The 72,089-nt window shown below is 34.9% G+C and overlaps 3 protein-coding genes across 12 annotated transcripts in view; all 3 read right to left on the bottom strand.

Moving 5' to 3' along the window:
* LOC128223496 (uncharacterized) overlaps positions 1–144 on the bottom strand; it is a 16,090-nt gene extending 15,946 nt beyond the window's left edge. Inside the window, exon 1 of the mRNA XM_052932775.1 lies at positions 1–144. This exon is cut by the window's left edge and continues 64 nt beyond it. Coding sequence (XP_052788735.1) covers positions 1–144 — 144 coding nt within the window.
* Positions 145–5,440: 5,296 nt separating this feature from the next.
* LOC128223694 (uncharacterized) lies at positions 5,441–17,802 on the bottom strand. 6 transcript variants are annotated; one of them, XR_008259325.1, is made up of 10 exons: positions 17,684–17,802; positions 16,844–16,965; positions 16,488–16,618; positions 16,119–16,227; positions 15,742–15,872; positions 10,001–10,135; positions 9,564–9,630; positions 8,170–8,517; positions 7,270–7,395; positions 5,441–6,544 (listed from the first exon to the last, which is right to left on the bottom strand). XR_008259325.1 is itself a non-coding variant. In XM_052933005.1 (6 exons), exons 2-5 carry the CDS (start codon positions 10,061–10,063, stop codon positions 7,298–7,300), a joined length of 576 nt encoding a protein of 191 aa, XP_052788965.1. In that variant the 5' UTR covers positions 10,064–10,135; positions 11,180–11,426; the 3' UTR covers positions 5,441–6,544; positions 7,270–7,297. The 6 variants fall into 6 exon arrangements, 1 of the variants encoding a protein (XP_052788965.1); XR_008259328.1 differs by having other exon boundaries at positions 16,856–16,965; XR_008259326.1 differs by lacking the exon at positions 17,684–17,802 and adding an exon at positions 17,281–17,345.
* A 10,288-nt stretch (positions 17,803–28,090) lies between these two features.
* Positions 28,091–62,579, bottom strand: LOC128223683 (fibropellin-1-like). 5 transcript variants are annotated; one of them, XM_052932984.1, is made up of 43 exons: positions 62,442–62,579; positions 62,048–62,309; positions 55,860–56,044; positions 55,341–55,592; positions 54,609–54,717; positions 53,522–53,629; positions 53,271–53,384; positions 50,683–50,796; positions 48,993–49,106; positions 48,789–48,902; positions 48,186–48,299; positions 47,965–48,078; positions 47,534–47,647; positions 47,162–47,275; positions 46,936–47,049; positions 46,710–46,823; positions 46,485–46,598; positions 46,260–46,373; positions 46,034–46,147; positions 45,809–45,922; positions 45,584–45,697; positions 45,358–45,471; positions 45,133–45,246; positions 44,908–45,021; positions 44,682–44,795; positions 44,457–44,570; positions 44,232–44,345; positions 44,006–44,119; positions 43,781–43,894; positions 43,555–43,668; positions 43,329–43,442; positions 43,104–43,217; positions 42,878–42,991; positions 42,652–42,765; positions 42,268–42,381; positions 41,866–41,993; positions 40,074–40,141; positions 39,482–39,636; positions 39,023–39,137; positions 38,196–38,339; positions 37,529–37,674; positions 37,232–37,269; positions 28,091–28,720 (listed from the first exon to the last, which is right to left on the bottom strand). In XM_052932984.1, exons 2-43 carry the CDS (start codon positions 62,244–62,246, stop codon positions 28,703–28,705), a joined length of 4,971 nt encoding a protein of 1,656 aa, XP_052788944.1. In that variant the 5' UTR covers positions 62,247–62,309; positions 62,442–62,579; the 3' UTR covers positions 28,091–28,702. The 5 variants fall into 5 exon arrangements, with proteins under 5 accessions (XP_052788944.1, XP_052788948.1, XP_052788945.1 ...); XM_052932988.1 differs by lacking the exon at positions 42,268–42,381; XM_052932985.1 differs by lacking the exon at positions 43,781–43,894.
* Positions 62,580–72,089: the final 9,510 nt, after the last annotated feature.

Genomic DNA, 72,089 nt, shown 5'->3' with positions numbered 1-72,089 from the left:
AGGCACTGCTGGGCTTGGTGGCAGGACCTCTGGTTGTGGGTTGGGCATTGTATGTGTTGACCCTATTGACCAGTCGGTCGGTTGCTGCACTGTCCGTGCCTTCTTTTTCTTAGCCGGCGGCTTGGCTCGGGCTGAACGTTTCATCTCCATAAAGCGAAGTAGTGGAAATAAAACCAACAGAAATAAAAAATAAAGTCCCAGGTCTATCAGGTGCCTCAACGTGGCAGGGCTGTTTAACCCAAACGATAGAACAATCGCTTAAATAGAAAGTCAAGCAGTGCATGCCTTCACACTGGTACACTTATAAAATGCACTAATGTAATGAGCAACAAAAGCAATTGGTACAATAAGTATTAATGCAACTGTAAAGACTGGGACGCCCTGCCTTATATGGACTAACTGTGAATACACAGGAAAAATGTTATTACCGTAAATGTACGGGAATGCATATACTGGAAAGACAGTTATAAAATATCACAGGGAAACAATGTCAGCACATGATCACCATGGTTACATGGGAAAGAAAAACAAGACACATCTTCATGACTTACTTGTTAACATGGAAAAATAAAACAGCGTACGTAATCGTGCATGACCAATATGTCACCATGAAAAGCGAGGTAAATATATGCTACAGTTAGTAACAAAATGAAGCTATGCCGGATTTACTGCCGAAACATAGAACACTTAGGGCACAATAAGCCACGTACAAGGAAGCCGGCCCTATATTATTACTCAATGAAAATGCAATCTCGAACAAGAAGAACATACAGCCTTCTGTGCGTACTAAACAAAATGACAAGTGCGGAGTTCCTCCCATTATGACACACAAAACTGATTACAGCACATCACTGCGGAGGGCCCGAACAGGCATTTAAAAGAATCAGGCCAACTTGTAGCTTATTATATCAAATGTAAACACATAGCCTTCTATGTGTACGAGACATAATATTGACCATTTAGATTGCGGGGTCACCCCCTATATTACACACTTAACTGAGAAAGTGGTTCACAGTGCATTTTGGACTGCGACAATGGCTGAACGCAGATTGTGGTAAAGCTTTCTGTGCTCGTCAACAGATGGATGAACGCGCTCGCCTCGGCCTCCTCGCTCACAATCCCTTTTAAACGTAAATTTTCAGTCCGCACACAATGAGCAGATACCACTTGGTTTCAATTATTGACCCGAGAGTTGAACCAGTCTTTATCCACAGGGTACCTGGTGTAGACTGTCGGTTGTATGTGATGTACAGTTTGTGAGTAAATGATATGTTTAACATGACAACCAAAATGTAGATCCTGCATCAATGCGATGATTTCCATAACGATAGCATCAGGAGAGGAATATGGATGGTACAGGTCATTCGTACCCACAAATAAAACGACGATGTCCAGTTGGTAATCGGTTATCATTTCTATCTTCTGTCTTAAATCGGATAAAGTAGCTCCATGGTAGCCTTAATAGTGATCCGAACAAGCTTCCCGGAACAAATTTGGATCAAAGTCGATAGACCGCTGTAAATACTTTCTCAAACGATGAACGTAAAAATGACCGAAAAACATGATTCGACGGTCAGCCATCTTGCTGATGGATGTGTGGTCAAACACTGAAGGTCAAAGACGCAACGTTCTCCGAAGATTTTGCGCACTCTGCAAGTAATTTACGAGTGCACTAACATGTACTCACACAAAATCTTAATAGAAGTCGAAAGCACAGTATATCAATAATGTAATCGTAATAATTTTCTCGATATTCCACTTTAGTAGAGCACTCTTTGAACGAAACAAAGAAATAGGTTCACGCGATGTTCATTCGCGGAAGACAATGAAACAATGGTGAATGATATTCATTGGCTGGTTAAAGCACTTGAAGACGGTCAAGCAATTTGATTGGCTAGCGCTGTTTGGTAAATATAGACGGATACCTTCAGCCCGACAACACGACAAATAACCAAACCAATGAAATCGTTCATCTATAAAACTGCATAAATACTTTAATGTACCATACAATTTTATATATGCACTGTGGTGTATGTGTACTTGTGTGCTGTTGTTCCGTGTTACTTGTTTGTGAATTTTGTTTTTGTGTTTACCCTGTGCCATTAAACGGGATTTATGTTTAAACTTTTGGCGATTGAGCTTGTTTCTGTAGCTTCTAATATAAATATTAATAAGACTTTTATAAGATTTACCTTTACGTTTTTACTTTTTTGGGGATTGTTGCATTAAGAGTGAGGTTGTGCACACAAACTGTTTTAAACCCCTAGAAAATTTACATTTTACCGATCGTTCAAAGGCGGTACCTAACAATTCTTGATAAACACTTCTAGTTTTTTTATATAGTATATATGTAATGTGTTGATTGTGGAGATTTGTGCTGTTGTTCCATGCCTCTGGTTTGTGATTGTTTTTTATGTTCACCCTGTGCCATTTAACGGGGTTTATGTTTAAACGTTCGACTACGGTGCTATTTTCTGTAGTTTTTCATTTAAATATTAACCCAATTATTTTGTTTGTGGAGTTTTGTGCTGTTGTTCCATGTTTCTTGTTTGTGATTGTTTGTTTTTGTGTTCATTGGCGTTTACCCTGTTCCATTAAACGGGGTTTATGTTTAAACTTTTGGCTACGAACTAAACAATTGTTTCAATTTTGTTGCAGTCAGAGTATGGCTTTATCGACCTTAATATATCGACCGAGGGCTTGGCTACAATGCAATAACTATATAATATCTGACATATTTCACATATCGGCTTTCCGTGTGTTGAAAAGCAAACTTTCAACACAGATCCCATCACTGACACCCATTTTCTAAGAAATTATCTTCTTTTTTAATTTTGTCTAAAAACAATGCTTTTCAGGTGTTTGGTATTTGTGACCTCCAAAGCATAAGTTGACGGGTGATTAACTGTCTATAAAATGAACGATTTCCGACATAATAATTGATATGATCGTGAATCTCTACTTTGACAGATGTTGTCACATTAACCAAAGATGTTACATACGAAATTTCAACTTACTAAAACAAGCTCTAAAAAATATTTGCAAAAGAAATCCAAAAGTGTTCGTATATGTGACCCTAGCCAGTACAATTTTGCTCACAATCTAGTATGGCTGACGTTAGAGATAATGTTCTGTACACGTATCCGAGTTCATGTGAAGATGTTATAGGGCTCAAACTAACCGCTACATACCAAGTGGTGTAAGCCAAGTGTTTCATGCCTGTTTTATACGATATTCCCATACCGTTGTTCCAAACGGTTGTAATAGACGGTAATTTTATTTTATTTGGTTGTCTCAATAAAAACATAAATTCGCTACCAATCATCAGCAATACGCCTAGAGGACAATTATAAAGTTGCACAGGAAATGCTCTAGGCGCATACCCAACAAGTTACAAGTTTTTCCCAGATTACTTACATTATAAATATGGTGTATATACGTTTTTGTATCAATGATCCATTTTCCATCAAATTCGATTTAATAGTACCCGTTTTAGAATTTGACGCAATAAAACATTTAGGAAAGTTGCATTGTGAATATCGAAGCCATCTTGTACCATTTGGCGAAACATGGACCTTTTGTTGCATTTCGTTACCATAGTTCAAGAACCCAAAAACAGCATATAAAATAAGATGCACATATTGAGTAATTGCATTTGGTGACGGTATGATTTTGCCCACAATCTAGTATGGCTGACGTACGAGATAATGTTCCTATGATAATGTCATATAAGACCGAAAAAAAACAGCGTTTACTTTATTCAAAACTTCCATGATTGATTTGTTGTTAGCATCGATAATAACAATTTATTTTAAACGAGTTAAAACTGCCCGGTGCCCCCTATTAGAGCCTATCGTCACCCCCTTAAGCGGTTACAAATTCCCTCACCCTACCTTGATACGTAATACCTCATTACGTAACATCCGGTGACATTTTTACGGCACCATTTCACTCCGCAACTCTTCGATACACTGCTCTCGGCAATCAAACATAATAAGGATTGCACAATAGTTGAAAGTTTTTAACTTCAATCTAGATAAACATAAAATATTAAAAATATCCTGAATACAAACTACAATGTGAGACATCATTGAAATAATTGTACTTGCAACCTTTATCTTTATTTTATATCTCTTTGGAATAGTTCCTCTTGCACTGACTTGCGGAGGTTAGACGCTACACAATGGGTTTCGCTTACTTATTATGTAACCAGAAACATGTCTAATGTATCAACAACATATGAGGTAGCGAGTGTTGATCTCTGCACCTTATACTTAATTAATGATCGGACTTCCTTTCCAATGCACTGGTTTGTGATTGTCAACTTTTGGAAATCCACCCCGCCGGTGGATCACAGAATCTTTTCTATCATAACATGACAGCTTTATAATATGGTACCAGTAATCAGATGACTCCTTTGTATGGCGCTCGGCATAGGAGTGAAGTATCAGAGTACATGTTGGAACAAGTGTCTGAATTTAAAAGTTGAACGGCTTAATGTTGATATTAGGAGACGCAGTGTATGTTTAACCTGTCGTCCATATGAACATGTAGAATCTACAACATTAACCATTCTAAAGAGACAAACCCGTTTGTATACAAAATAATATCATCAAACCCTTTAAAGATTTTGATGACCAGATAACCATCATTTTCATATTTGAAACCTAACTACACACAGCGGTTATTTCCCATCGCTGTACAGTAATCTATGCCGTCACGTATTCTTTGTGATGATAACCAGAATCACGTGTCCTCGGTAGAAATCTCGATTTTGTTTTTCTTTAGTTCAAATAATAACAAAATCAATGCGGTAGTTAGATAATTTAAAATTTATTTCTTACAAAATGTTCCGTACTTCGTCACAATTTTAGTTACTATGAGATTCTGACTATTGATAATACAATGATTAAGACCCTGCTAGGATCCATTGATCAATTTTGATGTTTAAGGGATTGTCGAGCTACGATCTACGATCAAGGTCGACCAAATCATTTATATTAGTGATAATGTTCGATCTACGAGCTTCAATCTACTATATACGATATAGGTCGACCATGCATTGTCTATCTACGATTTACGATCCAGGTCGACCAATTCAGTTATATTAACATTGATATTCGATCTACGAGCTACGATTTTCGATCTACGATCTAGGTCGACCAATTCATGTATTTAATTGTTGATGTACGATCTACGAGCTACGCACCAACTTCACACCATTGGCAACGTATATTTTGCAACTAACATAGAGTTGTTTCAACATTGATTTATTTTAGCACGCTCAACTAAGATTTCATAAAGGGTGCCTTCTTTAATATTTTGTTAAAACCTTTTAGATGATTATTTATGTACGACAAATGAAAGCACATGGTCTTCGATTTGAATGACCTTTATGTTAAAATCGAAAGTCAAAGAACAAAGAATACCAATTTACAGTTTTTGTTCACTCACATTTATTCACAATACAACAACAAATTCAAATACAAAATCTGTTTCTTAAATCCTTAATAATTGATATCTGGCATAAATACAACATTTCCATGTCTTCTGCAATATTTGTGTCTTACTCCCTTTATTGCATGCATAAATTAAGATAACAGAATAGCACCATTCGACAGTAGTTTTTACATTATATGTTTTATATTTACTTTTGTTACAGTGTAATTGTTGTACATATGCATCGCACATAACACACACACACACACACACACACGCACGCACGCACGCACGCGCGCGCGCGCGCGCACACACACACACACACACTAAAACAATAATGGTTATAGTTTTTATGTCTGGAAGCAAATCGTTAAAAACGTGATAATTCAATGCAACAAAGTCAAAACGTGCACACAATGACATGAATATGATTTCATCAAAGAAGCAGTTGCTAATCTGAAATATTTACATTAACATTTCATTTCTTAACGATGGTTGTTGTTTATCAATTTCACATTATTTCTATAAAAGTGCAATGGCATTTTCCATCAAAATCGCGTGATTGTGTTCGATACTTCTGTCCTGTCATTGGGCGCAATAATACTAATGGACGGGGCATACTATGGAACTGTTTTTTCAATGAAATCGTAGTAAAATTATTGGCAACCTGCATAACTGAAATCTACAGAAAAGCAGTTAAAACAAAATGAGCAACGATAATTTGATTGATTTTAATGTAGATTTTGATTTCATGATGTATGGAACAGTTGAAGAAATATTAATATAAATGAAAATGATGACGACTTATTTCGGAATTTGGATTGACATTTGGTAAAAATAAAGCATCTGACAAAACATGAAATCGAGGAAATCAAACAATAACATTTTGTAGTGCACCCAGCAACGTCCAGAAGAAAGAGCTCAGTTCATCACTAAGCCTTCTCGCGTCCTCTGGCATTTCTTCCGCGAAAGTTCCCATTGCTTAACACGTTACCCCACCCATCGCCACTCTCGTTTCATCCGATGTTAACTTCCAAAGAAATGACAATGCACTTGCTGATTTGTCCAACACCGTATTCCAGCATGGTTCATACACCAACTGATCCTTTAACATAACGCTCAACAATTAAATTGACTGGAAATTCTCTCCAATTTGAAGACTCGTGACTAACAAACGCTAGTATCGCATATTATCGCGAGATATAATGAGACTTTTGTAGGTGGCGATATTTTTGTTCTTTTCTTGTTATTGTTAATTGTTCATAACTCCAGTTGTATTTGGACTACACCCATCTTGAACAGCCCCATTGCATACCATACCGCATAAAATTGCAAATAGTCGAATTTTAAGACTTAAATAAGGTAAACTTTAACGATTTTATTTCAGAAAATACAGAATTAAGTAAACATGGAGTTGATGCGCAATTAAATACAATTTGCACCACACTGTTGGCTAAAGGTGTAATAATTAGCAACAGCTTATTCGGGATTATAAAAAATGGAACACAAATAATATTGAAACAAAAATATCAATATCAACACACTTTTTATAAGAATGAAATACACTTCAAAATCTTTTACCGATTATATGTATAGCAAATAAAATCAAAAGGTAGCAACTCTATAAAATAATTACAATGCATATGCAACAAGGTCAAAACATTCACACAAATACAAGATATGATGTTATCTAAGAAGCAACTGCTAATCTTGACGAAAAAAAAAATTCTTATGATAACATTAAAACAAAATCTTAATTTAGTCAAAGTGGCCTTAGTAGATTCAGTGTATGACTAATCAAGACGAACAACAATATTTAAAGATCATTACCTTAATACACTTGACATAATGTCATAAATTAATAGTATCCCATTATCATATGTGCAGCTACCACGATGAGTCCTTTCCTAGTCTGTGCGAAAACTGCCCCGGCATTTGTGAACGGATTTCCACCGACTACAATTTGCAATAGAGAACTGAGTGTATTAATAGCAATTATATTTAAAGATTTAGCGTGAGATTATTTTAGAAATATATAAATACGTTTATGGCTGATCCATAATTACGTTAACTTTAAAAAAAAAATGAAGAAAAAGGATATGAGGAATTCTTTCTCACCAACTATACGAGAAAGGAAATAAAAAGCGAAACTCATCTTTTTATGCAATTATTTGGGCCACAAATTGCTTAGGCGGAGCAATCTTAAAGACATTGTAATTGCATTGACTATTTATAGTTATCGGTGATATAAAAATATCATTTAACTGTTTCAAACAGTGCATAAACATTTAACAGTTTTTGACTGTTTTTAAAACTTAGCTCGCTTTCACTTCTAATAAACTAGAACAGACTTTCATGGTATGTCCTTTTAAGGCTTATTATAAAAATTAAACTGGTTTATTTTTCGTGTAAGATCGTAATTAAGTTCACCGAGTGAGCACTTAAAGCTATATTTTAAGAGTGATTTTGCCACGTGTGAAATATGACCTTTTGTGTTTACGAGGATAAATAAATTGCAAACTTCACCAATATTCTAGTTTAATCTTTTCATCTATATTCATGTTTGATTAGAAATTTAAAAATAGACAAGGAAAACCAAAAATCGAAATATTAAAAATACATGTTTATTCGAAATGGCTTTTAACACTTGTTTTTAAAAAAACGAATTCCTTTTATTATTTATATTCAAACCTCTTAACAGAAATTAGTATGAAGTTCAATGACACCTACCTTCCAGGATGATATAGGTGTTTTTTGAATTTATACATCCAGTTAGTGCGTTGTCACTGACGGCGATACTTTTTAACCCGCTCGATTGTGAAGTGATGTTAATACGTAATGGTTCATTGACCATCTTCTTTATCTTTAGAAGACATTGTCCGTCTGATGAAGATGTACAATTATACAGGGTCTGATATTTCTTTTCATACAGAAACGAGCCGCCTATGTCACTAAATTTCTGCGTGCAAGAAGCTACAGCAAAGCCATTGACGTATACATCAGTGCTCTCTTTATCTTTGGTGTCCCATTTGAGAGAGCACAAACTTGGTTGTATCTTAATTGTACATTTATTCTGTTCTGCAATGGAAAAAAGCACTGTTAGGGAATTTCAAATATTGTAATTATGTCCTCCATCTTAACAATAAAGATATCATGATACTGTATATACGGCTTTTTAAATGGTAAAAACAATTGCATGATACCTCTAAATATAATATAAATGGTATTAACGTAACTAAATTATGGTTCTAATTTACTACATTATAACTATATATTATATAGATGTTTTTGTTGATTTCAGTTTAATATCATATTTAATTACACAAGTGTCATAGAAAAATATAGTTCAGCGAGTAGGGAAGCGTGGTGGAATCCCTTTGTAATAAAGGAAGAACATCACCCGCTGGTACCTAGTACGCGCTAAATAAAATAGCGAATGCGTGGGTCCATCGAGTAAGGTAGTGTATGCAAGTCGAAAAGAGATGTGGAAATCATCTCAGTGTAAACCTTTATTCGCAAAATAATGGATTATATGAATGGATCTTAATAATTGTTGTGACATCGTTAAGATAAATTTTGTTTTGATATGTAGATACCGGTATGATGTTTGCATAAGAGATTTTTTCGCCAAATTCTAATTTTAATTTTCAAAAAGAAAGTCACTGTTGTTCATAATTGACGTGTTTTGTTTTTATAAAAAAAATAATATTAAAATAATTAGAATTGATTTTCAAAGAAGTTCTTAAAACTGAGATTTGTACTAATTACTTTGCAGTACAAATATCAAATTGATGTGTTCATTGGTGTTATTTAACTGATATAACTCCACCTATCATCGATAAGCATGAAAGAAAGTTGTGTATTTCATTAGTAAACCATGCGTTTAGGAAAGAGGTTATGCCAAGAAAATACATTTGAACATTTGTGTAATACAATCAATACTGCAGAGTCAAGGCCAGTGGTAAAACATTCACATATACACATTGCATAGGTAAACTACAGAGTACCGGAAAGACTTATGCATCACACAGTTTTCTGCTTAGTACAGTGCCTTTAGTTCATAAAGTTCAAACAGCAATTCTCTTGAAAGTGGCGGTTTCAACCTCATTTATCTTCTGACTTACCTTCACTTGTAGATATATTTAGACATAAGCCGAGAAACACAAGTATAATTAAACATGTGTTTAATGTCTGCAAATAGAATTTGTTTAAACATAACGTAATTTCATGTATCAATGTAGTTGCAATGATAAAGCAACAGATATATGAAGCATTAAGATCAATAAATTATACATCTTCAAAACACAAACTAAAATATTCCAACGGAAATATCCCCCAAAGAAAAAATTGCAACGGTGCCAATAATTTGATATGGCCATAAATTGACTGACGGGGCTATAGAGATCTATATTTTACTATCATAATTATTATCAATCTACATTACATATTAAGAACATTATGAAAACTGTTCTATTTACATTCGAAAAAAATGCATTTCGGTGGTTATCATTGTTATCAATAGCATTGAATGTGCGATATACCAACATATAAATTTACTTACTGTACTACATAATTTATTAATCCTACATTTCTCCACTGATTGGTATAATCTTGAAACCGACATTTTGATTTCTCCTCCAATCCAAGTATTCCGTCACTTATAATTGTAATGATATCTTGAACAACTTCTTTGGTCCTAAAATATGATAACAAAACATTTTGAGAACATGATTGACATAAAATTGTGAACTTATACAGTGAAAGAAATAATTTATTCTTATGATTATAATATATATATATGCAAGAACTCAATATCTGCTTCTAAACCTAATGCAGTTATTGAGTTATTGCACTAACGTGACGATATATCATACATATTTTCCCTGTTTATCTTATCTCATTGAAATAACGTTTTTCCCATTTTCTCGATATTGAATTTTTTACAAACTAAAGAGAAATACATGTACTTATAAAGTAAATTATTGTATTTTATCTTTGTATGAATAACACATTCACTAACAATACGCTCTCTGCGGTGTCGCTTTAAGCACACTCTCGCTATACCAAATACGAATTCGTCATTTATATTTATTCTAAATAAATATAAAAGCGGTTCAAGAAATTGACGTTAAAAGGGGGCGCAACTTTGTAATCTTCAATACAATTTTTAAGCCATGTACAGATACTATTTGATTAAGTCTGAAATATAAACCATTTCCGATGATATTTAGAAAATATGCCATTATTTGAGAAATACATATTTCTTGTATTGCTTATACAATGAACCATTGTAGACCATTGTAGAATGTTTTTATAATCATTAATTTGCTCACAGTAGGATCGATAAAACGCAGTCTTTTTAAAGTACTAGATCATGTGTGCGCGGAGATAAACATTTAAGCAAATGTGTGTGCATGGCAAAATGACTATTATTTAAGTGGACCAGTGTATTGATTTGAACTTACAGTACAGTATGAGGATCCTGCTGTATTATATTAATAAGATAGACAGATACTATATCCGAAATTGATTACTAAGTCTACACACTTACTTTACTAAATATTGCTTAAGCGAAAACGTAAACCAACAAAACGTGTTTACATTATATTTTGATGTTGTTTATCAAAAGAATCGAAAGTTAAAATTAAAACAAAAACACGAAATACAAAGTGTATAACAAGGATATGATTTTAATCTTAATATCTCAACATACAAATTAGTTTAGAAAATATCGACTTACAGCGGCTGCGTGTTTGTTATCGTGCGAATATATGTGTAAACTCCTCAGCAGTGTTATGCTAAATATCTTAATGTAATTAAAAAGGTTTGTAATATATATACTACTTTTTGCGGGGGATTCCACTACAGTCAATCCTTTAGTCAAGATTGGGTTTCCAGCGATTACAATACTAAGGTGCGGAGTTAGAAGGTGACCTACTAATATATTAATAATATTATACTGTTGACTGTTATTTGGTTTTTATGTTTTAGTATTGTTAAATCGTATATTGAATCAATTAATAATGGAGTATCAAGTTTGAATCGTCTACTCCTTGTTTAAGGTATCAACAGCCCTACTCATCGGACCTCGTGATTAACTGATAAATTAAATAACATATTAAAGATAGCTGTCTTGAAATTGTTAAGTCTTTGACGGTGACAGTACATCTCGACACACACTGTCCAACTTTGCTTAAGCCGTTGCATGTAATTATATTCATTCGGAACATGGAGAATATTTGCACATTATTTAGGGTCATTTGATCGTTTGAGGAGTTCTCGAGCTGACTTAAAAAGGTCCTTTATCTGTGGTTAGGAATTGTCTTTTTATTCCTGTGTGCAGTTGTAATAAATATTATGAGTGGATCATACTAGGATACGAATTGGAGACAAGTTAGTAATCCTTCGGGGTTTATAGGCACTTATAATTACAACATTTGCAAATGGGCATGAATGGAAACATATTTACCAACCGAAGCAGTTTAAGTTCTGATCTTTCCGAAATTCACGCTGGACATGTGTACATTATCACAAATGATTCATATCAGGGGACCATGGCGAAACAGATGAGATCAATTTTATTGTACATTGATTCCAAATGAAAGAAAAAGGTGCATTGAAAATATTGGTTCAAACTTACTATGTTTTGTGAGATAATACTGTTATAAATAATACGGTTTGTGGCGCACATTTAAGTTAACCCCCTGTTTTAAACATTGTATTTAAATGTGTGCATGTCGATTTAAGATACTTTAGTACATATTAACATCCCGGGTTAAAGTGCCAATTCAACATTGACAAGTAATACACTCAATTTCAGAGAGTGTTTGAATTGCATTTAAACGACCTGCACTTTGTGTTTGCAAATCCCGGATGTATCAAACGCAAGTATCATTTAATTCAAATGCAGCCGAATACTGGCCTAAATTTCCATTATAAGTCTTCAATAAGAAAAAATAGTTAGATGACATGAGGTAATACTTTTTAATGAGTAATCATTAATGCAATTTCATTGCCAGAAACTATATATTGAACGCTAAATGATTTTGGTGCATTTTGTGCGAAATGTGTTTGGTTGACCTGCGAAGTTTGGTCCGAAAATAAATGAACTTTACTATCAAACGGTTTGGTGAAAGTACTTGTATAAGTTATCAATGAAATGCTTCGTTTATAGGTACGATATAATTACCAATGGTAATGGATCTATAAAAGTGTACTTTAAGGGCTTTGAGAATCAGAATAATTGCATTATGGTTCGCTCTCACCCGATATGGGTTCCTTTGCCCCGTATATCCCATATCTGGTCACCTACTAACGCCGTAACGTATATATCACGTCGACAACTTATTAAAATGTTTGAAGGTTTCATTTATGCATCGGAATATTAATCGGATTCGGAAAAAGACGTCATTTTGGTACGATATAAATTTGGTACACACAACGATGATTTATTAACTTAACTTAAGAAGTTGACGTCAAGAAAAAGTTTCTGGTCATATGATTATCTTACAGTTAATTTCTACACCAACACTTATTATCGCGCTACTAATTACAAGAAAATGTAATCATATATTTGGAGTGTTATCGGAGCAGTCGTTCACATGTATAATATGTCCGATATATTTAAATAATGGATATTGGAGGACCAATAATTTCAGTTATTTACATATAATGTAACATCTATTCCTCTGTTTCAAACAATGTTGTGTCTTTGAACTGGGCTGAAATGTTCAGCAAAACAGACTAAGTAAAGGCAGGAAGACGTCCTTGTTGGGTACTTAACAATTTATAACAATTAATAATTGATTAACAATTGATAATGTTTTCACTTTTTACATTTGGTTTACAAACTTTACCATCATTGGAAAATGCATGTTTACCAATATATCATACAAACATTCACATATACATATCAATTTATACAGCTTTAATTCTACACCATTATGTTGCCCTATCATTTTACTACTTATATAATTATATCCTTTTTATTAAAATCCAGGTTCTTGACAGTTCTACCGTCTTCACTCTTGCCAACAACATTCAATGGGATTAATACAATTTCGTTTTGTCTCTTTACAACTTGTTGCATATTTTTACAATTTAAGATGTCATTACAGAGTTTTAAATAAGTTATTCTTCCAATTCCTTTATTACCTTTTAGTGTTTTCAGTTAACATCATTTTTTAAGGAGGTAATAACAAAATTTGACACAAGTACACAGCAATGTTATCCGGCAGAGTTTCCTTAAGTCAAAATTACGTTAAGTAGGTATTTAAAAGTTTAGTCCGATTCCTCTGCGCCGATACTTAAAAAGAGGCAGTTTATATACTTAACCGACCACTGCGTTTGACTAAATCGTTTCCTCATGCTGTCAACTTTCGAACCTCTGCGACCAAAAGCGTCACATGTTACGGATATTTCTACTGCGTATATCTGCCTACGGATTCTTTCTATATATACTTATATTTGATTGTTACAAGACAAGAAACAAAAAAACTCCACAAACAGCAAAGTGCATATATGTAACATGTAGTTGGTAACGTATTGCACCAACACTCATAAATTCTTATAGGATGGTTCAAGCACTCCTTGTAAAAATATATGACCAGTCAACAATCATATTCTTTAGGATAAAAAAAAACTGAAGAGAAAATAAAAAAAAATCCTATTTTTAACGAAATTATGACAAAAACTAGAAGGGCACTTGTTTAAGACACAGCTGGAAATTTGGTAAAGGTCAAGAATGTATTGAAACATTTGTATTCAAAGATGCAATAACTATGCATCACTACAATACACACAATTCTCGCATTATAACGACAACAACATATTTTCAAAACCATTCTTAATTATTATTGAGAAAATGAATGAAAATTATTTGGTTACAATGGCAACTATTATTGAAAAAAGGCGTTTTGGGGTTAAATTTGCATTTAAATATGCAATAAATGTCATCTGAAGCATTCAATAATAATGTATTTGTTAATTGATATCCTCAAACCTTACTGTATTTGACATTCAAGAATTTGTCAGAATAAATGAAAACTGGTAAGTACTGCCAAGTACTGTAGTTAATTGGCAATATTTCACAATAAATTGACATTAGGTTGGAACTTGCACCTTATACAAACCAATGTATATCTATAAGTTACCGCTTTAATTAACTATAATTTAACTTATTTGAATGGTTTTTGAGGGTTTGTTTTATATCTTGGTTACTATGGCAACAGGTCACAAACATGAATATAATCACATCAACTTTACCAATTTACCTCAAATGTGACTTGTTTTATATATAGTTGTTCATTGCTCATAAAACATGAAATGGTGGTAAATATACTCTTAATTTAAAACAAAACATAACAATACTGCATAAAATCCACTATTGTATAATTAGATCAGTTAATAAATGGGCACATTTTACAAAAATAAAAACAACTTATTTAACATAATAACCACTTAGAATGTACACGTCATTATGTAGTTTCAAGAAGTATGTAATTGGCCACATAGTACATGACAAATTATATTATCGATGCTTATTCATAGATAAAAGTTAAAGCTTAACATGTTTATGGGGTTCAGGAAGGTTTTAAAAAGTGAAGATAGTGAAGAAAAATGAAAAGGTTGCTAAGTTACATTTTATCAGGCTGTGAAGTAACTTATTTTGACAAACAATATTATAAATGTCTTCAAATACAAGCATTTATAGGCTTCAACTGCCAGATTTTTTAAGTTTGTATTAATAATAATTAATATAGTGGTCTCCGTTATGACAGAGGAGTTCTACTGACAAATTAAATGACAGAGTGTAGCACCCTTCTATCACTCATTTGCTAAAACCACAGTTTATCACGCAAAATCACTGGTAGCTTCATTTTACATGAACATGTTTCTATTGAATAAATAATTGTCAATAAATCATTGATACATGTTTTCATCAGCTCAGTAACGGGATCATTCTCAAATAGATTAAGTTTATAAAGATCACATATCAGTAAATAGACAGATTTTTTTCACTTATTTAAGGGTCTTGATGCTGTTGGTTCTGAACAAACACATGTGTTAAACCATGGAGGTTGGGGGGGGGGGCATTTGGTTGAACCAGTATCAAAGCCTTTTTGCATCAAGTCCTTTATGTCTCTCGTGAACTAAGTGTTTAGAATAAATTATGCAAAATAACTTGAACATCAACAATTAAATCTGAATTAAAATGGAAACAATGTCTAAAACTGTTTTTGACTTCTGTTCATAGAATTACAAACACAGACAGTGATACTGTCTACAATAATTTTGTTATACCTCAAGTGATGATATTTCCTCTAGTTTGGAATGGACTCCAGGGGTCTCTTGGTGTACTCCAACCAGTCAAAGAATATAACCAGTTTGCCAAGATCAGCAGTCCACAAACATGTGTGCTGCCTCCATTTGGTCTAAATGAAAAAAAACATGTTGTTTATATTATGATATAATACCTATTGTTTTAATACAATATTTCTTTTACATAATTAGGTAATTTAAACAACTTCAGAGTTTAAATAAAGTACCAAAATTCAATATGTTTATATACACAATCCTTTAATATGGCTTTAAATCAACAGAGAAACAATTTCAGTTTTACAACAGAAACATTTAAAGCACCAAAATTAAAAGACAACAACAACATTCTTACAACTTACCTTCCATAGACCAAATCTCAGACAGGACTGAACTTTATGTCACCCACTTCCATTTAAGTGAATGCTATTTCTCTATGTGGCCCCTTCAAAATACATCAGGCACCAATCCCTTAAACAAAGAAATACATAAACTTTACTGAACTGATTACCTTCAACCCATGACATCTAGCTATAGAGAAGTAAGAAAGATCGGAATTAAGTCAAAACTATTTTTATAAGACTAATGAATATTTGTGATTTCTGATTACTGGTTTTGACCTGACAAATCAAAAATAATAAATGTGACAATGTTTTGTTATTCTAATGTTTTCAAGTGTCAATATGCAGTGCATAAGTGCTTTACTTCAACACTGTTTTTGTCAATCATACCCAAACACTGCATCGTTCTTATTCAGCCCAGCACAGTTGTCCATGTGCAGGTTTGCTGATTCTTCTCCATATGGATGATGTTGAAATGAGGTACCACACCATTGGTCACATCACAACTAAATCCTTCATCACTGAGATAAATATATATATATATATCATTATACTATAATTTTATGTTCAAGTAAGAACTTTGATTAAAGGTGATATAATTTTTTTAAACAAGAGCAACGCAGAGCAAATGTGAGCACTTCCCTGTTCTTTTTAGTGAATTTACATAATATAACGGTTTTCCATTTCCCCTTTAATAATTTAGTGAGATGGCAAAACTGTATTAACCACTTAATTTATAAATTTACCATTTGATTTACAGAACGACTCAAAGAAGGGCCCACTTGTTGTGCCTAGTACGGGTAGAAGACTTGCTTGGCATAGTCAAAGCTGTAATGGATTGTTGTTCCATGTACAGCAGGTGCTTGACCTGAAATTTCACATTTGATCATATAGTTCTAAAAATATGTATTTACAGAAATACAAACTTTTAACGGTTTAAGGTTGGGGTGATGCCCCGGCAGATCAACATGTATACAATTTTGCATGCCAAATTTTTTTCCTGGTAGTCTGAAAGTAATTCATACTCAAAAAGCAGCTTGCAGCTACAGCCAATAATATTGGTCATGGTTTTTACAGTATAGTGCTCGAATTCTATATAAACATGTCCTCTAATTGCATCAGTATATTATTTTCATAATCATCATGATCATCTTTATCAATACAGAAATTTATTCCAATTTACCTGAACCTTATGAAATGGTATGTTATGCACATAAATCAACATTTCTAAAAAAATGTCATCTACAACTTTAAATTCATCTACAACATTGCTAAAAAGACAGATAAACTGCAACTTAAAATTAATTCCTAAATTCCATCATTAATTGTATTGATAGTTGGCTGCGGTGAAATGATGAAAAATTGCTAATGTTCTTTTTCAGTGATCATAAGTATGCAAAAAGAGAATATCTGTTGGACTTTGTTTCTGTTTACATTTTCAATGTCAAGAGTGTCAAATTTCACTTCCGCTTTCTCTTCCTTCAATGAATTTCCATTCATTTGACCGTATTTAGAATCTATTGCATTGCATTTATATACACATTTGTAAACTTATATGCTTAAACAATGAAAAGAGTTCTACTTACCTATAAATTCCTAATTTTATGTAAATGCCTTTGGTTTAACTCGACCTACATCCTCAAATTTAGGTTAAAGATAGCACATGATAGCTACGGGAGATAACACCGAAACGTCAATATTCTTTGCATGACTGATTATGAACTAAAAGTCTGAGCGGCGGACAGATAATAAACTTTGTTAGTGATGTCGCAGTTTATGTGCACATACTGTATAAAAACATATGTTATTTCGTTGAACTTCAAATATATTCATACAAAAGAGGTACAGTAATATCATTTAAATTGTTTTATATTATTTCATGTTTAAATTAAATTTTGTTGTAATATCTTTTAAACTTCTTACTTTTAAGAGTATAATGGTCGATATTTTAGAGTATGATTTATAACATCGTTTATTTATCTCTGTCTTATTTATGTATGGAGGGTCAAAAGCATTTATATTTTTCATGTTCTAAAAAAGAGAAAAATATAAAACAAGTTAAAGATACACCAACATACAAATGGCATACATTTTGGCAAATCATTGGAACGCTTGTTGTCTCGGCGTTAAATCACTGCTATACAAAAGGTGAATTATCCTTTACGCAAAAACAAAGCGTTGTTTCTTTAATATATAAAAAAGGAGATCCTGAGAATCTGGAAAATTGGCGACCTATATCTTTGTTAAATATTGATTATAAGATTGCAGCAAAAATCTTAGCAAAACGTCTTCAATCTGTTTTACCTAGTATAATTAGTCAAGATCAACAAGGATACTTAAAAAATAGAAATATATGTTTCAACATCAGGCAAATAGACGATATAATTGATTACACGTATTTATACGATATAGACGGCGCAATTCTATTTTAAGATTTTAAAAAAGCATTTGACACAGTTGAGTGGCATTTCCTGTTCGATATTTTGAATAAATTTGGATTTAAACCGTCATTTCTTAAATGGGTGAAAACACTTTATAGTAAAATTACGTCAAAAATTTTAAATAATGGATGGATCTCAGATTCTTTTCAATTACAACGTGGTATACGGCAAGGTTGTCCTCTCTCTGCATTACTCTTTATTATAGTAGTTGAAGTATTGTCAACTAAATTGAGAAAAAATAAAAACTACGAAGGTTTAAAAATACAAGGAAAACATCTAAAGGTTACTCAACTTGCGGACGACACAACTGTTTTTTTAAAGAACCATAATGAAATACCAATAGTTGTTGATATCATTGATGAATTTGGAAAATATTCAGGACTAAAATTAAATAAGGCTAAAACACAAGGTCTTTGGATTGGCAAATGCAAACGAAACGAAGAAAATAGTAGTTATAATATAAAGTTCACATCGTGTAATGTTAAATCACTTGGTGTATATTTTGGAAATGATAAAAATGAATGTACGAACTTAAGCTGGAATGAAAAAAATAGAAAAATGTAAACAATTGATAAATAATTGGAATAAACGAAAACTTACCTTCTTTGGCAAAATAACGGTCATAAAATCTTTACTTTTGCCAAAACTTGTGTATCTAGCTCAAAACATTGTAACACCTGATTCAATTATAAAGATTGTTAATTTCTTGATCTTTGAATTTCTTTGGAGTGGTAAAAGGGACAAAATTAAACGCACACCAATTATTGGAAACAAACTTGAAGGAGGTTTAAACATGCCCGATTTTGGATACTATTCTAAAACAATGAGATTAAAATGGATAAACTATCTAACTAACACAGTAAATGCAAACTGGAAAGTCATACCATCATTAATATTCGATCAATTTGGGGAAAAATTTCTTATATTCAATATGAATGTAGACACTATTAAATCTCTGCCGAATATAAACAAAATAACTTTGTTTTATAAACAATTGCTTATATTATGGATACAGTTTAAACAACTGCCAATTAATCAAACTAAAAAGCCCGACACTTACTACAATATTAGAAAAGAAATAATATGGGGTAATAAATTCATAACATTTAAAAATAAGTCTTTTCTTTAAAAACTGGATCGATTCAAACATACTTTACATCAACGACATTATATCAAATTCGGGCAACATCGACACAAATACTATTCTTGATAAGCTAAAGTATAAACACAATTGGATAGCAGAAGTGAATATGCTAAAACAAGCAATACCTAACACTTGGAAAGAAACCTTAAGAACAAATGTATCTACAAGGACTGTGGTAAGAACAAAACTTTTAATTAGTTGTCAAGACAAACCTCTAGAAAACATGACGAATAATCAGATATATCAGATATATATCAAACAATTCTATGAAAAGCCATACATTCATGTTTATTGGGAAAGACGATTACAAGAACATATTTGCTGGAACTCTTGGTATTACATAGTTCATAAATCCATTGTAGACAATAAAGTCAAACAGTTTAAAATAAAGGTATTACATAATATTATAGCAACAAATTTAAATTTATATACCTGGAAAGTGAAAGATTGTCCTTTATGCATGATCTGCAATGAAGTAGAAGATTATGAACACTTTTTTGTTACATGTAAGGCATTGTCAACCTTTTGGAGCGATATTCAGACAGTCTTTAATAAATGTGGAATACAGAAACATATTAAGAATATTAAGCACATTGTGCTGGGGTATAAAATTACCCAAAAAGAATATAATATTGTTAACATTGTACTAAGTCAAGTTTCTTATTGTATTTACAAGACTTACTATATGTGTGAAAGAAGAACGAAACCGATTAATATTATGCACCATTTATATAATGATTTAATAACGCTTCAAACTCACTTTACCAATAAAGGCATTTCCCTGCGCTTTCTAAATGCATTTATCAAATATATTGCTATATATTGAATATTCACCTCAAATACTATACCATTTACCACATTGTTATTTGTACCCTTTGTATGTTTTATGATAAAATAAACGGATTGTTATAGATTGACAATTCCAAAAAGAAACAAAAAACATACAAATGGTGACCCCTGTGGTTGCACCCTGAACTGCAGACAGTCTACAGATCACACAGTGTATAACATTGACCATTATAACTGGGTTGCTCCCTGTAGCACTGCAGATAGTCACCAGACAACATTGTGTATTACATTGACCAATATATTGGGTTGCGCCCTGAAGCACTGCGTATAGTCACCTTACCACATTGTTTATTGCATTGACCATGACACTAGGTTGCTCCCTGAAGCACTGCGGATAGTCACCAAACCACATTGTTTATTACATCGACCATGACTACTGGGTTGCGCCATGAAGCACTACGGAAAATCACCAGACTATATTGTGTATTTCATTGACCAAGATACTGGGTTACTCCCTGTAGCACTGCAGATAGCCACCAGACCACATTGTTTATAACATTGACCAAGATACTGGGTTGTGCCCTGAAGCACTGCGGAAAATCATCACACCACATTGTTTACTACATTGACCATGACTACGGGGTTGCGCCCTGAAGCATTGCGGATAGTCACCAGACCACATTGTTTATTACATTGAACATGACTACTGGGTTGTGCCCTGAAGCACTGCGGATAGTCACCAGACCAAATTGTTTATAACATTGACCATGATACTAGGTTGCGCCCTGAAGCATTGCGGATAGTCAGCACACAACATTGTTTATTAAATTGACCATGACACAGGGTTGCACCCTCAGGCACTACGGATAGTCACCAGACCACATTGTATATTACATTGACCATGAGTACTGGGTTGCGCCCTGAAGCACTGCGGATAGTCACCAGACTGATACAATAAACTTCGAACTATTGCTATCTTTTTTTCAGAAATTGATTTGCATGACCTTGCTGAGGCCCTTGACAATATCAGGGAAATTGAACTAAAAACAACTACCTTGTTTGCCGTTTATCACTCAACAAAGAGGCTTGGCTGCCATGGTATGGAATCCTAATTTTATTGAATAATTGTCTATGTTTTGGACATAGATGCTGTCTTTTGTCTACACTGAAAATTATCTTATAAAAGATAAATAGCATACAGGGCCTAAAATTAAAAAAAAAACATTTTGTTCGGGTTACCCATCCTAGGTGCCGGCCCTTTCGTTTTTATAGTCCCGTTGTTTTATAGTTTGTTTAAATATTTAGTTTAAAACCTTTAACACTTTATACAGAAGAATACCTTAACAACATTCTCCAATGATGAAAATAACATTCTTATATAAAGCTTAAAAAAACGGAGTGGGGAGGGTATTTTAGGAATGAACTTCGTCTGTCTGTCAGTCTATCTGTCCATCCGTCTGTCTGTCTGTCTGTCCGTTACATTTCGTGTCCGGGCTATAACTTTACCATATTACTTGGTACAAATGTTGTCCTCATTGAGACGATGTGCAGTGACCATGACCCGGGTCAAGGTCACACAACACTTTTAACGGTCAGAGTACACATACTCGTGTCCGCGCTATAACTTTCTTATGCACTGATGGATTAGCATATTACTTGGTACAAATAATGTCCTCATTGAGACGATAAGCAGTGACCTTGACCCGGGTCCATACCTTTATTAATCCCCCGCCACGGAGTGGGGAGGGGGTTATAGCAATGCACTTAATCCGTCTGTCAGTATATCTGTCCGTCCGTCCGTCTGTCAGTCTGTCTGTATGTCTGTCCGTAACACTTCGTGTCCGGGCTATAACTTACTAATGCATTGATGGATTACCATATTACATAGTACAAATAATGTACTCATTGAGACGATGTGCAGTGACCTTGACCCGGGTCCATACCTCAAAGGTCAAGGTCACACGAGACATTTCAAAGTCAGAGTACACATTCTGGTGTCCGCGCTATAACTTACTTATTCATAAATGGATTACCATATTACTTGGTACAAACGTTGTCCTCATCGAGACTATGTCAAGTGACCTTGACCCAGGTTCATACCTCAAAGGTCAAGGTCTCTCGAGACATTTACAGGTCAGAGTACATATGCTCGTGTCCGCGCAATAACTTACTGATGCATTGATGGATTACAATATTACTTTATCGAAAATACTTAAGGCTTGCTAATTCATCGATGTTAAAAATCAAGGACTCATTTTCCTTCTTTTTTAGCCAAATTAACCTTGACATTGATCTTACCTGCACTACACACAATATGAATAAATTTAAAAAATATCCTTTTATGATATGTTCATATATCCAAGGTTATCGATCAAACAACTTGTATTTCCTATATTCCCACTCATGACAAAATTTTAGAGCAAGTACGGATATTTACTTATACGTCAAATACCCTTCATTCGATTTGCTAATTACTTCACACAGTTGTTCAGGGCCAAGACATAATGAGGTAAAATAACTCGTTACTATCCTTTAAACAAATAATGGCCCCTGATTGACTATGGAACTTAGGTTAAAGTTTAGGGCAGGTTGGGATATTTATTAGTAACTTCTATACCCTAAATTCAATTGACTTCACACATTTTTCATAACCATCACACAATGAGGTTGCATAACTCCATATTATCCTTAATGCAACTTATGGCCCCTAATCGACTTAGGAACTTAGGTTCAAGTTTTGGGGCAGGTTAAAGTTGAAGGGCAAGTTTGGATTTTAATAAGAAAACTTCTATACCCTTCATTCAATTATACTTAGCACAATTAATGGCGACCATCTTACAATAACGTAACATAACTCTATTTAAACCCTAAATGCAAATTATGGCCCTTGATTTTTTTCAATTTTCTTTTAATTTCTTTTGACGGGTTAATTTTTATATTCATAACAAGGTTTTCACAAAGGGAACACAAGGTAGAGAATAACTTGCGTCATTGTTTGGGCAGGCTGGTGGAAGGGCAGTGTCAATGTCACCTCTTGTATCAAATAGTTTGAGCTAGGTTTGACATTTAGCGACCAAACTTTGTATATAGAAAGAGTTTATGGAGACCTTTCATGGGATTGCGTTTGAGGTCACGGTCAAAGTTAATATTAATAGAAAAATGGTTGGTATTAAATAACTAAAGTAAGGGTCGACCTATTGCAAGCAAACTTGGTATATATAAAGTGTTTATAGAGACCTTTCATGAGATTGTGTTTTGGGCCCCCGAGAGTTATGGTCACTGTTTCCTTTTTATTTTGATATTACAGTTTATTACTGTGACAGGTACATACATTATTATTGTATAAACTTCTAAGCGGCGTAGTCGAGCCCGCTGTCTTACGACAGCTCTTGTTGTAAATTGCTATATATATATAGATATCATTTTTCATTTTTGTCATGTTTTTTTTCTTAATCGTCAAATATTCCTTTATTAAAATAGGCTGTGGGAGAACATGGCTACTCAGGCAAGAAGGGTCAATTCCTGTTGCAGCCATCCAAAAAGTTAGAATGCCCTGCCAAGATCATCATAAAGGAAATTATTCTTTTTCCTGAGCACAAGGCAAATATTGTAACATTCAAATCCAATTAAAATGTACTCAAAAGTCTGAGTAATGTTTCTGTTCTAAACCTTTTTTTAAACTTATTTTCAGTGAAATATATCTGATATTTTTTCCTTATGTAATAGAAGATAAGAAGCAAATGAATCAGCATCATGTTATGTTTTTTAGTGTATGTTATGTTTGTTTTGAAAGCTGAATGCTGTGTCCATGCCAACTAGTTATTTGGTCTAGAACCTATTAAATAATGAATGCTTCAACCCATGTGTGACAATTTGTATTTAAATTTGATAGAAATTGTCAGATAGTCATTGCTATTGAGTTCTTCATCAATATTGATATTTTAATATATTAACAGTTATCTTACAATACAAAACGAAAAAGAGATTCCATCGGGAAAGACATCCGCTGTGGAATATGCGATGGCTCAGTGCAGACAAAAATGTATTCAGAGTGTACTCTGAATTAGTGCATGCCAACCACCCCACAGGATCTGTGAGAATTGCCTCAATTTTATTCATTCAATAGTACATTATCTAAATGATCGCTTTTGATTTTGATTAACAGTATTTTATATCCCCACAAAAGGTGACTGGGCCTATAAATTTGCCTTTGTCGGCCAAGGTGTGCATTTGTATATTTATTTATGTATCTGTAGTTTCAGTAAGCTTTTATTTCTCTAAAGTTCTGCAGATGCATTCCGGCTAGGACTTGTAATGATATTAAAAGTGACAATAACATGCTCATAATGGTATGAGGCGAAATATATTGGTAAGTTATGCCTTCAAATAAATTAATGTTAACATGCAGCTGAATGAAGCTTAAGTTTGGACAAAAGACTGCGGCATAATAAAAAAAGCATTCAAGATCAAGGGGTTTCGTCAGTGGAGGAGCTTCCACCAATTTAGTGAAGGACTGTGCCCTCCTGGGACTTCAAGGCTAAATAAGAGTTTTTTCCAACAAAAAAAAAACAATCCGCAACTATATGAGGGAAAAATCAGCAGATTTAGATGGGCATCAGATAATTGAAAAGAAATGTAAAATATGCTTAGTTGAAGCTACTATTAAATATTTCATAAGGTAAAAATCACCAGGACTTTCAAAAGTTTGTTTTATAACTAAAGGAGAAAATTGTTTAACCAAAGTTGTGTGTTAGGAGAAAACGAGTTCAATCCCATTGTATGTAGTCTTCTATACTATATGGAAGTGTAATCAATGTATTCCATAAAAGTATAGTTACGTACATGCTTGGAAAAATCCACAAACAGTTTGATGTGTTTAACCTAATAGTTCTTAAATATTCAGCTACACGAATGGAAAAATGAACACCCGGAAGACCTGGCAGATATTATTCGCAGTGTTTCAGGGCGCAACCCAGTGTCATGGTCAATGTAATACACAATATGGTCTGGTGACTATCCGCAGTGCTTCAGGGCTCAATGTAATATTCAATGTGGTCAGGTGACTATCCGTAGTGCTTCAGGGCGCAACCCAGTAGTCATGGTCAATGTATTATACAATGTGGTCTTGTGACTATCTACAGTACTTCAGGGCGCAACGCAGTAGTAATGGACACTGTTATAAACAATGTGGTCTTGTGACTATCCGCAGTACTTCAGGGGCATCCCAGTTGTTTTTGTCAATGAAATACACAATATGGTCTGGTGACTTTCTGGAGTGCTTCAGGGCGCAAACCCACATGTCATGGTCAATGTAAAAATGCAGAGCTCTATGCAATTTTATTAATAAACTTTAATGTTAATATTTATTTATACTACATTGAAACCACACTGCAGATCGTTCTAAATTGTATTAGTTTTTTTATCTTATATGTAACCATACTCACTACATTTCATTTAGGTTTGTTTTCAATTTATATTGTGGTAACTATCCAAATGCTAATGAGAAATATCGTCCATAAAAGTTACTCATCTGTTCAGAAGTAAAAACGCTGAATTTGATGACGTTAACACAAGTGGCAATTCATCCGCCGGATACTCAAGCAATAGTTTAAATCCATTCTATAGATATCATCGACCACACCAAAAGTAATAAACAATACGAAAGAAAGTGGTTAAAAATCACTATTTCTATGAACACTACATTTTCAAGAGTATATTTGACTGAACAATCTATGGTGACACAATGTTTAATGGTTGTTTTTACGATAGATACTTCATTACTTTTTTATTTTTTACGCTTCAACCAAAAGTCTCATGATGCGTCACATATGTTAGTTCTTCAATAGGCGGACCGGGGTCAGGTAATGGAACACAATGTGCGAAGATTGTCGAGAAATACGACTTCTGTCATCTTTTATACGGGCATTTGCTCAGAGCAGAAGTCGAATCCGGGTCAGAGAATGGCGATAAATTAAAAGACCTTGATGGCAAATGGAGGACATTTTCCTTGGTAAGGCTCAGGCCCAGCAATATTAGTCGCTTGTTTACTTTCTGTTGGGGTTTGACCTTGCGCCTTTAAACACTTTAAACAGAGTCATCGTAAATTGGTTGGCTACAGTCCTTTATGTATTGATTTGAAATACTATTGCTTGCTGATAAATTCTAGGTGAGATAAAAATGCCCTACCGTTATTGACCCTCATGACATATTTATCATAATTTGTGTAACGGCCCGTTATCGAATGCCGTTAAGAAGAGCGACTGAAGACCACAATGTAGTTTGATCGTTTATTATGTACTACAATAGTCTACGTCGAACTGAAAGAAATGATTATATAAATACTTAAAAAAACTTTAAATAAAATAACTTTTATTATGATTATAAGAAATTACAAAAGTACTCTTAAAAAGCGCTCTAAGAATTCTTTAAAGATGGATTTGTCATATCAAAATATCTTTATAAATAAGTTCTCGTACAACGTTTATGACAGCAGATAACAAGCCGAGCTTTCATTATCCTCGATAATAATTGATTTCCACCTTGAAAGTAGAATCCAGCTTACAAAATATGTATTTTCTTCATTAGTGACAGTATTACCACTCAAATCTTGACGTCCTGAATATCACCGGCATGGAAATGAAGAACCGCCCTATCCAAAGCCCTAATCGATGTTAGGGTTGCCATCTCCTGCTTTCTTCCCACTAAAAAACGATACAACCCAAACTTCAGCAAAGGAAGGGTATCGTAGTCAACCCTGTACACAACCCCATCATATGGTGGTATATTCTCCTTGCACTAACTTATTCTAAGATTGAATGTAAACTCATTCAAAACATTGCAGGCCGCCATATTGTTATGTTTACGATATTAACGTTGCCACCCCTTGGCACGTTGTGCACATGCGTGCATATTTGACTGAAAAATACTATTGCCGCAGTCTTTTTATAATAATTTATATAGTGATGACGTCATAAAAAATGCCGTCATTTAAACAACGTAGCTCGTTCAAAGTTGACGGGCCTGATATGACTTTTTGAGGGATGATATAAAGGGAGTTTTATTACGTGCGAAAACTTATTTATTTCTTTACGGGCAAAAAACGCTCATACATTTAGTATGTATGTGATTATAAGAAATAAGGTTGTTTGATATGTCTCGTTTTTGCTTTTTGGTTAAGCCATTATAATATTTATGTTATAATGATGTTGACATTGCCCTCAAGAGGTTTAATTTGATAAGTATTGTGACACATATTGCGAGCATCGAGCACATAAATTGCTATTACATTCGATTTGTGAAACACGCTTGAATCTGTCGTACTATTCAAAAATTTAAGAATAAAACGCGCTGCTGTTTCCGATCTTAACTTAAGCTCGGATGCTCAAATGGGTAACTATTTCTGTGATCCGCTTTACTCTATCGTGTGTTGATTGAATTGTCGGTTGTTGACTTCTTGAACAATGGTGACATATATGTAGCCAAAGGTCATTGGTTCGCCAAAATGGTACAAGCGTGAAATCTTAGGTAAACATACAACTTTCTGAATTGTGTATTGCGTTCTATGTTCTAAAATAGATATTTCTTAACTTAATTTGATGGTTATAGATCATATAATTAAATATTTGATAAAGCAGTTTATTAATAATACATGATATGTTATTTGAGGATTAATTACATTTGGAACATGTGTATCCATCCTATTATTGGTAAGTATATATACTATTAAATTAACAAACATTCAGCAAATGGGTTAGACTATTAGAAACGTACTATTCTTTGACAACTAGATAGAAAAACAAACAAACAAACGAACATACGAGTGATTACTATAAAACTCATTGTCACAATATTTCACGAATACAAACTATCAGTGTAATTGACAAGTTACATTTGTCATTATTAGAACAGATTAATATTCTCGATTATGAAATCAAAGCATAATAACGTAAATCAATATATCAATACGCGCACACCTTTAACATACTTTCAACCGTAGGGCATGTGATCTTAGATATTTACTAATAACATATACATTTATAATCAAATAGCACACTATACATCAGTTCTCAAACATCTTGGAACTTATAAAAATATCCAATCAGCACACATTTTATTAAAGATGTATTATAATGAATAAATCTATGTTTCACAAATATTCACACTATTAGTCTGTAGGTTTCTTTGGATGTAATAGTTCCGCTGTACCGGGTCATTGTTGATTGGTATCATCATTAGCATGTGTATTCTTCCTGAAATCGACATTGTAATGCAACAATACTGAGTACATTTAGGTGAGTCAATAAGATGAGATACAGATACACTTATATGGAAACTAGCTATTACATATTAAAGTAATACACGCTGAAAGGGGTATATGACATGTAATTAATAATGGCATGAAGAAATAACAAGAAATGAAAAATGACAGTTCCGGTGCTCAACACCACAGCCCAGATCGAATATGATCTTGCCAATATATATCGCAGATTCATAGTTCAGGCATAATTGCCATCACTTACATTATGGAATAAGCTAGACAAAGAAGGGAAACTAAACAGAAAGTGCATAATTACGAACATGCATCGAAACTCAATATCAATGTGAATGCTCATGCACTGTTCTCTAAAATAGTTACATACACAACTGCATACTGAATGTTGTCCGGGCAAAGCTTCTCCAAAGAGAACACGTGTACGCGATAACATGTTTACATACATACCAACGAGAAACATGGATTCGACATGAACATATGTGGTCATATTAAATGTGTTGTCATTTCTAAGTCAAAATATTTCCCGAGACTAATCTTTGGTAACTGCTTTTCAAATATGTAATACCAATATTTAAAAAAAGGTCATAGATAATGAGTTTTAATCTTCGTTGCATGCATTTTATGCTGATAGAACCGACACGTTTTAGAACTATTCGATTTTCCGCCAAATATTTTGCCTAAACACTGAATCATAACAAAGTTAATAATGAATAATGCAGCCATACCATTGATTTATTTCATATTTTGGACATACATGTAAAACAAAAAAACGCCGCAATGCGACGAAACCAGGTTTTTAATGACTTACAGAAGAACTTCAGCCTGTGTCTGTTTTTCTTTTTTTAGCAAAAGTGACATTGACTATAACGCAAACCCATGAAAGGTATTCATTAACTCTTTAAACCAAGTTTGGTCAAGATATGTGAACCCTGACTAAAGTTATTCAGTTTCAACCGTTTTTATATTTTTGGTAACAGTGACCTTGACCTTGACACTAGGGACTCCCAATGCAATCCCATGAAATGTATTCATAAATTCTTCCTATAGACAAAGTTAAGTCAAGATATGTCAACCCTTACCCTGAAATTATTCAGTTTCATAGGTTAGTTTAAACATATTTATTATGCATAAAAATAACAATACAGCATTTGTTACAAACATATAAAATAAAGGATTGGAACGGTAGAATTAACTAATAAAGTTCCTTTCCTTGAATGGTTATTTGCAATAGTATTAAATACAAGTTTTACTAAATAAAGGATTAATATGATAGCTCTCAGAGTAGTTAGATGATTTTAGATAGAACGGTGGTAAAATTTCAAATTTAAAGGAAATTAATATCAGATAATGAAAAAAAATGCAAAAGAAGATAATGATAAGCTATGTTGAGATAGGAGAAGGAAAGAAGGAAGGCAGAGTAAAAGTCATAGGATGGATTTAAACTGGAGACGATTAATCAAATATTTTTGTTAAATGAATATATTGGTGGACTGCATCAAACAGTTTGAAATTCTGTTCTTCAGTCAGAGTGTCAGCACCATACAATAGTGAACGAAGAGTTACTTCAGTCAGTGCTTCCACTGAGTCGATCAGAGAAAGTCTATGATCGGAGTAGAGTGGACATAAAAGAAGAAAATGATATGTTGTTTCTTGGCGTCCGCAAATATAGAGTGGAGAAGATACGATGTTTTTCGAATAAAGGTGATGGTTTAATGAGCTGCATTCCGTTCGTAAACGAGTATGTAGGACTTGAAGCTTACGCTTCCCATAATAGAATAACTTGCTAGATTTAGAAGTAACTGACTTGAGATACTCTTTGAAACCAGACACGGTATCTAAATAAGTTGCCTCAGCTGGAAGACTATTCCAGGAAGAGATAGCCGAAGGAAGGAAATAGTTCATATACAATGATATGCGAGTTCTAGGAATGGAGATTTTAGATGAATTTCTGAGAGATCTTGTTGATACTTGCCCTACTGTTGGGGGGACCAAGTTTGAAAGATAAACCCATTTTTCATTTTAAAGAAAAGGAGAAGTTTGTGCTTTTCGCGCCTAGTTTGTAAACTTTCCCAGCCAGTTTCAACTTCGAGAAGACGTAAGGAAACCAAACGTGTACAACCAGTTACAATTCTGGCACACTCGGTCTGGATTTTATTAAATTCATTCTTTTCATGTTGGGTGAAATTACTCCAAATAACGTCTGCATATTCAAAGATTGGTCTGACAAAAGATAAATAAATAACTTCTAAAGATCGCCTGTCTAATTGAAATCTTAGCCGTTTCATCACGTTGATCCGAGCCCAAGCTTTATCTTTAATATAATCAATATGAACATGCCAACTACAATCTTCAGATATTTGTATTCCGAGATGTTTATGGGATTCAATAGAGGGTATCACTGTATCAAACATTTGCAAAGGAGGATAAAGGGGCTTTAATCTTTTTTGGGTTAGCACCATAGATTCGGATTTAGATGGATTAAATTTCACAAGCCACTTGTCAGCCCAATGAGACAATTTGTTGATATCGGACTGTAGTTGCTCAGCTGCAACTTGGGGTGTTTCGACTATGACAAATAGACTAGTATCATCAGCAAATAAATTGATGTTAGAATTGACATCATTTACTATATCATTAATGTATATAAGAAACAAAAGGGGGCCTAAAATAGAGCCTTGGTGTACACCAGCCTTAATCTCAGAAAATGATGATGAGGCTCCTGGAATAACCACTCTTTGTCGACGATATTCCAAGTAATTTGAAAACCAAGAAAGAAGTGAACCACATATGCCTGCATGTTCGAGTTTGTACAAAAGGCCACGGTGCCAAACCTTGTCAAAGGCTTTACTTATATCAAAGAAAACAACTCTTATTTCAATACCTTCGTCAAGGGCATGGCAGAACTTATTATAGATATATGTTAGTTGATTAACGGTAGAGTCACCGGGCATGAAACCGGATTGAAAACATGTAAAGAAGTGAGTATCACGGCGAAATTTAAAGACATGTTTAAATATAATCCGTTTAAAGACCTTTTCCATAGTATTTAGGAGTGATATTGGACGATAGTTTGATGGGTCTGAAGGATCACCCTTTTTGAAAATTGCACAAACATTTGAACACTTCCAACTTGACGGCATAATAGAAGTATTTAATGAATCATTAAACAGATCACACAAAGGCTGACTGAGTTGAGCAGAGGCTTCGAGAAGAATGCGATTGCTTACTCCGTCAGGACCAGATGCTTTACCCACAACCAGGCAACTTATCGCATCTTTTACTTCAGATGGCGTAATGTGGATGTTATTAAGAATATCATGAGTAGGATTTGAATCAAGCAGAGGCAAAGTTTGACTGGAGACGTCAATGTATGTTTGACGAACAAAAAAATCGTTCAGAATATCGGCCTTATCTTGTTCGTCTGTCTTTAGTTCTCCATCAGCTGGGTTAAGGAGTGGAGGAATGCTTTGGATGTTTCCGGACTAATGAAGGATTTAAAGGTTTTCCACCAATCTTTCGAACTAATTTCGCTGGATTTGAGTTTGCAAGCAAGATTATCAAAATACAAGGATTTGGGCCGACGAATCAGAGCAACAACTTCATTTCTAAGACCACGGAACTTTAACCAGTGTACTGGATTATTACTGGACCTAGCCTTTCTGAACGCCCTTTCGATTTTTTAATTTAATATCAGCATTCATCCATGGGGGATCTTTATGATTAACATTAACAACCTTGCTTGGAATACAACAGCTAGCAATATCAGTGATGGTTTTTGTAAGATTTGAAGTAAAGTCATTAACATTATTACACTTCACAGCTAACCAATCAACATCCGATAGTTTCTGTCGTAATGATTCATAATCACCATTGTCGTATTTCCATATAAGACGTCGAATTATTTTTTTAACTGGTTTATGATATCTGAATATTCCAAATATAGGACAATGAAAACGAATGTTATGGTCAATTAATGGATCACTGACACCACTATGAACTAGAGAGTTTTGATTGGATACAAATAAAAGGTCGATAATCGACGATGAATGTTCGGTAAAATGCGTTGGCTCCAAAATGACTTGCTGAAGTCCAAATTGTTGAGACAATGATTGTATTTTACGACCAGAAACATCATGAAGTGTGTTGAGATTGAAGTCTCCAGTTATAATAATATCATCGATCCCGCTTTCTCTCGCAAGCCCAATTGAATCCTCAATGAGTTTATCATAGTTGTTATTAGAATTTGGAGGGCGACAGAAAACGCCAACAAGTGAACGTTTTGTTCTACTGATCTTGACTTCTAACCAGAGACATTCAACATCAAATAACTCAAGATCATTTCTTCGGACAAATCTAATACCATCTTTAATATAAGCGACAACACCACCGTACGGACCTCAATGCCGATCTCTACGAACTGGTCTAGAAAAACCATTTATGATGATGTCATCATCAGAGATGACGTCAGAAAGCCAAGTTTCAGAACATGTAAGTATATCGAAAGAGCAAAGTTCACTGGACAGTAAGTCCAATTTCGGTACTAGACTTTGAACATTGTAATGCAAGACAGAAAAATAGCTAGGACTTCTTAAAAACTTCGATAGGTTACAAGAGTTGTCCCCGACCGAACTGTCAAAAGAAGTGGTGTTTATTGAGCTTTGGCCAGGATTCGGGTGAATGTCACCGGATAATAGTAAAAGATATCCTAACCAACTAAGTGCAACAAACAGAAGTATGCTACAGGTACACTGATATGTAAATCTTGCGTTTTTACAATATGTTTCGCCTACAATATACGTCGAAGTTCCAAAAGAGATGAGGAGATGGGCATTATAGGAACTATGCAAGTTTGATTTCAATGAAAGTATACTACAGTTGTTATTGAGTATTGGTAATGCGAAGAACAGCATTAATAACAAAGGGAATCAAGCAGAAATACAGAAATGAGGCATGACAACCTCTATTTGGTCAACACTTAATCTCGTGAAATCGTGAGTTAAAAAATACGAAACAGTATTCAGTTGACCTGCTTAACTAAGAAACTTTGCGAATCGATAAATTGACAAAAAAGAAATGGATTGACTCAGTCCACCCTATGAAACTAAAATGCGAGAATGAAATAGAAGTGAGGAAAAAAGAGCATAATAATCGAAGTGAGACAAAGGAACACATGACAATGAAATGGAGAATTAACGCTCTAAAATAGAAAGCTATCAAGGTATGAAGTATAGCATGATGCGAAAAGGTTGATATTGGTGGACACATTCTACAAAAGGGTAGGTGAGATATTTAATTTAAGGGGTGTTTTTAATTATCGAAAGCTCTGGTATATCATATAATAGAAATTGTATACATTACCATAAAAAGAGCTTAATATAGGAGCATAGACCTACGATCATTACTAGTTGATAAATACTCGCTTTAAGTAAGACTGAATGTGAGTATAAGTCTAATATGTAAAAACATCAGGAACGTTAAAATCTTGATGGTGTATGGTAAATCTAAACCAACGTAGAACAATATACAAAGATACAAACATTATGTTAGTGATTTTACAAAGCTCAAACATATGTTAATAGAGTAAAACTACATGTATAAAATGGCTTTACAAAATACAATGCCATATCAACTACATGATAATAGTTAGGTAACATTCGTGTCATTATCCTATTTCTTAGGTCAGAGTAATGAAACTGAATATAATGCATATTCGCCCATACGAAAGAGCGCACCGCGCTTGAAAGGCATGTGAATTGGCCACATTGCCGATCTGAAACCTTATGACATTATTAGATAGTTTCATAATAATGCAGGCTTTACCTTAATCTAATGTAAATTTAGAATTAAACGACAAATTGAAGTATCGTTGTTATCAATATATGACAATATTTAAGTAAGCATTGTACGTCATACATACTTAACAACTTTGGAAATACATTTGTGAAAATTGCGAATAAATTAAAACGAAAATAGGGTTTATACAACGTAGCTAGAATAATCAATACGGCGTAACAATGTCATAAAAACAGGTAAAGGTGACCGATTCGATAGACCAGTATAAACATGACTGGATTACCAGTGCACACTACACTGCCGAACAAAAGTTAGCCACGGATTCCCTCTTCTTGTTTGAGAGATGTGAAGTCCTTTTCAGACTCAATTCGATAGTAGCGGTTGGCGTGGCTTTTGATGATTATGGTGCCGTCTGAGGTCCAAGTGTTGTTGATCAGCTTTCTTTGCGCTAGCACTCTAGACTGGTAGTAAAGTTGACTTCTAGATTTGGTGAGGTCCTCATTCAGAAAGACACCCTTATAACCAGTGTTTTTGAGTTTCGATTTGCATGAGTACATCTTGTTGCGGGCCCTGTAGCTGACGAATTTAATGATGATATCGCGCGGTTTAGTGCGCACATATTTAGCCCCACTATTTTCAGCGACCGTGATGCCAGAGACAATATCGCTAAAAGATGCTTCCTTAGGGGGAGGCTTTCCAAGCCTGTGACAGCGGTCAACTTCGTCTAAGGACAGGCCAGAGCCAATAGCACTAGCGAGTTCCATTACTAGTTTGTCGGTACTTTCACCGTCCGCCTCAGTGACCCCAGATAATCGCAGACAGTTTCGTCGGCTGTATTGCTCTAGGCGGTCCTGCCTTGAATCAGCATTTCGAAGCTTGGTTTCTAGTTCACAGACCCTAGATTTAAGCGATGCATTTTCATTTCCTAGTGCACTCACTTTAGCATTGATGCCTTGTAGTACACCATCTACAATGGTTTTTACCATAACGGGCAATTGCTCCTGAAAGGAATTTTGGATAAGAGCACTAATTTGAGAAAAGTCCTCACTTCTGAAGTTACTGGTGGCACCGGAGTCCGACATATCTGTATGTTCGCGCGGCGAATCTAGGTCGACGGAGCGTTCACGGACCCGTTTTGAATCGTTAGGGTCAAAAGGTGATGTAAGGTCTCGCTTGCCAGTACTAGGTTTCGAAGGAGTTTGCAATGGGTTTGTTTTACTGTCGGTACTCATTGCTGTACTATTTTTTTTCTGTGAGTATACTAGTTCTAAATTTGAGCGTGGGTGGCTTACTGTCCACAATGACCGTATAATGAAACTAGTGAACCATGACACAGGTAAACGCAGGTAAACAGCACAGGTGAATGCGAGTTATTGAAACGAAATCAATAATAAAGTTTAGTATAAAGAGTATAACATTGTTTCTACAATTCACCTTTTTTTATTGTAATTCCATTCGTAAATACATATTTGAACAATTTAACACTTTTCTCACTTTAATTTACATGTTTAATCAACTTTTGTCCACACAAAAATATATCCCTACTTCGCCATGAAACCGGAAATCGAAAGTTTCATAGGTTAGTTTGACGCCGCCCGGCCGCCCGCCCGAAAAACGACGTCATTCTAATAACCAGGTTAACAAAACATTGATAAGATGAAGACGACATTTTGAAGAAAACGGAGGTTCTCTGACAGTGTTTAACTGCAACGACCCTAGCACGAACATAAGTATTGTTTTTTTTAATAATCCGTAAGACATATGCAACGATCCCAAAGCTCTTAACTTTAGCTATAGTAGAACGTTAGTAAGTTCTCAAAGTGGAATATCTCGTAAGTACAGTGTGCATTCACATTGCAGCAGTTTCGGTTGGAGAGACACTGTGAAATTACTTTCATTTTGTAAGACCGTTACACGAGTCGTGTACGTATCAAGCTCCCTTGATGAGAAGAGAACGTTCGGAAAATTGCTGGATTTAAGGTACATGCTAATTCAAGAATTGAATTATATAATATGTTATTGCCTTATAGTTTCGTTTAAATCTTGTTACTTCAAAATCATTGATATCTAAATATTAAATTCATAATGGAGTTATGTGATTTTGATTATCAGTATAGGATATATGTATATGTTATTGTATAACGAAGGGAAGCAACCGCTGTTTAGAGCTTGGTGTCAACAATGAAAACGAGTGGTTCAGTTTCTTAACACAAACCAGAAATTACTGTACAGCGAAGGGAAGTCACTGCTGTTTGGAGCTGGGTTTCAACAAAGAAAACAAGTGATGCCACAGTGTGGTTATCTTTTTTTTGAAATATGAATATGAAATTGGACACTTAATGGTGACATCGTCAGAATTTAATTATCCATGTCTGCAGCTAAATCTAAATTAGCAGCTCAGGCTATTTTTTCAATCAAAAACTACCAGTTGTTATTTGGTATGTTTAATCATAATGAATTTTTTTAAACTTAATCTGATTGCATCGAAAAATGTTACCCATAGTAGAACCTCTGTTCTTTGTGTTCATAAACTCATGTATGCTATCGATAAAACTTAACTTTGATATCCAAGTGACAAAACTCTTATTAAGTTACATATATGTATTTTGTTGGATTTGATTTGCATTGTAGCATGTATTATGGACTGGAGGCCTTTAATTGAATAATATTTCGTTCGTTCGGTCTTGATACAAACCTCAAGTTCGTCATAACAAGATCTAGGACGAGCGTCATCTGAAAGTCAAACATATTCAGAAAGTGATGGGTACCGTTAATCAAATAAGAGTTCATCCATAAATTCCTACGAATTTTACCAATATGCAATATATTTTAGTGTTTAATTGTCAGATATGAAATCTATGGATGTGTTCCTGTCGTTTATTTTACACGGCTTTCGTTTTAATTGAGCAACAGCGACGCCAGATAACTAAACAAGGAAAGATAAAACATACGAGATACAATCCTATACGCTACATGACTTAGTTATTTCTACCTGGCCAATGTTGGTTCCTTCCTGATGTACTGTGGGTGTGTCTGTCTGAAGACCTTCCCGGCAACTTAAAAAGTTCTCTATGGTGTCTTGTTTTTACCGAAGGAAAAGTGTACCGCGACTTCTTTTTTGCTTTATATCTATCGACACTGAAAAATAAATTAAATGTCAGCACACGGATGATTTGTTTAACAAAAAACTACTCCTCGATAGTCATAGCTCTGTTTCAGACATTGACTACTCATTTAATCCTATTAACATATACCTATTTCTTTGTTTTCCCTATATTTAACTTTTTCTAACATATGACAATGCTTAGATATATCTTACTTTCTTTTTATTTCTGTCGAACTTAAATATAGTTACACACGAACAGTTACGATTGTCTTCGGTCAAACAGATTAACAGCAGCGATTGTCATCCTCCGAATTGTTTTCACCGTTTATATATTTCCGATGTGCAAGGACTTTTAAATGTACCTTAAATAATCAATTATTGTACACTTAATATGTGCATTCCGACAGATCGAATGTCTTGCAGAATATCATGAACTCGACGTACAATAATCCGAAAGTAGTCAACAAAAAGTAAAACATTAATCTAGGTATACCGCAAATTATTTTTAATACCTTTATTCATAACCGCATGTTATTGCTGTTAAAGGCATTACCTGAAAATCCTTCCCGTTTTTTGTTTTCTCATTTTCGTAAAGTAAATGATCGTCATTGATCCGAACAATATCACTGATGACAGTCCGACAACAAGCCCTATGATTAAATGCAGGTCTGCTGAAGTGGATTCCCGAGGAACGTTTCTGAAAGGAAACTATATATTATGTATACATAGTGTCTTTTAATGTTGTTTAAATTAAACCTTGTTCAATGAGCGTAGTAGTTAGCACACTTGCTTCTCAACAATGCGACTGGCAATTGGGCTTTCTCCAGGGTCTTTGGTTTCTCCACACCACAAGACCAAACTCTCGCGCAACTACATGTCAAAAAGAGTGATTAAGAGTAACATAATATTTCGTTTTTTCATAATCGTTATAAAGGTTACTTTTTAAAGTGAAACAATAGTTAGATGGTTTAGACACCTTAACAACAAAATACAAGAATCTTTATTTAAAGTCGGGTATATGATATTAAGAATTATTAGCCCAATGAACTATTTTCCGACATGAATAACGAATGTACATAACATAACAATATTTATATGAAAAACTACAGAAACAAGTAACCTCAAAACACATAACAAAGTAACATCACAAACAATAACATGTGTTGTGCAAGGAGTAAATGTGTGAAAATTGAATATATAATGACTGTATGTTAATGTACGTATTAGCATCCGGATATCAAGCTTGAAATAAACGAAGTAGGTTCTTAAAACAAAATACGCGTGTTTTATTGTATGAGAAAACAGACCAGACATTACACAACAAATATATTAAATGTCTGAATAAACCACCGAAAGAACAACAAGTAAATTTCAACGTACATGCAAACAGGTGTTGAGTCAATAACAGTACATTCCGTTTGTGGAGGGCAATGGCCATTAGCTGCTGAAAATAATTGGCATAAGTAATCACTTCCGTCCTGGGTTTCTTCATCAACTAAAAATAGAAAAAGGTTTAAACCATATATTAACTATATCATTTCTGACATGAAAGCATTGCATAACGAATATTTATATAATTATCACAGTTTTTGTGATTAATTTGTGATATTAATAGAACACAAATATAATTTCATTAACAATTCATATGCAACAGGTTACTGTTGACTCACAAAGCCATCCATAACACTAAATACTGAATGCAAGGCAATACAAATCTCAAATAAAAGTTTTTTAACATCACCTAAATGTACTTAATAGACACACTATATGATTTTTCCAGCATAATCAAAACTAATTAACAACATTCTTTTAAAATCAGTATTTCCTTATTTTATTTACCGATCAGGTTTCCGATGGAGAGAACTGATGCACCATACTTTTCGTTGTTCATAACTACGGTGACATCTGTTACACTCAACGCTGCGTCAACAAAGTCAGCTGCACCTTTCTCGGTTGTCTTTTTGTTCACTATTATGTCTACCTTTAAACTACCTCTGAAACAGAAGTTTTGACTGATGATGAACTCAAAGAATGTAATAGCATGAAAAACAAAATCATAGATAACGCACTTTACCGTCAACATCAAGTATGATAATTTAAGTTTTAATTGATTCATCTTTTAAATTCATATTTAATTATTCATATTTTTTTGCGATTATTTACCACAAAGTCGATAAAATCGCATTGCATTACAAAACAAATGACGAATGACAATACTAATGAAAACGGACAGCAACTATCGTTTTATTGTGCAACAGACTCAGTAAAAAAAACTTCCAGCGAACAAGAGACACTCAAGATAACCATTACTCAAAGTCTACACAATTATTGTTCTCAAGAAAACCCTTGAATATTTTACAACATTGATTTATCAATTAGATCAATTTAAAGCGCAAGATTCATTTGAGGCAACGTTGCATATGTCACAAACCTCGAGAATCCTGTTATTGTCAAGCCTACGAAAGAGCCCCCCATCTTTGTTTGGAAGTGTTGAACCAGCTGGAGATGAAAGCAAGAACATGTTTATTTTAACGACTGAATTATAGTGACGACAACTGTTAGCCGATATGAAAAATTATTCTGCCCTCTCCTTGGTAAATCAAAAAAATGGTGCCAAGTTTGACCGGCCAACTGTGCATTAATGTGAATTAGTTTAGGCCTTGAAACAGTAAATGGTGTTTTATGGTGCTAACTGAATACATTAACATGTGAATTAAATTCTTAAATTCAAAAACATTCATAATGGTTTGGCGTTTACCTAGTATTATTAAACCGGGTGTATGCTCAAACTTTTTGCTACTGAACTTGTTTCGTTGCTTTTCGCATAAATTAAAAAAAAATTGTGTCCACCCATGTCGAAAATAACCTTGCACATTGCTCATTATTACAGTCTTAGGCACTGATTCCACATCTCTAAGTGACCGTCGTAATGTCGTAATGTCCATCTGTTGACAATGGATCTGCTTCTTCACCCTCACCAAAACGTGTTTCAACAGCCATAACACAATGATACAACATGTTCCTTGCCAATATAGATCTTAGTGAATGCATTCGTTAACTAAATTTGTTACCATTTCTATTTTCAATTGATGATAAATGATATATCCTGGACGAGTTACAGTTAATGACGCCGTATTTTCGTCATGATATTTACATTGCCAGGCCAATGACCTACTTTATGTTTTGGCAATATTTGCGATATTCGTTTTTCTAATTCTTGAACCCAAACTCCAAGATGGTAACTCTGATAGACAGAATCCCAAAAGAGCAATTCAAGCACCTGTGAATTTCACCAGTGACAACATATTATGAAGTAATGATAGAGTCCTGTGGATGCGCAGCCCTTCCTGAAGATGAATTTTCCCAGTAGATTAAAACTATTCATTAACAATTCAACATTCATCGTTTCAATTCTTTTCTTTTTGGTAATATTTGCTTATTAACATTCCAAACATCAGTGATGTGTAACCACAACACAGTGAATGTATAGATGCCGCGATAAGCGAGGACGTAAGCGATCAAAGCTGGAGGAAACCGTTCACAAACAAAGGCATTATCTTTAACAGGTAGAATTCGGCAGGTTGTTAAAAATTATATTTCCAATAGTCACTAGATAAAATGTACAGCAATTAACCTGAATCAAAGTAGTATCATCATCATGTATGAATGTAAGAATCATTGGTGTCTGGACAGTCATTTGAAATGGTTAAAAATCATCTTTTTTCAATTGTTTTCATTGATGCCCATTATAACATAATTAAAATAAAATCTTTACTTTTGACCATAATTCCATAAAGGATTCGAAACGCTTTTGATTATCTAAACTGACTTCTTTTTCTTCTGTTGTGTACTCAAATTTATTCTATACCTCCTTTGTCTATTGTTTATCTCCCTCTATATTTTCCCATACCTTGCTCAACCAAACTCTCGGTTTGCCTTGCATTAATATATTTTCATCATTAAGAATTATTAGCATATTAAATACATTTATACATATCGTATATTCCAATGTGTTTATTATACCGCTTATCTGTGCAAGTAAAACTATCCGAACGGAATCATAACAAGCTAAGTTTTCGTACCCACTTCAATATATCATGAATATTATAGTTTGTCTTACAGTGTTGTAACAGTTGAGATAAGTGTAGAATAAGAAATGTTGAAAACTTTTTTTAAAATGTGCACATATATGCAACCAAGGCGAAAAGATAATAGTTTCATACCGGTGGTTCAACCGCATTGATCAGCTCTTTGACAGTGTTGGGGTCAGTTAGATTTGAGGATGCTAGTTCCTCCAACGGAATGTTAAATACTATTTTGAGTGGTATGTCATCTGTTTTGGTTGCCAAGGCTTAAAATAGAAAAAATGCATATACGATACTTCCCGGAAACCTTTCGTGCATGGCTTTTATAAAAGATTGAGGCAAAATAATATTTCCTACAAAACTCATCTAAACTCAATATCCATGGCTCTCATGATCATAGTTGGTACGCCAGTAAAATCGTCAGCATCTGTGGGTTTAGTCAATTCAGATTATATTATCAAAGTGTGTTTAATTACAATAACATAATGTATGCATTTAGCGCAAAAAAAAATAATTAAGAACAAGTCTTAGGAAGCTCACTACGTTCACAGGATGGTCCTTCCCAGCCATCAGCACAAGAACAAGTATAGCTGTTTATGCCGTCAGTACAGGTGGCTCCGTTCTTACAGGGTTCGCTAGCACAATCGTCAGCATCTGCGTAAATACTAAACGTATTATACACTTGTACTTAACTTATGACATTAACAAATTGTTTAAACTATAGTATCAAACTTCTCTTTAACCAATATCAAGTTTTAAATAATTGAGGATCAAACAGAATTTTCAAATAATCACAGGATACTTACTTATTTCAAAAGTTTGTCCCTCCTAGGCATTAAACACATTATTAGATTATCTTATAATCGACTCTTGCACACTTATCCGTTTCTGAGCAAATTCCAATGAGGATTTGAGGAAACTTACTTATTTCACAGGTTGGTCCCTTCCAGCCACTGCCACATGAACAGGTGAAGCTATTAATACCGTCAGTACATGTGGCTCCGAGTGCACATGGGACATCAGCACAATCGTCCGTATCTGCGAAATTAACCAAATTTAATTTATAACATCGAACGTAGGTACAAGACAATGTAATATGTAAATCCATTTACGAGAAAACAGTATGTGAAATAAAACCCAAGACACTAACTTATTTCACAGGTTGGTCCATCCCAGCCGTCAATACATGAACAGGTGTAGCTGTTTATGCCGTCACTGCAAGTGGCTCCGTTCTTACAAGGGTCGCCAGCACAATCGTCAGCATCTGCGTAAATAATCAACTTTGATTTATAATATCGAACGTAGGTACATGCCGATAACATATGCTAGTTCATTAAGGGGAAAACAGAATGATAATTAAATCACATGACACTTACTTATTTCACAGGTTGGTCCAACCCAGCCGTCAATACATGAACAGTTGTAGCTGTTTATGCCGTCACTGCAAGTGGCTCCATTCTTACAAGGGTCGCCAGCACAATCGTCAGCATCTGCGTAAATAACCAACTTTGATTTATAATATCGAACGTAGGTACATGCCGATAACATATGTTAATTCATTTAGGGTCTATAGAATGTTAAATATATCACATGACACTTACTTATTTCACAGGTTGGTCCATCCCAGCCGTCAATACATGAACAGGTGTAGCTGTTTATGCCGTCACTGCAGGTGGCTTCGTTCTTACAAGGGTCGCCAGCACAATCGTCAGCATCTGCGTAAATAACCAACTTTGATGTATAATATCGAACGTAGGTACATGCCGATATCATATGTTTATTCATTTAGGGGAAAACAGAACGTTAAATAAATCACAGGACACTCACTAATTTCACAGGTTGGTCCATCCCAGCCGTCAATACATGAACAGTTGTAGCTGTTTATGCCGTCACTGCAGGTGGCTCCGTTCTTACAAGGGTCGCCAGCACAATCGTCAGCATCTGCGTAAATAACCAACTTTGATTTATAATATCGAACGTAGGTACATGCCGATTACATATGCTAGTTCTTTAAGGGGAAAACAGAATGATAATTAAATCACATGACACTTACTTATTTCACAGGTTGGTCCATCCCAGCCGTCAATACATGAACAGTTGTAGCTGTTTATGCCGTCACTGCAGGTGGCTCCGTTCTTACAAGGGTCGCCAGCACAATCGTCTGCATCTGCGTAAATAGCCAACTTTGATTTATAATATCGAACGTAGGTACATGCCGATATCATATGTTAATTCATTTAGGGTCTATAGAATGTTAAATAAATCACAGAACACTTACTTATTCCACAGGTTGGTCCATCCCAGCCCTCAACACATGAACAGGTGTAGCTGTTTATGCCGTCACTGCAGGTGGCTCCGTTCTTACAAGGATCGCCAGCACAATCGTCAGCATCTGCGTAAATAACCAACTTTGATTTATGATATCGAACGTAAGTACATGCCGATTACATATGCTAGTTTATTAAGGGGAAAACAGAATGATAATTAAATCACATGACACTTACTTATTTCACAGGTTGGTCCATCCAAGCCGTCAATACATGAACAGGTGTAGCTGTTTATGCCGTCACTGCAGGTGGCTCCATTCTTACAAGGGTCGCCAGCACAATCGTCAGCATCTGCGTAAATAACCAACTTTGATTTATAATATCGAACGTAGGTACATGCCGATAGCATATGTTAAATCATTGAGGGTCAATAGAATGTTAAATAAATCACAGAACACTTACTTATTTCACAGGTTGGTCCATCCCAGCCCTCACCACATAAACAGGTGTAGCTGTTTATGCCGTCACTGCAGGTGGCTCCGTTCTTACAAGGGTCGCCAGCACAATCGTCTGCATCTGCGTAAATAGCCAACTTAAATTTATAATATCGAACGTAGGTACATGCCGATATCATATGTTAATTCATTTAGGGTCTATAGAATGTTAAATAAATCACAGAACACTTACTTATTCCACAGGTTGGTCCATCCCAGCCCTCAACACATGAACAGGTGTAGCTGTTTATGCCGTCACTGCAGGTGGCTCCGTTCTTACAAGGGTCGCCAGCACAATCGTCAGCATCTGCGTAAATAACCAACTTTGATTTATGATATCGAACGTAAGTACATGCCGATTACATATGCTAGTTTATTAAGGGGAAAACAGAATGATAATTAAATCACATGACACTTACTTATTTCACAGGTTGGTCCATCCCAGCCGTCAATACATGAACAGGTGTAGCTGTTTATGCCGTCACTGCAGGTGGCTCCATTCTTACAAGGGTCGCCAGCACAATCGTCAGCATCTGCGTAAATAACCAACTTTGATTTATAATATCGAACGTAGGTACATGCCGATAGCATATGTTAAATCATTGAGGGTCAATAGAATGTTAAATAAATCACAGAACACTTACTTATTTCACAGGTTGGTCCATCCCAGCCCTCACCACATAAACAGGTGTAGCTGTTTATGCCGTCACTGCAGGTGGCTCCGTTCTTACAAGGGTCGCCAGCACAATCGTCTGCATCTGCGTAAATAGCCAACTTAAATTTATAATATCGAACGTAGGTACATGCCGATATCATATGTTAATTCATTTAGGGTCTATAGAATGTTAAATAAATCACAGAACACTTACTTATTCCACAGGTTGGTCCATCCCAGCCCTCAACACATGAACAGGTGTAGCTGTTTATGCCGTCACTGCAGGTGGCTCCGTTCTTACAAGGGTCGCCAGCACAATCGTCAGCATCTGCGTAAATAACCAACTTTGATTTATAATATCGAACGTAGGTACATGCCGATTACATATGCTAGTTCATTAAGGGGAAAACAGAATGATAATTTAATCACATGACACTTACTTATTTCACAGGTTGGTCCATCCCAGCCGTCAATACATGAACAGGTGTAGCTGTTTATGCCGTCACTGCAGGTGGCTCCATTCTTACAAGGGTCGCCAGCACAATCGTCAGCATCTGCGTAAATAACCAACTTTGATTTATAATATCGAACGTAGGTACATGCCGATAGCATATGTTAAATCATTTAGGGTCAATAGAATGTTAAATCAATCACATGACACTTACTTATTTCACAGGTTGGTCCATCCCAGCCCTCACCACATAAACAGGTGTAGCTGTTTATGCCGTCACTGCAAGTGGCTCCGTTCTTACAAGTGTCGCCAGCACAATCGTCTGCATCTGCGTAAAAGGCCAACTTAAATGTATAATATCGAACGTAGGTACATGCCGATATCATATGTTAATTCATTTAGGGTCTATACAATGTTAAATAATTCACAGGACACTTACTAATTTCACAGGTTGGTCCATCCCAGCCCTCAACACATGAACAGGTGTAGCTGTTTATGCCGTCACTGCAGGTGGCTCCATTCTTACAAGGGTCGCCAGCACAATCGTCTGTATCTGCGTAAATAACCAACTTTGATTTATAATATCGAACGTAGGTACATGCCGATATCATATGTTAATTCATTTAGGGGAAAACAGAACGTTAAATAAATCACAGGACACATACTATTTTCACAGGTTGGTCCATCCCAGCCGTCAAAACATGAACAGGTGTAGCTGTTTATGCCGTCACTGCAGGTGGCTCCATTCTTACAAGGGTCGCCAGCACAATCGTCAGCATCTGCGTAAATAACCAACTTTGATTTATAATATCGAACGTAGGTACATGCCGATAGCATATGTTAAATCATTTAGGGTCAATAGAATGTTAAATAAATCACAGGACACTTACTTATTTCACAAGTTGGTCCATCCCAGCCCTCAACACATGAACAGGTGTAGCTGTTTTTGCCGTCACTGCAGGTGGCTCCGTTCTTACAAGGGTCGCCAGCACAATCGTCTGTATCTGCGTTAATAGCCAACTTAAATTTATAATATCGAACGTAGGTACATGCCGATATCATATGTTAATTCATTTAAGGTCAATAGAATGTTAAATAAACCGCAGGACACTTACTTATTTCACAGGTTGGTCCAACCCAGCCCTCAACACATGAACAGGTGTAGCTGTTTATGCCGTCACTGCAGGTGGCTCCGTTCTTACAAGGGTCGCCAGCACAATCGTCAGCATCTTCGTAAATAACCAACTTTGATTTATAATATCGAACGTAGGTACATGCCGATATCATATGTTAATTTATTTAGGGGAAAACAGAACGTTAAATAAATCACAGGACACTTACTAATTTCACAGGTTGGTCCATCCCAGCCGTCAACACATGAACAGTTGTAGCTGTTTATGCCGTCACTGCAAGTGGCTCCGTTCTTACAAGGGTCGCCAGCACAATCGTCCGTATCTGCGTAAATAACCAACTTTGATTTATAATATCGAACGTAGGTACATGAAGATATCATATGTTAATTCATTAAGGGGAAAACAGAATGTTAAATAAATCACAGGACACTTACTAATTTCACAGGTTGGTCCATCCCAGCCGTCAACACATGAACAGGTGTAGCTGTTTATGCCGTCACTGCAAATGGCCCCGTTCTTACAAGGGTCGCCAGCACAATCGTCCGTATCTGCATAAATAACCAACTTTGATTTATAATATCGAACGTAGGTACATGCTGATATCATATGTTTATTCATTTAGGGTAAATATAATGTTAAATAAATCACAGGACACATACTCCGTTCTTACAAGGGTCGCCAGCACACTCGTCAGCATCTGCGTGATTGGTCATTTCAGATTATATTAACTGTTTTCTATTACATTGACATAATGTATTCATTTAGCGCAAACAAAAATGATAAGAGCGAATCTTGGGAAAACTTACTACGTTCACAGGCTTGTCCGTGCCAGCCATCAACACATGCACAAGTATAGCTGTTAATGCCGTCAATGCAGGTCGCTCCATTGCTACATGGTTCGCTAGCACAATTGTCCGTATCTGCGCAAATAAACAAGTTTTATATAATCAAACATTTTTATGAAAATAACAGATTGTAGAGATAAAACAGAATGTTTAAAAGGACACGTACTTATTGATCTTGTCGTCCCTCCCACCCCTTGGTTCTTGCACAGGTAAACATGCTAATGCAGTCAGCACATTCGGTCTCTATCGCGAATATTCCTTTAGCATCAACGTTCGTTTATAGACAAATATAATATCATATTTCCAATATGGAAGTAATTATTATAGAGACGATAAGGTACTTTTATACAGACGGAAAGAAACCTGGTGAAAAAACATCACTACAAACTTACCAATTGCACACGTTGCTCCCTCCCAGCCATCAACACATGAACAGTTGAAGTTGTTAATTGCGTCAGTACAGGTGGCTCCGTTCACACATGGGTCGCTAGCACAATCGTCCACATCTTTACAAATATCATATGTTCGTTAAAACAGGAAACGTTTTATCACACATGCAATAACATAGTAAAACATTAAAGTTTTTTTTTATAGATAATCATTGGAAACTTACTGATTGCACATTTTTCTCCCTCCCAGCCATCTACACACGTACAGATATAGTTGTTAATGCTGTCAGTGCATGTGGCACCGTTAATGCAAGGGCCGCTAGCACAATCGTCCGTATCTGCACAAATATCAAACGTTCGTTTAAAATATTTATTATATTTCCATGTAAGTATTCTTACATCAACGGAATTACACTGTTGAAAGACCATATCTAGATTACTATTGATATCACAAGTTGGTTCCTCATAGCCGTTAACACATTCATATGTTATGCTAATTAAGCCGTCGATTCAGGTTGCTCAATTCATTGGTCGTGAGAGCAATCAGCTGCATTGGTAAATGAGCACCAAATGTTATTTTTTTATTTATTTAAAACTGAAAAAGACATTCTAGTATGAAATACTTAATAGGTCGTTTTTATATCTTTATTTATAATTGATATTAAATCTGTGTGATGTTTCTGGATCTGACTGCAATAGGTTCCTCTACGCCTTGAGTATTTATACAAAATAATTCGAAACATTCGAGAACTAAATGCCTTAACAATTTGTTCAGAATTTTCTGAAATAATGGCCAGTAGAATTCGAAAAAACAAAAAGAACTGTACTTATTTGACAATGTGTGCCCTCCCATCCTACATCGCACCGACAAGTGAAGCTGTTAGCGCCGTCAATGCAAGTTGCTCCATTTTTACATGAAACATTTTCACACTCGTCTCTGTCTGTGGAATTGAATTTTTTTGTATAAGCCAAAATTCAAAGAAACCAGTTCTTGGTACATTGTGTGTTATAAATGTAAAAAGCATGTTTACCTATTTCACAAAAGGTTCCGGAAAATCCAACAGCGCATGTACAAGAATACCCGTCAGCCATATCATGACATGTCGCACCATTCTGACAAGGTTCTCCATCACAGGTTGGAATCTCTGTAAAATCATACATAAACGCGTGATAAACTGCTTTGTCAACCCTAAAACATACATCAATGAGATATAGTAATTGGGATATCAATTAAAAAACATAAATCAATGGAGGATAATAATAGATTATCCATTCAAAAACATACATCAATGTGTGATATTAATGATATGTCCACTTAAACATATATCATGCGCGAAACAATGGCTTATCGACCCAGAAACACACAGCAATTTGCGATGCAACGGCATATCCTCTCAAAAACACACAACACACAAACAATTCGCGATAGAATAGTTTTTGCACACAAAAACATACATCAGTGCGCTTTATGATAGCTTATCCATTCAAAAACATACACAAATGCGAGATATTAATTTCTCCCACCTCAGATAAGTAGATCCAATAATTTAACCATGCTAGAAATTCTTATCTTGCCCACGGGCGAAGATAAAATGCCCGTATGGAACTCCTTTTTAATTGTCGCCACATTGTAATTACCTCCCTTGTTGAAGACAGTCGTCTGTAGCATCATAAAAATCTTGTCTTGTGGCAATATTTAGAATGCTAATTAACTATTCCTCGCTTCAAATGTCACCATAAAAGAGTTTTCACGCATATTTCAAGAAATAATACTCCACTCTCCTCCGAACTATTTAAAGACCGATTTGACTAGTTACATAACCTGAATCACTGCGAGCATATCCATGACAACCGAGAATTATCAAATATCCATACGCATTTATTTTCACTACGCACAAAAGAGTTCCAGCAAAAAATACATTTTTACACAATTTTGTTTAACTGAGGTGGGAGAAAAAGCATCTACCAAAGCCGCTCGGTAAACCTCGTTTCCGCAAAACACCCTGCGCTCGGGTCGGGATAAACCTATCTTACACTCTCAGCCATGGAAGATACTTAGAGGATAATCAACTCAGGACGATAATAAAGTACTACTCTGGTCAAGAGGTATAACAGTTTTTAACTTTGTCATTCCGGTGGTAGGACTCAGTTAAACACGTCTTAACTTTACACACAAACAAAGAAACTTTTGTTTTCATGGGGTGTATCATGATCATGGATGCATCGAGAATAATGCAGTGTTCATGCTTATTCGAGGTAACTAGTTGGTAGCTTTCTCAAAGTATTTGTCATTGAGCATGTCTCTTTTGCAGGTTTATGCAGCTTTCGATAAGGTTAAACTGACATTGTTTATACTCGAGCGAGCACTGTTCGTATGTGGGTGTTAGTTTTTAAGTTAACGGGTTCTGAGATTTTCGAATATTACCCGCCCAACATGTCCTTAGTCATTCGATTTTGATGGGTATCGTTACAGTTGGCTAGCGTTTGGTCTTACTGTTATTTTGTTTTGTAAAATTTGTTTGACAATGTTAAAAAAAATATTGTCTGTGCTTAATTAATATAATTTCATAAATTATCTCACATACCAATTTAGATCTATTCGTTTTCATAAAATGTGCCCTTAATAACTTATTCTGGTGAGTACACATATAATTTTAAAGTATTTACTCTATCGGTATTTTACACAAAATTAGCACTATTTTCGTTAAATTTATGACTTACCGTTTTCACAATGAGTTCCATCAAAGCCACCAGCACATTTGCATGTGTACTGTTTGAAACCGTCTTCACAACTACCGTTGTTTTGGCAATGGTTGGTAAGACAATCGTCGATGTCTGCAATGCATTACAAAAAAAACAAGAGAAGTTTGAATATAACGTCCGTTATATTGAATCGCTAAAATTTGTCGTTTTTAACTTTTTACATAAACATATTAGATGCGATCAAGGCTAGAAACTGCATTTAGTTGTATTAAATTTAAATTTGATTTATATTTCTGAGTTTAACCCTCTTTAGTGTTCAAGATAATATTTTGTCCAATGAGAAGGAGTCAGCGATAATGATTTTAATCAGGCGAAGGTGGTAGATATAAAAAGTAACTGGCATAAATAGTGGGTTGTTTACAAAACATTATGTAAACAACTAAAAAAAACGTCCACATAAATTTTTGTCCAATGAGACGGCAGTGTTTCTTCAATTTCCAATACATTATTTTGATTAAATCGGCAGTCAGCCGTTATTGTTTTCAATTAAGTAAATCGGTAGATATGTGGCTGACCGAGTTTATGGGTAGGGCCCACTTATTTTTCTAAATAGCACAAGTATGTACTAACCGAAAATAAATGGTTCAAACCATTCCTTTTTAAAGTACAAACTAAAACAAACAAACAAAATTAGGCCACAAGTATGAATGAAACCCGGCCAACGTCAAGCACCACAACGAATGTAGAGTAAAGTATCCGAAACACATGACTATTTATAAGGCCACAACAAATTAATGTTTTGTTCATCGGATCATTGCCGAAAAAATAGAGCGAGCGAGCGAACAAAAATAATAAAAAACCAACTTGTCAGTTTTCATTAAAAGAAGCGAGCGAAGAGCGAAAAAAATAATCATAATCAATATAAATAAGAAAGATTGTTTAATATAATTGTACTTTAATTCATTTAAACCCAATTTTGAACAGAACCTCTACTGGATAATGGAAAAATGTTATATTTCATATTATTTATTCATACTCTCTTAGTAAACGCATTATATTGATAAACCAAATATCCAACACAATTAAAACTATTTTAAGTTTGGCGACCATTCCTACTAGAAATAACCCTGCTTTAAGGAAAAAGTTTTAAACGACTTATATAAATCTACCTGAATCACTTTCACTTTAATATGCTGTATTTAGACATTTATAAGGATTGATTTAAAATATAATGTTGTGATAAGGATGTTTAAAAAGTTTTATACAGGCAGCATCAAACATAAGACTGCATATCCATTTTATTCTTGACTTAATTTCGTTTTGAATATCACAGTAAATGCAATGGTTTATATGTACTTATCGAAATGCTAAGGCCACGTTCAGAGTAGTTTTATGGCCAGGGAGTTGCTTTTATAATAACAGGTTATACTGCAAAAGCAACCTTAAATTTAGGTAATAAACTAAAGGCTAACATATTTTTTGGTATTTCCGGACCAGTGTTAATATCGCTATTTGTCAAAAATATATCTGTTCGATATTTTCACTGTTGTTATTTCACTGATAAAACTCCATATTTCTAAAAAAATAAACATGCAAATATCTCGCTGAACGACGCCGTAAAAGGGTACAATAATATTAGAAATTTAAAGCCAGCAGCTTGAAGATAAAGATAACGCGGACGTTCCCACGGTCTCCATACCCAGGAGTCTGGTATTTTCTTATTATATCATAGATCAATAACAGTGAATGATTCGTGCACTTTTCGCTTTATATCCATCATCGGTAGAATTTTAAACACCAGTGGGTAAAGTACAATGTACTCATGTTTGTAATATATGTATCTTGAATGGTAAACAATGTTAAAGGTATAATATACTCCCCAGATTAGGTTTAGGACCACATTCTCAATAAAGTTATTTTCGTTACAATTTAATTAATATAGCACATATGATTCTTTTCATATAATTTGCAAACGACTTAATTAAACGAAACTAAATATTAGCCCATCGACCAGTCAAACAATAAGGAATCTATCAAAAGCAAATGATTTCAACCATGTTGATGGTGTTATAGCTATATGGTTTCTTGGAGCGATATCAGCAAACACATAAGAAAATCATAATCTCAAGCAGCAATACGATCATTTCAAACCAGGACGATTTTGTGTGAGTGCTACGGTGAACGGTAAAGCAACAACCAGTTTCAAACCGAATGTATTCTGCGATTAGTATCCGTGTAATCCAAGTCCAAGGCATTCGTTGTACTCATCCTATGTCTGAACTCTCAATGTCTTTTGTTGTAATGTAGTGGAACCCTAAAGATATCCTTTTTTGACCTGATTTTTTAATGACTCATACCCTGTCCATATGGTTAAAATCATTGCATTTTGATCGGAACCTAACCGTTTGGCTCTCAATCGCTGTTAAATTTCTTTTCCAGTATTCATGATTTTCTTAGTGAATAAAAACAGACTCTCATTCAGTACACATTGTTTTATTTGATTTCCTTTGACACCATGAAAGATATACCCTTAACGAAATGCGGTCCCTACATTATCTTGAGATGTACATTACACTGGGGTATACCAATCTCTGTAATAGACCTACCTAAATCGCAATTCGGTCCTTCCCACCTATCTGTGCAGGCGCAAGTATAACCGTTCACACCATCAATACAGGTTCCGTTGTTTACACAGGGATTGCTTTCACATTCATTGATATCTAAGTTAAAGTATGTACGCTATTAAACTAAAGTTAAATGTTTGCATATTAAAATAAAAAAGGTTGATTGACTTTATGTTGAATTTATAAAAGAGTAGTAAATTAATCTAGGATATTACTTAACATAAGAACAATACTTTGCTCGCAATGTGTCCCGTTCCAGCCATCTGCGCACATGCAACTATATCCTTCGTAGCCATTGATACATATAGCATTGTTCAAACAAGGATTACATCCTGTCAAGGCTGTTAAAGAAAAAGCACAAAGTAGAGTGTCAATTTAATTCTGATCAACAGTAATTGCTTAAACGTAAATGCATAAAAGGACTCAACAAAACATATGTTTGTTCCACGATACAATGAAAACTACAGGTACAATATAACAATTTATTTTACCGGGATAATAATAGAACAGAAACTTCAAAAATAAGCCCAGTAATCACATGATTCAAATATTAAGGCACATGTTAGGGGGCATAAAATAAGGGCCCACACGACACTGACTGAGAAACACCATCAACAGACCACACAAACATCAAAATAGCTTTATCAATAACTGGTGGGTTTTGGAAGGAGAGAATAGCATATACTAGTCGCTTTTACTTTTAATAATGTTTTTCTTTATTTGTTCCCAGTTTTAGTACAATGATGCTTTTTATTATGAAACTCTATGATCACACAGTTTTAAACCTTTTAAGGCAGACTGTGTGTGATGTTTTTGGTTTCTAACGATGACTGCATCGTATCTTTGAAAAGTATTTGCATTAGGTGCTCTGAATTGTTTCCCTCCGTCTGCAGGGTTTACCTTTTCGTTTATTATTATTATTTGTTTTATTGATAAGTTTCCTCAAGTTAATGCATACTTTGATAAGATTTTCTTTTGCGTTTTATCTTTATTAAGAATTGTTGGGGTAAGAGTGAGGTTTGTGCACATAAACTGGTTTAAACCCCCAGTAAATTTACATTTTACTGACCGTTCCAAGGCGGTACCTAACAATTCTTGATAAACATACCAATATATATATATATAGTATTTATGCACTGTGCTGTTTGTAGAGTTGTGTGCTGTTCTATGTTTCTTGTCTGTGAATTTGTGTTCTATGTCTTTGGCGTTGCCCATTGCCACTAAACCGGGTTTATATTTAAACTTTTTGCTACTGAGCATGTTTCTGTAGCTTTTTGCATATATATTAACCACATTCGAGCGGTTGGTAAAACACCATACCACATTGGTAAATCCAAGTAACGTCTCCACCAAGGGCATTGGAGCATTCTGAACAGCCTATATACTCGCTCTGAACGTAGCACAAACCATCTTTCATACAGGAACCGTCCTACATAATATACATAATTATGCTATTGTTAATGATACAATGAAAATTACAGAGATGAATCCAGTACTCAAACGTTCGTGTTTAGAGGCTCGAATAAGGGACGTCATTAGTCGTAAAACACAAACATACAAACAAAATAAAAAGACCACTCATAGTTTTTTAAACATTTAGGGCCTAGAGGGACGTTGCTAGTGTTCGTATATTTTCTCATTGCATCCAGATTTAAGATATCTTTTTAAAAGGGATACTCTTATTTAAAATCATAACGTACACATGTATAACAAACATATATTTTGGGTGATAAACATATAACTACTTACTTATTAATAAATAATGCATTTATGGAAAATACTAATTACTGATAACAAGATTGTAACCGTGTATTTAATAGTTGAAAACGCACAAAAAGCACAATAATTGAAATATTAAACCATATCATATTGTTAAATTAATAAAAAAATATTAAAACCAGACTTTGCAAGAGACATATAAGAATTGTAGGACTAGATAAATTGACTTTTAGAACTCCATAATACTTAAAACCAATGAGCAGAATCCATTTTAGACAAGACATGCTATTCCTTGCTATTCTTTGAATGTTAAATTTGTAACTGTGCACTCACTATTCTTTCACATATGACTTCAGAGCCAAGCTTCGTGCAATTTACACAATCACTGTCATAAACTATGATCATATCTTCGACGCTATACAGATTGCCATCGTTGCTAAGAGAAACATTGTATCCCAATGCCAAAAACCCATCGGGGATTGTCGGTTCTGCGGTTGGCAAAATACATTTGATTTCGTCTGGGGCAAGCATATATCCCTCCGTCTCAAATGTAAACTCTGTATACCTATGTGAAGTGTTCGTTACCTAAGATTTTGATGGAGATTAGTATGCATCATCATATCAATTATTATATAAATATATATATAATGATTAAAAGATGTTGACATAGACGCATAACAATAATGTTGCATACACCTAAAACCTTGAAAACTAAATGACTGACTGTAATGAATCATAATCTGCTGTTTGATCGAGTTATTTCTTAATGGAAATTGAAATGCTCTAGTTTCATTATAGACTTGAACGTTCTTTGAACAAATCTAGAGACATAGAGCATACAAAGAAGCTTACCCAGTAGTGTTGCAAATAACACTTGACTGTAGTAGCAATGTTTGTGCCAAATACTGAAGTTCTTTCGCACGGTCTGTATTTCAAATCACAATATCCTCGGTCCGGGATTCCGTACATAGTCACAGGTTTTGATAGGTCTACAGAGCAATCTGAACTGGCGAATCCCTCGTTACACTCACAAGTTCCTGAAGAGTACAGTTATTGCAATACTGTTGAACCTGTTTCTTTTTTTCTTTTTGGAATTGTCAATCTATAACAATCCGTTTATTTTATCATAAAACATACACAGGGTACAAATAACAAGCAATGTGGTAAATGGTATAGTATTTGAGGTGAATATTCAATATATAGCAATATATTTGATAAATTCATTTAGAAAGCGCAGGGAAATGCCTTTATTTGTAAAATGAGTTTGAAGCGTTATTAAATCATTATATAAATGGTGCATAATATTAATCGGTTTCGTTCTTCTTTCACACATATAGTAAGTCTTGTAAATACAATAAGAAACTTGACTTAGTACAATGTTAACAATATTATATTCTTTTTGGGTAATTTAATACCCCAGCACAATGTGCTTAATATTCTTAATATGTTTCTGTATTCTACATTTATTAAAAGACTGTCTGAATATCGCTCCAGTTGAACCTGTTTCTAATATACCAAAATCTTATGCGGAAAGAGATCAAAACAGCGTAATTGAAAAGAGCATAAAATCATTATGAATGACCGAAATATCACTTTGGAGTGGATTGAGTTCAAAAAATGCAATTGTCAATAAAAATCACTGACAATACATGTTATTCTTGCAATGTTTTATTCTTTGTAATAACGTGTAATATCGTTAATTACATTTTCTTTTCCATGTTTCTTGAAAAGACATTGTCTGTATTAGGCTCGCAAATTTTAAGATGTTCCAAACCGAAATGTGTCTAACGCCTAACGCCAAACCACAATACGTTTAACTGGATTTCGTTTACGAAACAAAACATGTAAATGTCAACTTATAACTGAAATGTTCCGTCGTTTGATCTGAAACTGTCTTCATATGTTGCAAATCGGAATGTGTCTATTGATTAAGTTCAAACCGCGATACGATACAACTAGAGTTTGATAACGAAACTGAAAATGAGCTTGTCAATGCTAGCTCAAACTAAACACGGAAAAGTAACCTGCCCTTACTTTGAAAGTCGCGACAATTAAAATCGTATGACACACATTAACTGATTCGCTGCACTAGCTTCATTTAATACATATATATATATATATATATGGACGAAGGTAAAGAGTGAACACTGTCTCATTATTGAAACACAGTTGAAATTCAAGGTAACTTAACTTCAGTATAAACTCAAATTAAAAAATAGACAGATGCAAGAGAGACATATTCAAATGCAGTTAGAAGAAGAAAGTGAAGTCAGTTTCACTTACAATTTAATGAATTGGAAATCCGAACAAGTATGTATGAAACAAATAAATTGTCATACTTTGATGTCACAACCCATAAAAGACTTTTTGCCACCATTTCCAAAAGAGAGGTCGAGAAAAATTTCCTTCACTTTGAAAATGCTATAAAAAACGCGCAGAATCTGTTTTAATTGGTAAAACTCGTAAAATTAGCCTATTGTTTAGTGTTGAACAAAGCTGTTATTATTACACAGTTAAAGATCTCTTTCTTATGGGTTCTGATTTTGTCCATAAGTATTTTCATCATCAATTTACTAATTTTAGGAATAACATTTTGTCATACCCATGCAGGATGCGCTAAAAGTAAAAAGTTTTTAATTAACTGATGGTGTCTAAGAAAAGTGACAAAACTATGAGAACTATGCATCCATCTTTTACTTACCGTTGGAACATGCACCCTATTCTACCTACCGTTGTTTCATGCCTCTCGTCTTAAGCGTATCACTGTTAAATGTACCCCGCCCTTACTTATCGTTGCAACATGCACCCCGTCTATGACTTACCGTTGTTACATGCGCCGCCTTTTAATAATCGTTTTAACATGTTTTACTTACAGTTTTTACATGCACCTCTTCTTTAACTTACTTTTGAAACATACATCCCCGACTTTTACCAACACTTGTACCATACCGTCGTCTTTTACTAATCGTTGAACAATGCACACGTCTTTTACTAACCGTAGTACAATGTCTTCGTCATTTGCTTACCGTTGTAAAATACACCTGTCTTTTACCTACCGTTGTACAATGCTCCTGTCTTTTACCTACCGTTGTACAATGCGCCCGTCTTTTACCTACCGTTGTACAATGCACCCGTCTTTTACCTACCGTTGTACAATGCTCCTGTCTTTTACCTACCGTTGTACAATGCGCCCGTCTTTTACTTACCGTTGTACAATGCGCCCGTCTTTTACCTACCGTTGTACAATGCCACCGTCTTTTACTTACCGTTGTACAATGCTCCTGTCTTTTACCTACCGTTGTACAATGCACCCGTCTTTTACCTACCGTTGTACAATGCTCCTGTCTTTTACCTACCGTTGTACAATGCGCCCGTCTTTTACTTACCGTTGTACAATGCGCCCGTCTTTTACCTACCGTTGTACAATGCACCCGTCTTTTACTTACCGTTGTACAATGCTCCTGTCTTTTACCTACCGTTGTACAATGCCACCGTCTTTTACTTACCGTTGTACAATGCGCCCGTCTTTTACTAACCGTTGTACAATGCGCCCGCCTTTTACTAACCGTTGTACAATGCCACCGTCTTTTACCTACCGTTGTACAATGCGCCCGCCTTTTACTAACCGTTGTACAATGCGCCCGCCTTTTACTAACCGTTGTACAATGCCAACGTCTTTTACTAACCGTTGTACAATGCGCCCGCCTTTTACTTACAGTTGTACAATGCACCCGCCTTTTACTAACCGTTGTACAATGCCACCGTCTTTTACTAACCGTTGTACAATGCCACCGTCTTTTACTAACCGTTGTACAATGCGCCCGCCTTTTACTAACCGTTGTACAATGCCACCGTCTTTTACCTACCGTTGTACAATGCGCCCGCCTTTTACTAACCGTTGTACAATGCCACCGTCTTTTACTAACCGTTGTACAATGCCACCGCCTTTTACTTACAGTTGTACAATGCACCCGCCTTTTACTTACAGTTGTACAATGCGCCCGCCTTTTACTAACCGTTGTACAATGCCACCGTCTTTTACTAACCGTTGTACAATGCCACCGTCTTTTACTTACCGTTGTACAATGCGCCCGCCTTTTACTTACCGTTGTACAATGCGCCCGCCTTTTACTAACCGTTGTACAATGCCACCGTCTTTTACTTACCGTTGTACAATGCGCCCGCCTTTTACTAACCGTTGTACAATGCCACCGTCTTTTACTAACCGTTGTACAATGCCACCGTCTTTTACTTACAGTTGTACAATGCACCCGCCTTTTACTAACCGTTGTACAATGCCACCGTCTTTTACTAACCGTTGTACAATGCCACCGTCTTTTACTAACCGTTGTACAATGCCACCGTCTTTTACTAACCGTTGTACAATGCGCCCGCCTTTTACTAACCGTTGTACAATGCCACCGTCTTTTACTTACCGTTGTACAATGCCACCGTCTTTTACTTACCGTTGTACAATGCGCCCGCCTTTTACTAACCGTTGTACAATGCCACCGTCTTTTACTTACCGTTGTACAATGCCACCGTCTTTTACTTACCGTTGTACAATGCGCCCGCCTTTTACTAACCGTTGTACAATGCACCCGTCTTTTACTTATCGTTGTACAATGCGCCCGCCTTTTACTAACCGTTGTACAATGCCACCGTCTTTTACTTATCGTTGTACAATGCGCCCGCCTTTTACTAACCGTTGTACAATGCGCCCGCCTTTTACTAACCGTTGTACAATGCACCCGTCTTTTACTTACCGTTGTACAATGCGCCCGCCTTTTACTAACCGTTGTACAATGCACCCGTCTTTTACTTATCGTTGTACAATGCGCCCGCCTTTTACTAACCGTTGTACAATGCCACCGTCTTATACTTACCGTTGTACAATGCGCCCGCCTTTTACTAACCGTTGTACAATGCCACCGTCTTTTACTAACCGTTGTACAATGCACCCGCCTTTTACTAACCGTTGTACAATGCCACCGTCTTTTACTTACCGTTGTACAATGCGCCCGCCTTTCACTAACCGTTGTACAATGCCACCGTCTTTTACTAACCGTTGTACAATGCGCCCGCCTTTTACTTACCGTTGTACAATGCCACCGTCTTTTACTTATCGTTGTACAATGCTCCAGTCTTTTACCTACCGTTGTACAATGCGCCCGCCTTTTACTTACCGTTGTACAATGCCACCGTCTTTTACTTATCGTTGTACAATGCGCCCGTCTTTTACCTATCGTTGTACAATGCGCCCGCCTTTTACTTATCGTTGTACAATGCACCCGTCTTTTACTTAACGTTGTACAATGCGCCCGTCTTTTACTTATCGTTGTACAATGCACCGTCTTTTACCTACCGTTGTACAATGCGCCCGTCTTTTACCTATCGTTGTACAATGCCACCGTCTTATACTTACCGTTGTACAATGCGCCCGCCTTTTACTAACAGTTGTACAATGCCACCGTCTTTTACTAACCGTTGTACAATGCGCCCGCCTTTTACTTACCGTTGTACAATGCCACCGTCTTTTACTTACCGTTGTACAATGCGCCCGTCTTTTACTTATCGTTGTACAATACAATTGTCTTTTACTTACAGTTGTACAATGCACCCGCCTTTTACTTACCGTTGTACAATACAATTGTCTTTTACTTACAGTTGTACAATGCGCCCGTCTTTTACTTACCGTTGTACAATGCACCCGTCTTTTACTTACTGTTGTACAATGCGCCCGCCTTTTACTTACCGTTGTACAATGCCACCGTCTTTTACTAACCGTTGTACAATGCCACCGTCTTTTACTTACCGTTGTACAATGCACCCGCCTTTTACTTACCGTTGTACAATACAATTGTCTTTTACTTACAGTTGTACAATGCGCCCGTCTTTTACTTACCGTTGTACAATGCACCCGTCTTTTACTTACTGTTGTACAATGCGCCCGCCTTTTACTTACCGTTGTACAATGCCACCGTCTTTTACTAACCGTTGTACAATGCCACCGTCTTTTACTTACCGTTGTACAATGCACCCGTCTTTAACTTATCGTTGTACAATGCACCCGTCTTTTACTTAACGTTGTACAATGCGCCCGTCTTTTACTTATCGTTGTACAATGCGCCCGTCTTTTACCTATCGTTGTACAATGCCACCGTCTTATACTTACCGTTGTACAATGCGCCCGCCTTTTACTAACAGTTGTACAATGCCACCGTCTTTTACTAACCGTTGTACAATGCGCCCGCCTTTTACTTACCGTTGTACAATGCCACCGTCTTTTACTTACCGTTGTACAATGCGCCCGTCTTTTACTTATCGTTGTACAATGCACCCGTCTTTTACTTAACGTTGTACAATGCGCCCGTCTTTCACCTATCGTTGTACAATGCCACCGTCTTTTACTTAACGTTGTACAATGCCACCGTCTTTTACTTAACGTTGTACAATGTGCCCGTCTTTTACTTAAGTTGTACAATGCAACATTCTTTTACTTAACATTCTACAATGCCTTTGTCTTTTACTTACAGTTTTACCATGCACCCGTCTTTTACTTACAGTTTTACCATGCACCCGTCTTTTACTTACAGTTTTACCATGCACCCGTCTTTTACTTACAGTTTTACCATGCACCCGTCTTTTACTTACAGTTTTACCATGCACCCGTCTTTTACTAATGCATAACCGTCATTTACTTACCATTGTAACATGCCTTCGTCTTTTATCTACCGTTTAACAATGCACCCATCTTTTACTAACCGTTGTACAATGCGCCCGTCTTTTACTTACATTTTACTTTCATTATCCCGTCTATTGCTTTTCTTTGTTACATGCATCCCTGTTTTACTCATTGTTGGTACATTCACCTTGAGATTTACTTACCGTTGTTACATACACCCATAATTGATCTTATCTTTGTTACATGCGACCTTAATATTTCACTCTAACATGTACCCGAGTTTAACTGACCGTTGTTACATGCACCATGGGTTTTTTTCCTTACCGTTGTTATATGCACACGATCGTATACTTACCGTTGTTACAATTCCCACGTCCGAAGCACTCTTGTGGGCAGTCATTGGTGGCAATCTCATTCAACACTTCTGTCGTGTATTCAGGTTCTAAGGACTCCTGAATGACATCATCCGTGATATTTTCTACTTCTTTCCCGTCCACTATAAGTGAAATGTTTTTGAAGGCTTCTGCTGGTGGTGGAAGCGATGCGGACATCATCGAATAGCATTTCTTCTATTGCAAGTCGACATGTGTTGGTGTAAAAACAGTGTCATTTATTGCCTGTAATTTAACAACTGAGCCATAAACCTTATTAACAGGTATATTAATGATAGAATATACACCAGCAATAATCTAAAAGGTAATGACCATGTTCATATCATTTGTGAACAAGTATTTAGTAAATCTAGTTACCAAAATGTCATCCACACAGTTTTGCAAATAATCTGTTTGCGTAAAATTCTTTAGCTGTGAACAAATTTTTAAAACCGTAATGTTGAACGCATCCTCACAGTATGCCCAGGCGGTTGCGTTATCGAAAGTGATTCCGGTCAGCGGCTGTGTAAATAAGTCAATTAAATCATGAAAAGAGTCATTCTTGGATTAATGTGAATATCCCTTTTTTAATTTATATTGCATTACAAAACACTGAATATATCATCAAGTGCTCTAAATGATATACGGAGTGAAGTAACAGTACATGCTTGTTTTTGAATTATTCATGAAAAATAAAAAATAAAGAGAATTAAAATATGACAAAGTAAGGAATTTTCAACAACAACAGCAACAACAACAAACAACAAATATTTTTATTACACTCAGGTCATACATCATGCCAACATGAGGACATAAAAGATTAGTCGGCAGTGTCAATAAGAGCTTAATAATATTAATACGAAGAAGGATGACTTTGTCCCGAGAGGCGGAAATAAGATGGTTGTGTATTTTTTAAACCCGCTTACTATTCAACTTGAATCCGGAATACCCCGGAATCCGAATTACAAGATTTTGACAGGATTCCGGTGTATCGACATTTTTTGGACCGGATATCGAAATATCTTTATATTTTGGAAAACCATTTAAACGTCAATCCAAATATGACTCTATTTCCGTATTTATCTTTTTTAAATCTTGAACCTTCGAAAATAAATGTAAAGCCAATGCATAAAAGGGGTTAATTATTATTATTATTATATTTACAGATGTATGTATGTCCTGGTCTTGACACGAAAGTGTATACTCAGTGTGATATATATTGTTCAAAATTAATTTCGCTATTAAAATTTGATAATATTTCACTGTTATGATTTGATGATGGGGGTCGAAGTGTCTGAGAGCTCGGAACATGCCTGTTCCGATAAGCCAAACAGTTATATAGGTCTGACCTAGTAGCGGTGGTATGGTGGGTCCCAAAAAATGTATTAATAAATTTGAAAATATAGTGCCAGATTAGCGATTTAATTTTTATCACTGTCATTCATGTTTGCTTGCTTTGTTGTGGAATCCGAACTCAGTTTGCAAAATTATTGTAATCCAACGTACCGTACGACGGCAGTCGGAATATCGCCCAAAATAGACCTGAGTCCAGCTTACCAACGGGGGGGGGGGGGGGGGGGGCGGTATGACAGCCTAATTATATGCAAACGTTATACCATGCGAGCAATAGATATTTTACTAAAATGTCCAACATATTTAGGGGTCAGGTTATTAATATTGTGATTAAATAAAAATAATATATTATGTACTATACAACCAAGTTAAAAAAATAAGAAACAACAAAATTACTAACTGTTGACTGAGACTCCGTTTCATTCATTGATGTTACAGCACTTCCATGCGTATCAGGTTCCACGCTATTCACACCCCGTTTACGTCTTGTTACTCGGGTGGAAAAACATCTACCAAACTGGTCCTCATCGCCCTGAACATGGCAAGATTTTGGGTCAACAGCACTGCATATTAATTCCTCCGTTATATCCCCTTTGTCTCCCTTGCAAGAACAAAAACGTTTTTGTCCAGGCCACGTGGTAAGATGGTTGTTATTTTCAAACAGATTCCTATCATCTGGTACTCTTAAATGAAAGTCATGAAAAATAAAACGCATCTCAGCTCATTTACCTTAGTTATACAAAAAGGTTTTATTTTTTCTTCATCTTATTTTCCAAGGCATTGAAAAAAAATCAAACCATTTAAAGACAGTTATATGTGGGTGAGTAGCGCCTCTGCTTGCGCCGCCATCGAGATAATAGCTCGAGGGCTTTAGTCATTATTATTTCATTTCCGAGACAATTATCAAACATCAATTGGAGACCCCAATAACTTGTTTATATTTGTTGTTTTTTTACATTTTACAAACGATAAGTATTTATTTTTGGGCCAGAACAAAAACTGAAAGAAAAAGACATATTATCAGAGATGTGTGTGATATTTCGTGCGTGTGATACATAAAACTTGTTGCCAATCATAGTGAAAAAACGCTTAAATTTAAATAAAATATCTTTTTGGGGTGTTTTAGACCCCAGAATTTGTTATTTTTCAAGCGGTGAGATATTAAGAATTGTTTTTATAGTTCGTTTCACAATACTATATTCTGCACTAAACAAGAAGTATTTCAGTTGGCGACGTAACTTTTGTTAGACTGATCTTTTTACGTTATGTCACTCAATTTTATGTTCAGTTTAATTCGTGTGTACGGTCAGCTTTATAAGAAATCCGACTAATAAAAAAGTCAATTCCCTTTTAGTCAAATTAACCTGAATATGCGCAATATCAGTTTGGCGTCAATTGAAAGGTTTTGGGTTGTTGATTATTTACATATAAAATAAAAAACGACATTTTTTCTTTATCGTCAAAATGTTACTTCAGGTCATCTGTTTTTGAATACTACCTCTTTTTCGTGTAAACGTTAAATCTTTAGCAAGTATAATGCATAGATCGTTGATATATATCATAAAGTTACAAAATGCATTGCCTTCAAGAAAGAATAAGAACATGAATAAATTCACATTCTAAGTTATTTGATAATTATCATTCAAATGGCAATATCACCTGTATCGTTTGAAGAATCTAAGAAAGATGTTCACATTATCACGAAAATTCCATTTGAATACAAACGCCAAATTCTCGATAGCTAAGGGTGTATTGTTAATAACAGTAAAATACTTTTCATTAAAAATGTTTTTTTTGATATCTTGGTTGATGTATTTAATGTGTATATATAGTATATTGGAAACAACCGTCTACATACTTGCCATACGCGTAACTCTAGCACCAAAAATGTTTTTGTTGAATTGTGATGCTCATCTTCCGTTGCTGGAGATGTGCGTTCATCATATTGACAAAATTTAAGGAAAATACTGCCAGTTTTTTTGGTCGTCTTCATACGTTTTAAATTATGTTGTAAAAAATCAGAGCTCTTTATTCCACCTAGTTACTCAAGTAATTTACTCACCTTAAGGCGAAAGAGTTTTTTTGTATTCATAGTAAAAACCAAAAAGGTGCACAACTCCTTGCACGTAGAGTGCTGAAATAGTGACTCAACAACGCTAAAAGGTCAAAGAACTCACATTTAACAACATTTAATTCACGTTCCCAACTCATAATTAAACTTGCTATCCGTAACCGTTTATGGATAAAAATGATCGATGCTTGAGGTGCGGGTCAGAAACTGGAAGTGTGACCCCCGGAACTGTATATATATGCTCCGAAACTTGACTCAAAGCACATTTTGTAGATGGCAAGAGGTCCAATTACGTGTGTATCGTAGGGTTAGACATTTCGTTTAAACGTTTTGAGGCAAAACAAAAAGTTATTTTAATGTCTCTTTATAGACTAAGGGTCATTCATAATTCACATTTTGAAGTTTAGGCCGCCGCATTTCATCCATATCTAAATGCAATTGGAATGATATTTAGAGGAACCGTCTCATAAGAAATAACATGTTAACACATGATACAACTTGTTTCCGTTTTTATATAACTTTTGTTGACCTATTTTATTTTGGTTTCTCTTATAGAATAACGTATAGTTAACCATGGCATTTAGTTAATAATCGCACCAGTGGTAATTATTTTCACTTTGGCAATCATCAACCATAAGCAATGGTCAACGTCATCTTATTCTGTACAAAACAAATATTTTGCCATTTGACCCGGTTTAAGAAAGAACATTCATTGTTTTATATATCAGATAAATATGAATTAGCAAAATAGCAGTTATTCTGACAAATAATTTGAACAATGTGGAGCAATTTTGATCTTATTTATGATATATCTTTCAAGCTGAATCGACAATCATATAGTGTTAACCCTTTACGTAAATATAACACAAGAAAATCACTGTGGTTTGATGTTACTTTCAAAGAACATAAACATATAATTTACCATAGTAAACGAGTATTTAAAGATTCACCTACGAACGAAAGTCTTTTACCGTTTTAAGATGCTAGAGTTAGCTTCTGTGATGTTAAAGGCGAAGCAAACCGTGTGTTTGTAGCAAGGAACGTAATACGTTAAGTACTTTTAGTAAATCTAGTCCCAGAAAAATCTAGAAATATATATTAACAAATAAAAAGCTAAACTCTCCCTTTTACGATTACAGAAAATTCGAAAACTATTTCATTTCAAAAGACATTCCAAAATAATTTTGCTGATATACTTTGTAGCGCTCTATTTTTAGATATTTAATTTTATTAATGAGAAAGGAATTAATCCTAAGGCTTGTTGCAACAGCGTCATAATTCCTATCATTAAGAAAGGTTATCGTTCTTGTGCTACTAGCAATGGAGGGATAACATTAATACATATATATTTATTATTGTAAAAATATTTTAATCACCGTACGCTGTGAACGAGAACATATATTTAACCCATTAGAATTTGGGTTAAGAGATAGCCATACTGATTTTATTTTTATATTACACACTTTTATTCAAAATATTATTGATAATTATTCCTAATTGTATCGTGTTTTTATAGACTTTGAAAAATCATTTGATATTGTCATACCTCAAGCGCTTTGGATAAACTTTTTGAAATCTGGTTTTATTTGCAAAATGATTTAAACGATTCAATCCATCCGTCTTGTGTAAAATTGTGTATTAAAGATTCTGCGTTTATGTCATATTTAGAAATGTTTATTGTTACTCTTGATGCTAAGCAGGGCAAGGCCTTGGCTCCATTATTGTTTATATTGTTTATCAGTGACATTAAAGACTGTTTAGATTTTACCAACCTTACGGAAAAGAACTTAGCCACTCCAAATTGAAGTTGAGTAAAATGATATAAAGTGTTAATTTTGTAATGATTTTAGGGGACGAATTTCAATATCTATTAAAGTGTTAGAAAAATATGATATACGAAAGTATAGTGAATACGTAACATAGTTATTTTAAAATAGTTTTACAAATACAAAAATCGAGTTATTCTATACAGAATAAACTGTTATGTAAATTGATAAAAGAAATCATGCTTAAATGTGGTTGGTGTTCATGTGCAATTGCTATTCTAAATGCTCCTTTTTGTCATAAAGTTCGACGTGAGTTATATGTAGTTAACTCCGCATGTTTGTAATCAATGAAATTGGAAAGATAGTTGCTTTATTGGTTATATTCCAGCAAGTCATAATTCTGTTTCTCATTTCCTTTTTTTATGAAGGATTTATTTGAATCAAGTAGTTCCTTGTTAACCTAAATGTAAAGAGGAAATCGTGATCTTTCCTCTTGATATCATGGAATTCATTTAAAATGCGTTCAATAGTGACCCGAATGTTCCAGCACCAAGAATATACCTCCAGTGCACACCTCCAGCACAGAGCCCATACTTCTAGCAACTTAGCCTAAAACTGTATAAAAATAACCGAACCTGACCACACTTACCTTCAATTTCGTATATGTGAGCGCACACCTCTAACAGCGGAAGATGCGCGCATCGATTTAACCGTACAGTAGCACCATCGGTGCTGAAAGTGCGTGTCTAGCAGTTATAGCATATGATAATGAATAAGATAATAACCTCCATGAATGTCTCCAAGCAGTTTCGTCGTTTGTTACAGTTCCGTTTAGAAAAACATAGTCATTTGACCAGTTCTGATCCATGTAACCACAAAGACCTGATGGCTTTTTAGCGTCAGCATTTGATGGCCAGATGTCGACATTTAGAAAAGGTGCCCAGTATGGATTCACTTGAACCTTCGTTTTTGTTGGAAGTATTATCTGCATATAACATAACAAAATAAACAATCTTAGCCATCCTATATTCAGCCTGCAGATTTCTTAATATACAAATGGCAATGATGATGTAAATATACTTAAATCACTTATCAAGATCCTACACACATTTAACACAAATCGGACTTACATCTATTCTTCCAGATGACGATGTGGAAATTTCTAAAACTTTCTCGTCTTCACAGGATGTAAACTTTCTTTCAAAAAAGTTTCCCGTTTCACAAGCAGATATGGAGAAGACATCCCGTCCGGCGTTAACGACGACACCACAGTTGCATGTTACTCTGTATCCATTCCAAACGTGTCCACAAAGTTTCGTTTTAATTAAAACCTTTTATTAGCAGTTAAAATATTCATAAGTCTGATATGCTTTATAAATATTTTAAATGCCAACGAACAGTGCATGCTATATAAGGTGACTATTACATGATATAAAGATAATATTATCAGTCCGTAAGGGTTTTTATTCTATGTTGTTGTTTACTATCGAGTAAAATGAATACGAGGAAAAAGATCTCAAATATTTGACACAGAAATTAAAATTTCAAGGAGTTAATTCTTAAATATATTTCAGAAATGAACCTTGTACCTTAAATTCATATACTAAAATTACCAGCATATAAAACAATCCTTGTTGAAGGTTTTACCATTTAAAAGCAAAATATTTACAACATCCTTTCCTCATGTAGTACTGATATCTAACGTGTAATATGTGACATAATAAATGAATAGAATTACCTGTAATTTTTCTTCAGTATTAATGTAAAGATACCATACACCCTCGTCGTGGTGTTCAAATCGCCTGAAACGATTTTTTCTATAAAACCATATGTTTTATGCAGAACACTGTTCAAGTATACCTACAAATATTTATTAGTTAGAACACGTCGTGAAGGATCATTAAGATACGGGTCGTAGCAAGTGTATAAAGTGCATGGAGTGGACACTTGTTAAGACTGTAGATAAAAAATTATAGCTACATACCAACGACAATATATTGAAAACATTTCTAAAAATATAGAACGTGATAGGCCATTCGATAATTGGATTGGGTTTAATTATAGGTTATTTTCTGACGAGTAATATCTATAAAATAAAACCTTTTATTTAAACAATACTTATGTGAAAAACTACAGAAACGAGCTCAGTAGCAAACAGTTTAAACATAAACCCGGTTTAATGGCACTGGGTAAACGCAAAAGACATAGAACACAAAAACAAAAAAATCACAAACAAGAAACATGGAAGAACAACACAAAACTCAACAGACAGCATAGTGCATACATACTATATCAAAATAGGTATGCTTATCAAGGATTGTTAGGTACCGCCTTGGAGCGGTCAATAAAATTTGAATTCACCGGGGGTTTAAACCAGTTTACGGGCACAAACCTCACTCTAATCCCAACAATCTTAAAAAAGAAAAAAACGTAAAAGGTAAATCCTATCAAAGTATGCATTTACTTGAGGAAACTTAATAATAAAACAAAAAATAATAAACTTATAGGTAAACCCCATGTACTTCAGTGATTAGAGATTCCAACTCTATCTGCAGACGGAGGACCTAATGGAAAAACTTTTCAGAGATACGATACGAGTTTCATAGTAAAAAGCATCAGCACTACTAAAACTGCGAACAAATAAAGAAAACATTTTTAAAAATAAAAGCGACATATATTAGCTAATCTTTTATTCCAAATGATTAACAATGTAAACTATTTGAAGAAAATGACGCCACATGCCAAAACACTCCGAGTCAGACAAAGAAGGGTTTAAAGATAACATGAATTTGCAAACTTTTCATAAAATCAAAGGACTGAAAGCTTAATTATGTAAGGATGATATATTCAACGCTATATTTTGTTTCAAAAAATCATCTTCAAAAACTAGAAGGCAAGAACTCTTCAAAGTATTGCCTTTATATCCACGGTTTAAATAAAATTCAAGTAATTCATTGAGTCTATCTGCCCAACTACGTGCTGGAAACATTTTAATTTCACGATTTTTTTTTTAAATCACCATTACAATCGGGATGAGCCATACTATTAGCAATCAGCGAATAAGACTACTATTGTACTTTGATATAAGATTATAATGACCAATAACAAAATTTGAGAAAGTTTGCCTTAATTTATAAAATCTGAAACCCTGTTTTAGAAGTTGTTCCGTTTATTCACACAATGTCATTTAAAGAGACAAGCCCGAGTTCTTACCAAAATTAATACAGCCAATGAAACATTAGAAAACTATTATCATGAAAATAAACAGAGGATTTCTGTTATTTCGATACATTTCTATGTCTAGATAAATGTACTTTTGATTGAACAACTTTTGAAATATCATACCTTAAACTAGTCCATACAAACTACAAGTATGTACATACGGAAAAACAATAACTGGCACATCTGACCTACCTTCCGTCAAACGTTCGCATATGTGGATCGTTATGTGACCAACACTGTGATGATACTAGTTGACTGGTTTCTACATGTGCTTTAATCTAAAACAAAATACAGTATATTGCGATACCAATGTGAATGCCTCAGTTAACTAGAACGGCCTCATGATTGCTATAAAATACCTGTATAAAAGTCAATACTTTGAACATAAATAACGACCGAATTAACTTTATCAAATCACTTGTTTCGAAAGCTTGTAAAATATGTTCCAAATACGAAATATATCATTCTGTAAATTTTGAGTTTTAAAACCACTGTAAATCATAACAAATGCCGTTACTAAGGTTTTAAGCATGACTTACATTTAGTTTTACAAATCGAGATAAAACCAGTTTATACTATATTTTTATATTACCATGTATTTACCGTTAGTGTTTTTAAAAATGTCTTTTCAAAGAATGTGTGATGATGAGATCCCGTATGAAGCGAAACAGAAAACTCCTGATTGTATGTATTTTTCCAATCACCAGTCACCATGTCTACGTGCACTGAAACTGTTTTTCCGACATCATCTTGCTGAATTCGCCCCCCGCATCGCATGTCATAGTCTTTTCCATCGCCTGCAGTTATCCTTGAAAATCTACAATTATCATTTTTCTCTAGCTGAACTAAAAGGACGTCTAAGGAGCAGCCATCCCTGTTAAATCTACATCCAAAGGGTATGTTTAATCGGAGATTGATCGTCGCTGTCTTATTCTGATGATCTGCCGTGTCCTCGAAAATTATCGGAGAGTCACTAAGCACCTAGATGGAGTATAACCAAGAAAAACACATACGATAAAATTGACAAGTGTCATCTAGTTGGACTGTTATTACACGAAGACAATGCAGTCGCTAAAAGGACAACAAAGGATTTACAGGGGAGCTTAGTGCTAATCATTAGGAAACCTTAAACATTTACAACATAAACCCATATGAACATTCACTGACACTCTAGTTATAACAATTTTATGATTTGGTAGAATTCAGCGGTATCAACGTATGTTTTATTTCATGAATATTGTTGAAGGACTGGATACTTTAGGTGACTGATAATTTGATCATTTCCATCTGGCTGGAGTGAAATGATAAGGTTTGATAAATTGTACTCTAGCTTTAGAATAAGCATTTTCACAAAAAATGGGTCAACTTGCAGTTAAAACTAACTTTATAAGATTGTGTGTGTGCGGAAACAAATTTAGTGTTTTTCGAACATTCTAATATCTACTATAGTTTATTATTTAATTTTTTTTTCTTTATTCATAGATCATTCTGTTTTTCCTCAAACATAACTGTGTGTATAGGCATAAGGTAAGGGCCGTTAAGACAATTAACTTAGGAATCAGACGTATACACACCACATCCATGCAGTTTGCATATTGATTGATTCGATGAATA

The sequence above is a fragment of the Mya arenaria genome, chromosome 17 (genome assembly GCF_026914265.1).
Source record: "Mya arenaria isolate MELC-2E11 chromosome 17, ASM2691426v1".
NCBI classification, from domain to species: Eukaryota; Metazoa; Mollusca; class Bivalvia; order Myida; family Myidae; genus Mya; species Mya arenaria.
This window is presented reverse-complemented; position numbering and strand designations above follow the sequence as displayed.

What these genes read in the sequence shown, in the direction of transcription:
- LOC128223694 (XM_052933005.1), bottom strand. Translation starts at nt 10,063, where the DNA reads ATGTCGGTTTCAAGATTATACCAATCAGTGGAGAAATGTAGGATTAAT. An exon ending in TTAATAAATTATGTAGTACA is followed by an intron (nt 9,631 to 10,000) that starts GTAAGTAAATTT and finishes TTCTATTTGCAG; the next exon opens with ACATTAAACACATGTTTAAT. An exon ending in AAATATATCTACAAGTGAAG is followed by an intron (nt 8,518 to 9,563) that starts GTAAGTCAGAAG and finishes TTTCCATTGCAG; the next exon opens with AACAGAATAAATGTACAATT.
- LOC128223683 (XM_052932984.1), bottom strand. Translation starts at nt 62,246, where the DNA reads ATGATGTCCGCATCGCTTCCACCACCAGCAGAAGCCTTCAAAAACATT. An exon ending in AAGTCATATGTGAAAGAATA is followed by an intron (nt 54,718 to 55,340) that starts GTGAGTGCACAG and finishes TATATTATGTAG; the next exon opens with GACGGTTCCTGTATGAAAGA. An exon ending in TGGACCAACCTGTGAAATAA is followed by an intron (nt 45,698 to 45,808) that starts GTAAGTGTCATG and finishes TTATTTACGCAG; the next exon opens with ATGCTGACGATTGTGCTGGC.